Source organism: Brassica napus, chromosome A7 (genome assembly GCF_020379485.1).
Source record: "Brassica napus cultivar Da-Ae chromosome A7, Da-Ae, whole genome shotgun sequence".
Classification (NCBI taxonomy): domain Eukaryota; kingdom Viridiplantae; phylum Streptophyta; class Magnoliopsida; order Brassicales; family Brassicaceae; genus Brassica; species Brassica napus.
The window spans coordinates 7,318,681-7,387,717 of record NC_063440.1 but is presented as its reverse complement, the minus strand read 5'-3'; the positions used below and the strand labels follow the sequence as shown (position 1 = coordinate 7,387,717).

The 69,037-nt window shown below is 35.4% G+C and overlaps 10 protein-coding genes across 10 annotated transcripts; 6 read left to right on the top strand and 4 right to left on the bottom strand.

Moving 5' to 3' along the window:
* The first annotated feature begins 2,160 nt into the window (after nt 1-2,160).
* LOC111213285 (serine/threonine-protein kinase OXI1) lies at nt 2,161-4,116 on the top strand. Its single transcript, XM_022715006.2, has 2 exons — nt 2,161-3,000; nt 3,068-4,116. Exons 1-2 carry the CDS (start codon nt 2,642-2,644, stop codon nt 3,954-3,956), a joined length of 1,248 nt encoding a protein of 415 aa, XP_022570727.1. The 5' UTR covers nt 2,161-2,641; the 3' UTR covers nt 3,957-4,116.
* Nucleotides 4,117-8,609: 4,493 nt separating this feature from the next.
* On the bottom strand, nt 8,610-21,088 carry LOC111213283 (c-Myc-binding protein homolog). The gene is made up of 7 exons (XM_048735469.1): nt 21,056-21,088; nt 16,963-17,026; nt 16,773-16,821; nt 11,125-16,571; nt 10,982-11,040; nt 10,728-10,908; nt 8,610-10,643 (listed from the first exon to the last, which is right to left on the bottom strand). Exons 1-4 carry the CDS (start codon nt 21,086-21,088, stop codon nt 16,409-16,411), a joined length of 309 nt encoding a protein of 102 aa, XP_048591426.1. The 3' UTR covers nt 8,610-10,643; nt 10,728-10,908; nt 10,982-11,040; nt 11,125-16,408.
* Nucleotides 21,089-21,506: 418 nt separating this feature from the next.
* Nucleotides 21,507-22,648, top strand: LOC111213284 (dCTP pyrophosphatase 1-like). The gene is made up of 2 exons (XM_022715005.2): nt 21,507-21,717; nt 22,220-22,648. The coding sequence occupies exons 1-2, from the start codon at nt 21,595-21,597 to the stop codon at nt 22,499-22,501; spliced, it is 405 nt and encodes a 134-aa protein (XP_022570726.1). The 5' UTR covers nt 21,507-21,594; the 3' UTR covers nt 22,502-22,648.
* Nucleotides 22,649-23,556: 908 nt separating this feature from the next.
* LOC106405860 (probable sodium/metabolite cotransporter BASS3, chloroplastic) lies at nt 23,557-25,503 on the bottom strand. The gene is made up of 5 exons (XM_013846412.3): nt 25,013-25,503; nt 24,817-24,912; nt 24,438-24,744; nt 24,121-24,368; nt 23,557-24,031 (listed from the first exon to the last, which is right to left on the bottom strand). The coding sequence occupies exons 1-5, from the start codon at nt 25,369-25,371 to the stop codon at nt 23,791-23,793; spliced, it is 1,251 nt and encodes a 416-aa protein (XP_013701866.1). The 5' UTR covers nt 25,372-25,503; the 3' UTR covers nt 23,557-23,790.
* Nucleotides 25,504-31,119: 5,616 nt separating this feature from the next.
* LOC106405858 (serine carboxypeptidase-like 21) lies at nt 31,120-34,561 on the top strand. Its single transcript, XM_013846410.3, has 13 exons — nt 31,120-31,651; nt 31,782-31,927; nt 32,032-32,102; nt 32,200-32,322; nt 32,437-32,539; nt 32,650-32,687; nt 32,790-32,891; nt 32,973-33,296; nt 33,554-33,619; nt 33,708-33,829; nt 34,057-34,170; nt 34,249-34,294; nt 34,384-34,561. Exons 1-13 carry the CDS (start codon nt 31,488-31,490, stop codon nt 34,465-34,467), a joined length of 1,503 nt encoding a protein of 500 aa, XP_013701864.2. The 5' UTR covers nt 31,120-31,487; the 3' UTR covers nt 34,468-34,561.
* Nucleotides 34,562-34,884: 323 nt separating this feature from the next.
* On the bottom strand, nt 34,885-36,050 carry LOC106404133 (ribosomal L1 domain-containing protein CG13096-like). The gene is made up of 7 exons (XM_048735468.1): nt 36,014-36,050; nt 35,566-35,697; nt 35,438-35,488; nt 35,313-35,359; nt 35,146-35,238; nt 34,986-35,040; nt 34,885-34,901 (listed from the first exon to the last, which is right to left on the bottom strand). Exons 1-7 carry the CDS (start codon nt 36,048-36,050, stop codon nt 34,885-34,887), a joined length of 432 nt encoding a protein of 143 aa, XP_048591425.1.
* An 11,072-nt stretch (nt 36,051-47,122) lies between these two features.
* Nucleotides 47,123-50,046, top strand: LOC106366680 (poly(A)-specific ribonuclease PARN-like). Its single transcript, XM_013806343.2, has 8 exons — nt 47,123-47,485; nt 47,561-47,691; nt 47,768-47,959; nt 48,058-48,170; nt 48,256-48,372; nt 48,466-48,580; nt 48,664-48,876; nt 48,965-50,046. The coding sequence occupies exons 1-8, from the start codon at nt 47,151-47,153 to the stop codon at nt 49,597-49,599; spliced, it is 1,851 nt and encodes a 616-aa protein (XP_013661797.2). The 5' UTR covers nt 47,123-47,150; the 3' UTR covers nt 49,600-50,046.
* Nucleotides 50,047-51,116: 1,070 nt separating this feature from the next.
* Nucleotides 51,117-52,718, top strand: LOC106366679 (uncharacterized CRM domain-containing protein At3g25440, chloroplastic-like). Its single transcript, XM_048737224.1, has 2 exons — nt 51,117-51,527; nt 51,613-52,718. Exons 1-2 carry the CDS (start codon nt 51,489-51,491, stop codon nt 52,501-52,503), a joined length of 930 nt encoding a protein of 309 aa, XP_048593181.1. The 5' UTR covers nt 51,117-51,488; the 3' UTR covers nt 52,504-52,718.
* A 4,404-nt stretch (nt 52,719-57,122) lies between these two features.
* On the top strand, nt 57,123-59,095 carry LOC106366678 (putative rRNA methyltransferase YqxC). Its single transcript, XM_013806341.3, has 9 exons — nt 57,123-57,341; nt 57,411-57,480; nt 57,571-57,653; nt 57,732-57,834; nt 57,935-58,091; nt 58,181-58,309; nt 58,386-58,472; nt 58,556-58,600; nt 58,718-59,095. The coding sequence occupies exons 1-9, from the start codon at nt 57,242-57,244 to the stop codon at nt 58,865-58,867; spliced, it is 924 nt and encodes a 307-aa protein (XP_013661795.1). The 5' UTR covers nt 57,123-57,241; the 3' UTR covers nt 58,868-59,095.
* A 1,805-nt stretch (nt 59,096-60,900) lies between these two features.
* LOC106364360 (agamous-like MADS-box protein AGL93) lies at nt 60,901-62,174 on the bottom strand. Its single transcript, XM_013803951.3, has one exon. It carries the CDS (start codon nt 61,902-61,904, stop codon nt 60,945-60,947), a length of 960 nt encoding a protein of 319 aa, XP_013659405.3. The 5' UTR covers nt 61,905-62,174; the 3' UTR covers nt 60,901-60,944.
* Nucleotides 62,175-69,037: the final 6,863 nt, after the last annotated feature.

The window sequence follows — 69,037 nt, the reverse complement described above, 5'->3', positions numbered from 1 at the left end:
TTTTTTTGAATTTTTTTACTTTTTTTCAAATTTCTTTTTGAAAAACGAAAATTATGTTTGAAACTACTTTTTTAAAATTTTTAAGTATTTATATATTTATTAGAATCATAAATTTCATATTCCAAAAACCCTACCCACCCCTCAACTCTAAACCCTAAGTTTAGATTAGTTAACCCTAAGGGTATAATTGTATTTTACCCTTCATTAAAAGTGAGGGTAAAAGTGGTTAGTGTAAACATGAAAAGTGGTACTACTATGAATGTGGTATTTGTGGCAAATTCCCTTTATTTATTAAGGGTATAAACTATTAGTTATTAATTTTAATCACTTTTTATTTAGATAGATTTGAAATTCGTTTTTATTTTTTGATTAATTTAGATAGTTGATTCATTAAGGGTATATACGATATTATTATTTTAGAAAATAATTAGCATTTAATCATAAATTGTTTTATCTAACTATAAAATTTATAATAAAATATTATTTTCAGATAACAACATAATATATCTAAGAATTATCTTATGTTTTAAAACGTGTTTTTATTTTTGAAAATTTTATTAAGTTTATTTATAGTCAATTATCTAATATAATATATAAATATAATATTATTAATAGAAATTCGTTTATAATTATTTATATTTTAGATAATTCTTATTGTTTGTTATTAATTTTTAGATAATTCTAATTGTTATTAATTTTAATCACTTATTTAATCAGATAATTTGTTTTTATTTTTGACTAATTTATTTAATTTATTTATTAAGGGTATAAACTATTAGTTATTAATTTTAATCACTTTTTATTTAGATAGATTTGAAATTCGTTTTTATTTTTTTTATTAATTTAGATAGTTTATTCATTAAAGGTATAAACGATATTAACCGCTCTAACTTTTAACGTGAGAGCTTTTAATTTATTTATTAAGGGTATAAACTATTAGTTATTAATTTTAATCACTTTTTATTTAGATAGTTGACACTATCGAGTCATCAAGATAAATGGATTCTTTGGAAGAAGAAGGTTAGTGATTAGGAGGTGGTAAGAGGGAAGTAGCGTCGGGAGAGAGGTGGCATCGGGGAGGGATCGGAAAACAGGAGGTGGAGGGGAACGGAGGTGACACTTTCTATTGTTTCTTTCTCTCCAGACATGATAGAGTGAGCATTATAAGGCATAACGTAGAAGAAAAAGCTTAACTCGGCTTGCTCCTGACTGAGTTAGAAGCTGAAGTAATCTTATCCCAATCCTTTATAAACTCAAGTCCTAGAAGTTGCTCCACTAGATTTCTCCATACAACCCCCGTATAGCCACATTGGAAGTATAAGTGAGATATGGTCTCCTCTTCACCAGAACAGAGAACACAGTCCGAGTTCTGACCCATCCCCAATGCTTAGACCTATCTCCCGTGGAGAGACGGTTACGTACAGCCAGACAAGTGATAAACGAATACCTTGGGGGTTGCATTGGTGAACCACACTTCTCTGACTTAGCAATTTGCCAATCTGTACATTCATCAAACACACAAATCTAATAACTACATAAAACTAATCCTTGAGAGGCAAGCAAGTAATCCATCTATCAAACCTCTGTCACTGAAACTAGAGAAGTAAAGTAACCTACAACAACATAAACTACAGTAAACTATCAGATTCATGGAAATTACTGGATTCATCAAACATTATGGTGTTTTTATATAATTGATTTATCATGACGATTCCATTGTTCTAATTTTCAATTAGGGTTGATCACTTTTTGGTTTTAATCGAAAAGGATGAAGTAACTATTTTTTTTTTGAAATACCATCTCATTAGGTGGTATTTTGTTATGACTAAATTTTAACTACAAATCATTTTTTAGATAATCCCAAATAACTTTTGATAAATATCATTGATGAAATCCCAGTTTTTCAATAAAGGAGGATTTTATGGGATTTGTATAAATGGCTAATCCAATAACTTTGAATTTATTGGAACTTTTATAAATACCAAATCCAATAAGAGAAAATTTGATTAAAAACTGAAATTCTTTCAAATACCTATTCCAATAAGCCCCCCTTAGAAAATTTGAACAATCTTGTTTGGGCTTCGTATACCAAACATATACTAATGTTAAAGCCCATTTGGATCCCATAACTGACGGGTCATACCTTCTAGTCTTCTACGCTCGGAGGCCGCCGCGTCTTCAATGGTAAGTTGGTAACCGAAATTTCCATCTTCCACGTCCACGCTTTCCAGATGCTTTCGACTCCACGAGAAACGTCATTCATGACGTCACATCTCAAGAAGCAGAACGTGTGTTTCAGACACAACGGGGAACATTCGGTCTTAACCATTAATAAAGCATATATTTATTCTTTTTAAATAGTTTCAGATCTCAAAAGCTTAACCTGGTCAAACGCATGGCAACGGATCTCATGCGATTTTTCGTTTCTCTTTTCTGACTTCCTAATTTATTTTTACTTTACCAATTAGAAATCTTCCCCGGCAAGGCAAGGCAAGAAATCAAAACAGTATTTAAAAACTGCGTAACTTTTCTTTTATAATAAGTTGCCACCAACTACCACAGAATCAAGAGAGAGAAGAAAGAAAAACAAATCCGACGGTCCTAAAATCTCAAAACGTCGGCGTTTGTTAAAACTTCTCCGATGCAGAGCCCGACTCTGGATTTGAACAGACTTGAGGTTTTGTCATTGCTTGGGCGTGGCGCTAAAGGGGTTGTGTTCTTGGTTAAAGACAAGGAAGATGATAAACAGCTTGCTTTGAAGGTTATACTTAGAGAAGCGATCGAGAAAAAGAAGACGACCACAAAGAAGGATGAGTACAGGCGCGTGAGTTTCGAACAAGAAGTATTGAGCAGATTCGATCATCCTCTCTTCCCTTCTCTTCACGGTGTAATATCAACAGATAAAGTAATCGGTTATGCGATCGATTATTGTCCTGGAAAAAACCTCAACTCCCTGAGGATTATGCAATCGGAAAGCATGTTCTCCGACGAGATCATCAGGTAATTATTAGTTATCACTGATCAAATTCAATCTTTGTCGTTGCTAAATTTGCCGGTTTGATTTCAGATTCTACGCGGCGGAGCTTGTACTCGCGTTCGAATATTTGCATAGTCAAGGAATCGTTTACAGAGATCTGAAGCCAGATAACGTGATGATCCAAGACAATGGACATTTAATGCTCGTGGACTTCGATCTCTCAACGAATCTCCCTCCGAGAACGCCGTCACCGTCACCATCCACGGCAACAACTCCGTCGCCTGGTAGGAGGAAGAAACGTCTCTTCCGGTTCGCTAGTTTCTGCAGCTCGGGAATCTCCTCGGAGGAAGAATCGAATTCGATGCGCTTATCATCATCATCATCGTCGACACTGGCCGTGTCAGATTCTTCAGGAGAGAAGTCGAACTCCTTCGTCGGAACGGAGGAGTACGTCGCGCCGGAGGTTATTACCGGAGGAGGTCACGATTTCGCCGTCGATTGGTGGTCGTTAGGTGTGGTTCTGTACGAGATGCTTTATGGGACGACGCCGTTTAGGGGATCGAACCGGAAAGAGACGTTTTTCCGGATTTTATCTAAACCGCCGAATCTTGTGGGTGAAACGACATCGTTGCGTGATCTGATTAGAAGGTTGTTGGAGAAAGATCCTAGCCGTAGGATTAGCGTTGAAGAAATCAAGGGTCATGAATTCTTCAGAGGGGTAGATTGGGAGAAAGTGTTATTAGTTTCTAGACCGCCGTATATTCCGGCGCTTGATGATGGAGGTGATCAGGGTAAAGATGGAAATACGAAAATGGATGTGGAGAATATTGTCCAAGAGATTTTTGCTGCCCGAGATGAACGTGAGAAACAGAAGGATGATAATAGTAATGCTGATATGAAGATTAAAGGTGGAGAATGGGTGAAGGGGTTGAATAACAATAACGATTTGGAAAGTGATAATAATTTTTTGGTTTTTTAATTTAATTTAATTTTTTCAGTTTTAACACTGAGGAGAATGTTTATGTTATGAGGATAATCAACTATTATGTGATTTAGACTTAATTAGTACTAGGCGATTCTTCAGAAATTATATACGGATATAAATATGTAAATAGTCAAATGATTATTATTTGTTTTCATTTACTGATAAGTTCTAAATACTTTTTTCATGTATAATTAAATATATTATGTTTCAATCTTAATTAAATATTTGATCTCTAAAATAATTAAGAAAGATTCAAAATTTCCAGTATATTAGGATGCATCTATTATTCTCAGTTGAGCTAACATTTATTTTGGTTCTAATTAGATTAAAATTAAATTATTTTAATTGAATTTGGTACATTTAGTTCTCTTAGATTTGTATAAAAAATTTATGAAATTTTGTATACTTGGATATACATTGATTTTACAAAAAAAAAATTGTTGATGTGATTGGAATTGTAATAGTAAATATATAAAAATAAGATATGAGCTCGTTACGTTGGAACGGGTTTTGTTTGATATTTTAATTTAATAAAAAATATAAAATAATAAATCTTATATTATAGTTTTATGATTGTTTCTTGCATATGTTGTTTGAGATTTATTTTATAATTAAAACCGTTTTCACACATAAGTTCAAGCTAATATTTGTATTTTATAATCATGGTGTATAGATGAATTGTTATAAACTTTGTACTTAGAATTAGAGACAATATCATACCTAAATGTTTAAACTAAACACAACCATAATAAAAATTGAATAAGGACTGGAAATCAAATACACCAATCGAGTCAATGACAACATTATACATGTTTTTATGTACTAATTTAATGTTTTATTAAATAAGTCTTTAAAATTTTATTTTGTTAGATTTTTTTAAAAGGAAAACATAATCTTCTTTTTATTTACAATTAAAATAATAATAAAATAATATTAAATACTCTTCTACAAATTTCTTTATGATTTTAAAAAAGGAAAATTATTGTCATATAACCTATTACAATTATCTTCTCATTAGAATTTCAGAAAAAAATAAATTGCTATCAAATAACTATTTTTAGTTATTAACAAATAATTTTAAAATTACTATTATACAAATCGTATCAATACTAATTTTACACTTCTTTTGTTAATTAAATTTTTTAGTATCATGTTCATCATCAAATACTCTCTTTAAAATATTATCAAATAAATTTTTACAATTCTCTTTCAGTTATGATTTAAGAATATGATACAAATTTCTTTTGTTTAGGATTTTTTTTATAAAAAAGGAAAACAACTATCAAATATTCTTTTACAGTTGTTTTTAGGATTTTAGAAAAGGAAATTAATATGACATAATATTTTACAATTATATTTTGTCTAGGATTTAAAAAAACTAAAATTTCTACCAAATAATTATTTCCAGTTACTATTAACTGTTTTTAAAAGTTGCCATTTTCAAAATATTAATATTTTTACAATTTTCTTGTTGATTAAATAATTGTTACTATCATGTTTATCATTAATTTTTTTAAGTAAAAATTAATATTAAATAATATTTTACAATTCTCTCTAAGGATTTTTTTTTAAAAAGGAAAAAAATCTTAATTGGTTAAGAATACTCTGTTCTAAAACTCGGCCGCCTAGCCGATTCAGCGGCCGAGTAAACGCTCAACGGTGACCAAGCGTAGCTGTTTGAAGCTATGCGGTCAAAAAATCGGATCTGAAAAAAAAAATTAAACTTTTGCTCATTTTGACCTAGAAATCGAATAATATCTTTAATATCAATGAAATTTTAGCAAAAACAAGAAGAAAACCTATGAAAATTGCTTCTAAAACAGTTAAAGTACCGAGCTTTCGGGTCTAAAACTGCAGAAAACCAGAAACAGGAGGAGGAAGACGAAAGGTAAATGACATGTTTGCCCTTCATTAAAAAAAATATTAAAAAAGGAAAAACACACACTCTCCAAGCGTCGAACCTGGGTTGTCGCGTTCATTAAGTGGCACTAAACCACTACGACATGTCTACTTTACAACATAATCGTTAAAATACGTTGTATATAACATAAACAACGCGCCGATTAATCGGCCGGTTTATCTCCGATTTATGATTCGGCGCTAGGCCCTACCTAACCGTACGCGTTACGCCTAGCGAGTTTCCGAACAGGGTTAAGATTAGAAAATATTTATTTTTTTAGAAATCTCTTTTATTTAGGATTTCAGGAAAAGAGGAAGTTATTTTCACGTAATGGCATTTTTACGGAAAATTATCACTAATACCACTTTTCTAATACCATATTTCATTTTTACCTTAATCATCTTTACCATTAAAATTTAAACAGGGAAAATACTATTCTACTCCTAATCTATTCTCTCCCACAAACTCTCCAGATCCAAATCCGATGAACTTCCAATTGTTTTACGGCGGCCAAATCTGACGAGGCCAAACGAGCTTTCTACGAACCTGACAAGCTCTCCGACCAGATCTCCGATGAACCTGACGAGCTCTCCGCCGAGCTTTCCGACGAACCTGAAAAACTTGACGAGCTCCGACGAACCTGAAAAACTTGACGAGCTCCGAAGAACCGAACAAGCTCTTTCACGAATGCGTAAGAACGTTAACGAAGTAACAAGATAATAAATGGAGATTTTCGTTCTATTTTATTAATTTTAGCTTGATTTGTCAAAATCGATATGTTTCTGGGAAAAGAGACGAAGTTTTTTGATGATATTTACATTCTCAAATTTATAAAACCTTATAATTATTTATCCATGAAGAACATAGTGTTTATGCATTAACGTTTTGATATATTTTGTTAATTCTTCTTTCCGATGAGTATTTTTGTGTTGAGTATATATATGTTTCCTCCCTTGATCGCTATATTATTATAATCATGTTATGATGATTGAAATATATTTTATTTGTTGAGAATGGAAACTAATAAATAGAGTTCACTCGATGAAGAGGAATGTGATTTTTGTCTTCTTCCTTTGTTTTTCTGAAAACGATTTGTTTAATTAATTTCAGGTTGAAAATTTTCAAACATGATCTGTTTATATGATGTTGACGAAGGTGTCGATATTGAAATTGAAATTATATTCTGTGATATTTATAATCCCTTATAAATTTCATATTATAGAAAATACAGAATATTTCTAAAAGTTTTGATGTTTGAATAGTAATCCTGGAACACCACTTTCTTTGGCTTTTGGTTCATGATTGTCAATCTAACTCTATGTGCAAACACTTCTGCTCCTTTGATTAAATATGTACATGTGTGTGCTTAATTAGGTTTGCAGATAATGGGAAGGAACCGCTCTGAAAGCCAATAAGGATGTAAGAGTTACCCTCATCCTCATTGGTGTTGTTCTTGGTAGGTGTGTGCTCTGTCTTTCTCTTCCTAATGAAACTTGTTCGTGATTGTGTGTGCTGATGATGTTTTATTCGTATTAGCCATAATGATCCCTTTTTCCAAATGTTTGCTGGAGCCTGGAGGTCCTCTCGGTACAGGACAACAATGGTAAATTATTCTTGTCGCCTCTCTGCGAATCTAACGACCATTTTTTTCTGCATAATTTACTGTGTAGGTTTTCCTTGATTCACATGGATGACTTGGTGAATGTAATCTACGAGGCCCTCACTAAACCATCCTACCAAGGTAACAACATAACAAACATACCTGCTTGTCTTCTCTGTTGTTTTTTGATGAAAGATTTAAAGCGGAATGCTATTGGTGTTGTTTGTCGTTGCATGAGTTATAAATGGGACTGCGCAAAACCCGGTTAGGCTTGGGGAGATGTGTCAGCAGCTAGGCAGCGTTTTTGGTCGACCGTCATGGCTACCAAGTTCCTGACTTTGCACTCAAAGCTTTGGTCACAGAAAAACAAGAGATTCTTTTTTTTCTATTTGTTATTTTTGAGTAATATTACATTGTTTACATTTATAAGGATTTATAAAATAATCGTGCAAGCTTTATTAACTCAATGCTTTTATGTTGGAGATAGAAATACAAAGATTACCATTGATGGTGTCAAGTGTGATAAAACCCCGAGATGAAGTTTCTAGTACACAAGACTTGCTTATTCCTCCAAGTAGTAATATTCTTGAGGTATATATTATAATTTTTACATTTATAAGGACTTATAAAACAATGTTATAACACTTTTTCACTTCATGTTTTGTGTTTCAGGGAATAAACATATGTTATAACACTTTTTCACTTCAATGTTATAAATTGTTTATAAAATTCATGAATTGTTTTTAATAAAATTTTATAAATGATTTATAAATCCTTATTAATTATTTACATATCGTTATAAATTCTTATAAATTATTTTACATACTTTATCAATTGTTTTGCAAGCCTTTATAAATGGTTATATATTCTTATAAATAATATAGAGACCATATAATTGGTTTCTACACCTATATAAACCCTTGTTAATAGTATATATACCCCTTATAGATTATTTATAAACTTTCATAACTTTGTTATAAATATTTATACATGGTTTATAGATTTTATAACTTGTTTTATAACCCTTTATGGTTTATAGACTCTTACAAATAATTTTACATACCCTTATAAATTGTTTTATAATTATTTATAACTAGAGCCGGTGTCCGCGCTCCGCGCGGATTACATATTTAATTAAAGTATGTTAATATTTGTGTTAATGGATTTCTACGTGTTTTCCTGGGATTAAAACAATGGTGTAGAGGTGCCGCATGTTTGTATAGAAAACGATCATCATCTAAGAATCTTCATCACAAAAATGTTTTTTTTTTGCCAAAGTATTTAATTATTCCTATATGTGTCTTCTAGGGGTGAATGACGAATCTGTTGATACAGTTGGGAGCATGATTTTTTTATTAAGAACTAATTGTGGTTTTTTATATTTTACTAATAATGTTTATATTTGTTTTATTAGATAAGTTTTGTAACTATAAAATGAACAAAAATATCTTTATTTAGTACTTATATAAAATTATATAGAGATAGATTATTAATTTATGATTCTGATGGGACTATATATTAATTTGGAACAAATATTAAGCAACTCAATTAGATTCTTGCAAACCAGGAGAAAAGAAGTGGTCGGTCATATCGTCTGTATTTTTACCTTTTCCCAAGTTTTTAAAACGTTTCGTAGCAATAAACAAAAATCAAAACGTAGCATTGTATTTATATATTTGGAATCTTATCAGATAAGATGTAACTTTTCTTTTTTTTGTGCACTTCAAATTTAATAAGATGTAAATAGTCAAAAATATAAATATATATATATATATATAAAACATAATTTGTATTTTATATTTGTTTTATTAAAGATTTTGATTAAAGTATTAAATTAATATATCAATACTAATAATGTTTTTGATTCAAAAATGCACTTGTAAATTCAAAATACCTCCCATAAGCGGAAGATCTTTGGCGGTTGGTTTGACCATGGTATTGAGGAACAATCAATCCTTAAACAAAGGAAAGAATATTTAAATGTTAGGCAAAGTGAAATGGTTTGATAATAAAACATAGTGAAAAAGGTCTCAATGGATAAAATCGAACCATGAGATTAATTACAAACTAAAATCTTATAAAACCAAAAAAAACTAAATATTTTATATGACCGATAGACGTGAACTACAATTGTAGTAGCTTAGCAGGCAGGAACTATTATATTAAATCAAATTTTTTTGGCGGAGACCAATAGCTAAAGACGGAAGATTGTCGGTCTATGTTTAATCTTAACCAACTAAAATCTTATACGTTTGTTCGCACAGATTATCAATATGAATCTATTATTAAAACAATTGAAAATAAACAGTGGAAGGTGAGCCAAACCCCACGTCCCCAACCGCATACGGACTTAACTATCCAACTCTTAAACATATCACTTATGCCAAAAAATTGACAAAATTGTGACTTTCAAATATTGACTTACACAAAATCTTGAACGGTTGGCGGTGGTGGTTTTTTCAGAGTGAGAGGGGATGAATATATAGTCTTCAGATTAGAGTTCTTGATCCTAATGGTAGAATATATGTTATTTAATTTTCAATGAATACAGTATGCATTTTTGACATGAAATATAACGATTTCCTAAATTAAATTGTTCACCAGCTATAAGAATATTAAGTATGGGGCAAGTTAAAGTTGTAAAAATCGATTTTGATTTAGGATGGCAAAGATGTGGTAGCTAGAAGACTAATAATTAGAGATGTCAAACGGGTTGATCCGTCCCATCCCGTCCCGTACCGCAGCGGGCTCATCTCTTTGCGGGTCACGGCGGGCCAGGCCCGCGCGGGTTGCGGTCTCCAAAAGGTCGTCCCAAGCCCGTACCGCCAAATGCACACTCCTTTGCGGGCTGTCCCGCGGGACATACGTCAATGTAGTGTATCCGATCATGCTTGGCACTTCAGGCCGCTCCAGAACACTTTCTAACGCTCCAGAACACTTCCTGATGCTGCAGAACGGGTTGTCTATTGAAATTATAAATGCATGTCTAACTTAGCATCAACCTAATAATCACGCTAAGACAATTAGTAAAAGTTCACACTTCAACTTACCAACAATAAACGAGAAGATCAAACAACAATGGACTGGTTACTGTCCGTGAAAAGCGAAGTCTCAACCAATGTGGAATAGTCAATACACTGGTCATCATCTCCAAGACCAACTTGTACAAGACGCTGTGCACCTGAAACAAACCGAGTCATCATGTTAGAAAACAATAATACAAACACATCAAAACGAATGATCAAAACAAAGAAATAAAACAAACCTTGTTCAACAAGAATGTCATCTACAACTTTGGCAACCTGCAACACATATTGTCTGTTTCCTAATCCAAAAACACCATACTTCAAGTACTTGAGCCATTATCCTCTGTCTAAGAAGAAGAAAGCCATATCCTCTTTCTTCAACTTCTCCTCGTACTCATCATCATCAGCATCATAATCGTCCTGTTAAAACAAATCAGAACCAGATCGAAATAACAACAAAGAAATGTTTAAGCTTTATTAAAGGGTATTATACCAAATCAACGATTTTGAATCTGATCTCTCGTATCTTGCTTTAGCTTCTTCTCCTAAAGCCTAAAAATTTATCAAAAAAAGTTAGCTTTCATCATCTTCACTCTGTTTTGAATCAAAGCTCTGTTTTGAATCAAAGCAACTCACTTTAGCAAACCCTTCAGCAGTTCCCGTCTGTGTACCGAAAAAGATTGTAACTTTCTTCCTCCCATCATCAACCTCGTCATCACCAATGCATGTAAAGAAGCTCTGCTGATGCAGCTCGAGCACGATGTGGTCACCGGAAGGCGGAAGCACTGTCGCCTGTCAGACATCGAACAGGAACGGCCATCGTTGGAGCTCCGTTTCTTCTCACGGTCGTCGTCGAAGCTCCAATGCCTTTCACTCTCTCTTTCTTTTCGTTTTCAGGTGAAGAAAGTAACGGAATCGACGAAGCTTCCAGATGCGGTTCTATGGGCCGTCCCGCGGTTAATGAGGGCCGTACCGCTTTGGACCCGGAACCGAACAAGCCCTGTCCCGTAAGGCCCGCTTTTTTGCGGGTCATGAATACCTAGGCCCAAACCCGCCCCGCGACAGGTTTAAACGGGCCAGGCCCGCGGGACAAGCCTTCTGTTGACATCCCTACTAATAATCAACAATCAATGCATGCATTGTTTTATTATGATGTAACTGGAGTTGAACCAGGTTAAACCGTGACTCTTCGCATATTTTAATGGTTGATTTTTTTTTTTAAAGTCCAGTCCGGAATGACATGGCATAATGGTTGGTTCTGATTATTTTGTTCATGTGGCAAGGCTTAGGAAGCTAGGATTTAGCTCCTTTTATATAGTAGGACTAGAGCCGGGGTCCGCGCTTCGCGCGGATAATATGTTTTATTAAAGTAAATTTTTAAATTTTTGTAGTTTTAAGTATCAAATATTGGAAGTTAAGTTTTGTTCGTTGTAGAATTAACCATAGAGTTTTTGTTTGAATGCGATGCGGTGATCAGTTTCTTTTTTCTAAACAATAGTAAGTTTGAAAAATATATGGTTGTTTGCATTGAAGTGTAAATTTTAAAACAGTTGACTGGTGTCGGTTTCCGTCTTGTGGTTTGATCACATTTGGAGGTATGCCATCAGGCTTAGGATAACAGTTTATTTCTCTTTTGAAAGCGTTGTATGATATCTATGTCGTTGTCAAAGTAAAAGCGCGATCTTGGTATGGTTGTGAGTGATAGTTTCCCTGAAAAGTGAAATATTTATAAGCATTTAGTTAGACATAAACTTTATGTTTAGTTGATTACCTTCATGTAACCTTGGAATGATACTTGTGATAATTATGATTTGGTTTTTCTTGGTAGATACGCGATTTAACTCCCTAAAATTAGCCGCCTCATTGTCCCATATAGTTAGACGGACCAATTTGGATCTACAAAAAATTATTGTATTATATATTTATTGCTTAACACAATCCAATAATGATTTTTGTATATGTGTTGTGGTTATATAAATCACTTCCTTGGATGAGGCATATGCGGCCAACAACATCTGTGGGGAATAATTTGTTTTTAGCGACAAAAATAGAGAATTTATTTGTATGTGTGATAGGTATGGTTTTTTTTTTGATTTGGGAGGAAGTTGGTTGCACTTGCTAAGCTGATCAACTGGGGATAGCGTTGGGGCCGGAAAATGTATGAAGGAATCGGTGAAATGTTTTCTTGAATCAGTGTTATAGTTGTTGTCTCATTAATATTGATTAAGTATGGTTGAACGGTAAGCATGTACCATCGGTTATTGGGAAGAAGATTAAAATATTTAATGTGATAAATTTTTCCTTCCTCGAACCGTTGGTACATTGTGTCAGAAATAGGCACCCGCCATTCCATTTTTTGTCCTGTTGAGTGGTTAAAAGCAATTATTTGAAATGTTGTTAGAATAATTAAAAGTAAGTATTTTTAAGACAAACCTAGATGTCAAGATAAATGAAAGTTGTTCCTAGAAAAGCATTTTTATTTGTGTGATTTGTGATGGGCCACATCCTAATGATCCTAGCGATAATTGGTTGCGGTCCGAGGTTGTCGCTCCACTTGTTGTGAACTTCGGCTAGAATTACAAAAAGATAAATTGAAAACAAAAATAGAGAAAAATTGCAATTTAAAAATCAACTAAAAAAATTATTTAAATAAATTGTATTTTGAAAACGTATAATCTAAGACTATTACTTAATTATTATTTGTTTAATGTTTTTAAATATTTTTTAATTAAATTTTATATATCTAGGGTATAAGGGTCATTTTACCTATTAAATGAAAAATTTTGGTTATTCTATCAAAACTTTCCTTCTTTATCACAATTTTTTTTGGTTTGTTTTTTAAAACATATTATAAACAAATAAAATTTAATAATATATGAAAATAAAATTTCGGTTGTATAGGGTTTTTCGAGTTTTTGGTGGTGCTGGAAAATAATTGGTCATTGTGACTTTAATCGTTTTAAAATATAAAGTAAGTTTTAAAATATGCAATTAATATATGTTTTTTGTATGGTTTAAAACTAATAAGATGTAAATAATGAAGAATATATTAAAACTAAAAATATATATAACCAAATTTATGATAAACATAGTCAAACGGTTCATAATTTGTATGTTAAATTAAAAAACATCTTCTAGATAAAAAGAAAAATCTACACTTGTATTTGTGCATTAAATGAAAAAGGGAAATAATAGGAAAAGCTTCTTTGCAAACAATAGAGTGCATTAACAACTTGTATATTTTGTTTATTAGAGTTTTGGATAAATAATTAATATTTCAATAATAATAATGTTTTCATTCAAAAATGATAATATTTAAGTTGAAGATGAGATGAAGAGGAAGAGAATCACGATGAGATGGAGTCGGTGATTAGGGCTAGAGTGAGGATGAGTGATCTTTAGTTTTTAGAGAATTATATGTTTTAGGGCTTTTAGTATTAATGGGTTAGGGATTATGTTTTAGGGTCTTTAGTATATGAGTAATAATGGGTTAGGGTCTTTAGTATCTGAATAATAATGGGCTGTTAAAATGAAATGCTGAGAATGGTGTAAATAGGCTCCGAAATTTAGTAATAATGGGCTGCGAAAGTTGGTCTTTCAAACCAGTCCAGGATGACATGGCAGATTAGTTGGTTCTCAATTTTTTTGCCTATATGACACCTTTAAAAACTTCAATTTAGCTGCTTTTATTGACAATAGACGTGTTTGTAATACTTTCGCGGGGTCATTGACAATTAGACGTGTTTGAAATACTTTGATAAAGTAATAGGAAGTATTGTGGAGTGATTTGTTTGTTTTGTTGGAGTTGTTTATAATAAATTTTCATTTTGTGAAGAATTGTCAAATTCACTTTTCTTGTACTATCGACTTCAGCAAAAGGCACATGAATTTGTGTGTTTTAAAGATCAATCAAATTCTACTCTGTTTGGAAAAAGAAAAACAAAGTTTATGTTCAATATTTTGTTTGGCTGTAATGGACTTAACGTTAAAATATGTAAAACTTAAATCCATAGTTTTAAATAAAATTAAAATGGGCATGTTCCATGTTCTTTGATGAAGGAAAGCGGGTTTGGTCATGGAGCATTCACAAAGTTGCTCATCCTCTTACCGGTGAAAGCACACATTGAAGCTGACATGCAAACGAACCCTTTACTGCCTTTTGTTCAAACGTAAATATTCAGTTTAGGAAGATATGATGATGATAGATAAATTGATAATGATGGTCAGTGACTCAAAGTACTGTAAATTGGGTTATGGTTTGTTTTTTCTTTTTTTTGGTTTACTTAATCATCCTACTATATAAATGACTAAGATACATTTTATTGATAAATAAATAATGGAAACTTTGAATGACAACACATTCAGACCATAAAAGGAGCACAATTCATCAAATTTTATTATCTATATGCCTTTGGGACCCATAATCTCTATTGTATGCTTGAATCAGCCTCTGTTCCTCTGGTCTCAACACCTAACCTTGTCTTAACTTGAAGATCCACTTGAAAGAAACAACGTTCGTCTTCTCTAACAAAACTCACACTACCATTCATCTGCTCCAGCAGTTTCCGTGAAAGCTTAAGTCCTAAGCCATCAGGTGTGACCCATCAATTTCGTGTCTCAAACATATCACTTAGTATCTCTGAAGGAAGTCCTTTTCCAGGATGTATCATCCTACCATCAAAACAACATCAAACCTCAAGTTAAAAACACTCAAAATCTGTAAAACAGCTGCACTGTTTTGTGAAAATGGTCGGGTTGCAGGTTTCAGTGGACAAAACATGATATAGGGAAGCAATATTGTAGCCCAGAAGAAAATGGTATACAAATAACAAAACTACTGCTGTGAGAAAAGAAAAGGGATATGCATTTGATTCAGGGAAGACTTTCTTTTCTTTGGCAGTGGGGGGTAGAAAAACATACGATTCTTACCTGGTTAAAGAAACCATACATCAATGCTCTACAGTTCACACGGTATTCCGGAGATGATTTCGAATTCCCCGAGTCAAGAACTCGTTCCAAGCAAATATTTTCTTATAGAGAGCACCACCACTTTCATGGTCACATCACACACATATATTCTTCTGGAAACTACACATTATATTGAAAGAATAGCTGAAAAAGAAGTCTTTTGTAAGGTCCACCATACACAAGAGCTACACAGGAACCTCTTGTACCTGTTTATCAACACCAGATAAAGAAACGCAAGGGTTAAATGACTTGAGTTCATAAAAAGGTGGAAGGGTATAATAAATGAACACATGTAACTCACTCTCTTTTCACCAAACAGAAAAGAAAAACAGAAACTTTCTTCGACAATAAGCTTGGGACAGACAAAAAAAGGGAAAAAAATAGTAAAAGATATATAAAAACACCTGTTCTCGTCTCTTGAATTTGAAATGTTGCAAATCACGCTAGAATTTCGCAAAGAAATGATCTCACTCTTGGAGACTTCATACACCCTGTGACCACAAATTTGGCCTATCTCTCTTCTCTAAGTGATAACCAGCATGTAGTATGGTCCCAAAAACTTAATGAATCCTGAGACCACAAAAATGGGAAGAAAAAAAACAAATTGTGAGAACACGCTGTAAAAGTAAAACAATGTATGTTTCAGCGACCATAACTTGAAACAAAAGAACACAAACCAATGATGCCATAACAGAGAGTGACAAATTTGAGGCCGCCTGTGGCCTTGTTTTCTTTGTGTATCCGTTTAAGCAGCTCGTTGCATTCTTTTTTGGTATAGGCAGTGAAATCCTCACTGAGGTTAAGCTCAGACGCATCAAGCTGGTCTATCTTTAGTACTCTATATACTCCATTACCATTCCAACCAATCATATAGAAATTCTGAAGACAACTAAAAAGAATGGATAAGAAACTACATAAGCATGTAATCATGTGCTAATCAATTATATATGGTTTACTGATAAACTTTTATATTCAAGTTAGGACGGGATACCTCTCTCAATGTTCCTTGATGTTTAGCAAAAACCTCATTGTCCTTTATTTGAAGGTCAGACTTCTCAGATTGAAGCTTCTTGTAATCAGAAACTGAAGGACTTCCTAGCTTTTGCTGGATGAATCTGAAAGCAAAACCAAAGAAGGATACAATAGTAGGGGAGCATAAACAAATTATGAAATTATACTCTTTGACCTAACTCATATTAGGATAAAGTTAATAAAAGCTATCACCTGTGTAGAAGATTATAAGTCAGTAAGTTATGGTACTCTCTTAAAAACTAATATTCACCGGTTAGAAACAAAGTAGGTGTCCATGAACTTACTCTAAAGCAGAGGAAGGCTTGTCATTCTGCTCATACAAAGCAACCAGAACTACATTCGAAACCCACATTGCGTTCCAGAACATACAAAGGAGTACAAATCAAATTATTATGTCCGATCAAACTATTTGATACAGAAACTGTTGCGATTGGTTTTAGTGATGGTGTAATATAAAAAAAAAAGAAACATTACCTTTGGTGAAGAACTCCACTAACTCTAAATACTTCCTCAAAGCTTTTTTATTGGCTTCTTTCTCCTGATTTATGTAGAAACAAAAAAGTATATCAAAAACTAAAAGAAACAGATCTTTAAGGTCAACTCATTCTCTTCTTCCATCTCTTTTGCAAAGTGTCTTACCTTTTCATTTCCAGCTATGTCAGGCTACCCTCAGACGAGCAAAAGTTACAGTAACGGTGGTGCAAATCAACCGCCACCTCGTCAGCCACCTTACTCCTCCGGCAGAAACAATCTGTACGGCGGATTACGCAACAACGGCATCGGAGGAAGACATTTTGAGAATCTACGCTTGATAAAGAAGACAAACTGACAGAGGTTATGAAGATCCATTCTACTCTCAACCCTCTCCTATTTATAGATTTAACGTGAAGGAAACGGAGAGGTCGACATTGTTACTGGGTTTAGTATGAATAACAATTATCCCAAATTTAAAGAATACATTGAATGACAGGAGAGGTGAAGAGATGAGAGGAAGAACTTTAGTTTACAGATTAGAAAAACGGTGACGCTAGGTTGAACTGTGGAAGAATAATAACGATGAATCCCTAATCAAATTAAGTACAAAACCAGAGAATCATACCAAACTCCGAAATATTAGACCAAACCAAAACCGGTACGGAAATGGGGCCCAAAACATTAGTGACATGGCATATTGATTGGCTCATAATTTTTTTGCCCATGTGGCAAGGCTTAAGAACCAGGGATTTAGCCCCTTTTATATAGTGGGATGGTGTATGAGCTTTATAAATTGTTTTTATAAACCCTTATAAGTTATTTACATACCCTTATAAACCCTTACAAATTATTATACACACCATTATAAATTGTTTTATAAGCCTTTTAAAATGGTTATAGACTCTTTTAGTTGATTTCTAAACCTATATAACTCTTATAATACAATGGAGAAGCTCTCCTGAAAATTGAATGTTATTCTTTCTAGCCAGTTTTACAACACTTCCAAGGTGTGAATTCTCTCTATTTCACAAACTCCTCAGTACCTAAAATGCAAGCAACATTTTCAACATAATCCAGATTTGAACATTGGATGATCAGTTTTGGCTTGTCTGATGGATCTATTGAAGTATCACAATACCTTGCAGGTAATTTCAAGGTTGTGCGAAATTCGTACAACACAGGAAATATCATATTTACATTAATCTAATACTTTCTAGTTACTATAGATTGAAATTACTCTTTAGTAACCAAGAACCAAGGAGCAATAATGACGTATTCCAATGCTAGGAAGCTAGAAGAAAAACCTACACCAAAAAAAACAGACTTTCAACAAAACTCCAATCTAGACACTCTTTGAAGACCTTGCATTTCTAACCATCAATAAAGATCGGCCTTGAACCAACCAAAGTAATACTATATATTTGGCAGGAAATGGAACTCATAACATCAAGAATCTCGCCAAAACCACATGGAGCCGATATATATCATCAAAAGGATTTGATTGGCTGATAGAGAGGAAATAAATCATGAAAAGGGCTATGAAGCAAGGCACATGAATCATTTGAAGATCTCAACAATTTCAACTACAAGAGAGTTAAAGGGGAAGAATGCATAAAATATCCAAGCTGAACGGACCAAAACCAGTCTTGAACACTCCAGCTACAAAACTAGACACTACACAAGCAAACAAGGTACATTCTATTAGTTATGAGTCGGTGCAGGTAATCTAAAGTATTACAGTGGTTTCTAGAGCTGAAAGTGACCATGGTTTAAGCCCCAGAAAAAATCGTGATTAGTGTAAATAGCTTCTTTTTTTTTTGCGAACATGCACTTTCTTGTATATTAGATGTCTTTTAGTTTTCCTTTACAAATGCACTTTCTTGTATTTTAGATGTCTTTTAGTTTTCCTTTACAAATCATGTTGTTTTGAATCTCTTATTTCTATCTTGTGTCGGCCTAATAAATTCCTGATTAATAAAGTAACACAGTTCTTCTTAGACCAGAGCCACTGCCTTATCAAGAAAACTTTGATATGTTCTTAATGTGTATGGTTCACATAAGACTGAGTGTCTTGTCAGGTGATCATTAATCTAAGAAGTCATTCTTCCTGTTTAGAGCATGTGATATATCATGGTTTATAAGTTTTGATCATGATATAAGTATTATTTTAGAGTCTATATTATATAATTCAAGTCATTTATAGAGTTTTTTACATGTTTAAGTAAGTTTTAGAATGCTTTAGAGATTCTAGAACAATTTGGAGCATCAAGAGAATTGGAGCTGAAAAAATTAAGTTGGAGTCGATTTGTAGACATGGTGTCGGACGACACCCATCCCAAGTTAATAAATCCGACGAGTTTGATGAAGTTTCAAAAACTTACAAGTTTAATCCAAAAGTCTTCAGTATTCACAAAAAATCCCAAATATGTTTTAGACCTATATATTCTACTCTACTCCATTGTTTAAGCTAAACTTTAATTTAGATATGGAGAGACAAGTCAGAACGCTTTTAAAGAGTGATTTCAAACTCAAATATTTCTTATCTTAATCTATTTATGCAATTTATTCAGACTATGATTAAGTTTTTTATTTATCAATATTAGGCCTCAAAACTGAGAGAGAGAGAGCGAGGCGACAATAAAGGCGACTAGCGCTTCGTCGTTGGTGTGGCCTCACGTCCACCGACGAGAATCTTCTTCTTCATTCCTCCTCTTCCTTTCTGTCATGGCTATGGTGGTGCTTGCTCGGTTTTCATCCTCGACGATTCCGGTTCCAGATCCAGATCTGCAATTCACCTTCCTCTCAGAATTACTTGTTGTGGCTCCACCTCCAGAACCGCCTGACCCATCAGATTAGTTCCTTCCTCTATGTCCACTTTACATCCTTGAAGCTTCAGCCTCCCCTCGAAGATCTCGTTCTAGCTTAGACAGTTCAGTTCTTGTGTCTTCTGGAGTGCAGCAATCTACTGCTTTGTTCAGTTCTCAATCATGTCCTATTCTCGAGGAGAACCCATGGTTACCTCTTTCTGGACCCTTCGCTCCTTGCATCAAGCGTCCACAAGGTTTGGGTTTCTCAGTCTATTGGAGTAAATCACTTATTTTAGAACCTTGCCTTTTCTTAGGTTTCAATTATCTCAATACGAGTCTCCTTTTACCCTGGAATGAGGATGATGTGATCTCTTTGAAGCTCTTTTTACCTCAGTTTGAGGATGTTGCAGGCTCTGTGAGTTTCAGTACGAAACTCTATTTACCTCAGTATGAGGATATTACACTGTGGTGTACCGGTTTCTTATCGCAGTATGAGGTTATTTGGACCTTTGCCTTGGTGATTTTGGTTCCAATTGTTTCAGGTTATTTCGACTTCATAAAGCGGGGCTTTGTCGCCTCTGGGTTTGTAGCTGCAGGGTCCCCAAATGTTAAAACCCTTCCGACTGATTCGGTGAATGGAATGTGGTTCAAAGCTTTAAAAAGTGTTGGTTTTGGGTGGTCTATCTATGGATAGGGTGAAGCCCATGACTCCCAAGTCTCCTCTATTCTTTTGAGCGCAGGTTCGTCCCTTGCCAAGGAAGCTATAAGGATGCTTGAAGCTCTTCAATTAGCAAAGACTCATAAATTCTCAAGTCTTCAGTTAATTTTGGATTCTATTGTCGTCTTTTCTGTCATGCGTTCATGGCTGGACATGATTAAGATCACATGTCTTCTTTTCAGAAACCTTGTCACTCTTTTCACTCCACTATCTTGCAGTTTTAATCAATGCACAACCACTTGGTGGATTTTGACTCGCAAGTACTCGCCAATCCACAAATATTTTTAAAACATATTAAACTTTTTTGAAAATTTGAAAAAAATATGGATTTTCTATAAAAATAACTAAAAATAATATAAATTTGTATTTATAAATATATCATTTTTAGAAAAAATTATACAAAAGAATGATTTTTTAAATAAAAATATTATCTGCGGTCCTGCGGGTTATCCGCAAAATTAAGGGAGGCAGGTGCGGGTTGGTGGATTTTAAATTATAGGTTGAGCGGGTGAGGATTTTCGGTTAAACAAAAAGTTGACCGGCAAACCCATGCCTACCTGCCGCATACAGTGATAGGGCATAAAGCCACGAGACAGGCCATGTTCGTTTACGTGTCGCGCCATGCGACCTACAACTAAGATTACGTTTGTTTACATGTTGCGTGACCTGCGACTAAACCTGCGACTAAAATTATATATGTTTATGTGTCGCGTAATCTGCTATATGCGACTAGTCGCACGATCAAAATTTTCTTTAACTTTTAGTTGTTATTTTTTCGATCGACTTGAATCGGAACCTGCGATCACGCGACATTAAAACGAATAATAACCTGCGACTTGCGACCAACGACCAATGGGAGATTGCCCCATAGGTAAACAAGCGATAGGTAAAGCTACAGTAAAAAGATGACTGCCACGTCTACGAACCTCGATAAACCAGTCACATCTCACCTTCAACAAGAAACATCCGGTAACCGGTCATCTCTCTCTCTCAATCAAAAGTCTCATTAAGGAATCGAATCAAGCAATAATAAAATAATTAGTATCACATTCTTTCTTCTATTTAGATTTCTCCTCCTCGAGTGTTTAGGGATTTGTCTGTGTAAAAATGGACATGGGGGAAGAGAAGGAAGTAGTTTCTCTGGGAACTCTGAGTAAGAAGATGGATGATTTTGCAAAGGCTAGAGATTGGGAGAAGTATCACAGCCCAAGGAACCTCCTTTTAGCCATGGTATCTTCTTTTACTCCTTTGATTTGTCTCTAAATCTCAAGTTAGTGTATTAATCTTCCAGTTACGATACATATAGTGTACTGGAGTGTCACATGGAAATTTAACTTGGGTCTTGTCTGATAAACAGAAAAGTTGGCATCTTTTGCTATGTAATGGAATCTCTCCTTTTCTTTTTGTTAATTCTTTACATTTCATGGATCTTCGAGTTGGTTATAATGTCTGGTTTTCTCCTGATCTTGTCTTAGAAGCTGATCTTGGTTCCATGAAAATTTGATTATGTAATTAAGCACCCGCAAATAAAAAAAGAGAGGATATTGTGGCTTTGTACCAACTTTGACATGATTGCAAGTGAATTTTCAATTAACATAATCAATGAGAAAAACATGTGATTTTTGACAACAAAGTCAAAAAAAGGTCAAAACTTTTGTCCTGCAAAACCAAGTGAACTCTTGTTTCTTGTTGTTTTGGTTGCTTTAGAAATAATATTTAATATGAAATGTAGGTGGGTGAAGTGGGAGAGCTATCAGAGATATTCCAATGGAGAGGGGAAGTGGAAAGAGGACTTCCGGATTGGAAAGAAGAAGACAAAGTTCATCTTGGTGAAGAATTATCAGATGTGTTGTTGTATCTGGTGAGGCTTTCTGATGTTTGTGGTGTCGATTTGGGCAAGGCCGCTCTGCGGAAACTCGACCTCAATGCCATCAAGTACCCAGCACCCAAACAGACTGATCATTGTGTTGGTGAACATTCAAGCGACAATACTAAGTTGACCGAAGATAATTAATCTCTGTTTTTTCTCAAAAAAGAAAAAAAAAAATCCTAATGTGAGTTGTTGACTCTTGCTTTGTACAACTTTTCCATTGGTCTCTGTATTGTTACTTTCCCCGTCTTGCACTGAATCTTAACATTAGAGTTAACCTTTTTACATATATTGCTCGTGGAGTTGTTTGATTCATCAAGAGAACAGAGCATTTGCGAGTGTCAAAGCAGTTTCTGGTTCACATGTTGAATTGGTTTAGATTATGTTCGTTGAACATCGATCCCTATACAAGTCCACATTAATAGTTATGTTACATGGAAGCGGAAATGTATGGAAGCACGAAAGCGAGATTTAAAAAATAAATAGGAAGCGGATACGTATTGAAAACGTATTCGTGTATATATATATATATATATTTTTTTTTTTAAATGAACTAAAAATTATATGATTTAAATTTAAAATAAAACATTTATTCATTTATAATAATTTCGAAATGATTTTATATTAAAACTGTGAATATACACAGAAATTAAATTTAAAATAAATTATTATATTAATTATTTTTAATAGTTTATAATTAACTGAAATAATATATTTGAATATATGATTATCTTTAATAAAAACATCAGTGCATAAAGATAATTTATAGTGCTAATTTTAATATTTGTATTCTCTCTATTCAATACTATTAAAATTTGGATTTTATATAATTAAAAACTATAATTTTATATTGTTATTGATATAAGACGTTTTTTTTAAAGAATGGAAAGTGTAATTTCAAAACGGAATTGTAATCTTTCAACATGTTATTAAAGATAATATTTTAGAAGCTTTTTGAAAGCGAAATTCCGTAAACTTCCACAAGGTTCCAATTCTGATTCCAGTTCCGAAGCGGGAAAGCTTCCGTGTAGATTACTAGTGAACGTAGAGTGAACCCCTCATTATATTCTTTAGATCAAGTCTGAGATCTTTATTTTCTATCACTGCAACGGCGTTATTTTCATTGTGCATTTGTCAGTTTCACTGTTCAACTCTGCATTGGTCTCTTTATATTTGCTTAACCTGTCTTGCACTGAATGGATATAAGCGTTCACTTTTTATATCATGAATTAGTAGACTACGTACATGATGACTGATGAACACTTACATGTAATGTGAGCACGTCTACACTACTACCTATACCATCCCCTCTAAAACCCTTAATCTTTACCTTCCCAAATGCTGTTTGTTCCTCAAAATCCAAAACCTGAAAGAATTTGCGATGAATACTCAAGGTGTGGTTCCCTTGCTTTACAGGTTTGTTGTGGCTCTGCTCATGATTCAGCCGTATTGTCACTAGTTTGCGGTGTTAGTAGAGACAGAACGTCCCTGATACGAAGCCCATTGCCCCAGAAAGAGGCAAGACATAGACCCATTATGGCCATCACAACCACAGAGCATGCTGCTGGCACGGCTTGGCTGCTTCCAAGAAACTGGCTTGCAAGCAGCCCAGCTAAGGTCGAGCTTTGCATTCCTGTGCAGAGAGATATCGTCCGGCTTACTTCCTCCTCTTGCCTGGTTAAGAGATTCAACAGCAGAACTCAACAAAAGTATTGAAGCTAGAAAGAAAAAAAGAAGATTATTACATGTTGCAGTTGTGTTACCTTAAGCCTGGGATCTTGGAGAACCAATATCCCACAACAAATGCTACCGCGTGGAATGTGATAACTGGAAGAATCAATCTAAGACCTTCTGCCGAAAGAATCTGACTTCGATTTATCGAAAGCGGGCTTCCGATGCAGAGTGAAGTGCATACCATAGCAACAAACGGCATCACAGGTCGAAGAAGAGTGACCACAGGCTTTGCGTAAGTATTCAACACAAGGCCAAGAGTGACTGGAACAAGCACAACCTACAAGTTTTGACCTCAAACGATGATTGTTTCTTCATGATCATATAGCTAAAAAGAACTTTTGGTTACCTGAAGTATAGACTTGGACATGGCAACAGCATCAACGGGAACAACGGATCCAATAAGAAGACCGCTTAGCAAAGGAGTAAAGAGAACAGAGGCAATAGTAGTAGAGCTAGTAAGAAGAATGCTCATGGCAACATCAGCTTTGCTGAGAGAGCTGGCGTAGCTAGACAGCTGAGCTCCAGCGACACAACAGGTGAGGACAAAACCAGCGTAGAAAGTGGTCGGCATCCCAAAGGTGTTAGCAACTAAAACCCCAAGGAGCGGCTTCAGAACGTACTGAGCAACAAAGCCAACAGATAACGGCACTGGTCTGCAACCAAAACAAATAATGTTACTCAAAAACTAGAACAGCCTCAAGAAGAAACTTGAATGATCAAATAACCTTTTGAAAGCAAGAGCAAAATCTTGAACTGAAAGCTGGATTCCGATAGATAACATAATCCCACCAAGAGCAGGAGCATAGAGTTCTTTAGATACCCTGCAAACATTTCATCTGATATTCATCTTAAACACTACTCAATTCTCATCAGATAGCTTGAGAACAGAGCAATGGAGAGAGAGAGAGAGAGAGTGCAAACCAGGTGAAAGTGGATGGATAGGAGAGAGCAGCGAGGGCGGTGAGGGCCACGACGAAAGGAAGCAAAGCGGACAAGACCTGAGAGGAGGAATCGGAGTTGTAAGGAGAATGGTTTCCTCCGCAGAAAGATAAGAGAGACATGTTGCCATCTCTCCACTGCAATCCAACTCTTCCCGTAAACGGCGTCGTTGAGCACGCTACTTCCCCCACGCGTCTTTGAAAGCTACTAGTAAGCGATGGCGGAACGATCGAAGAGAAAGATGAATGAGAACAATTGAAGAACCGAGATTTAGCGGCAAGTGTTCGTTTGGGTACTGCTGGTGGTGAGAATGGGAAAGAGAAAGAGGTGATTGAAGCCATTCTCTTTCTTTCTGCCTTGTCTGAAAATTGAGAGGGTCAAGTTTGGAGTTTGAAGAAGGCAAGCAAAAGGGATAATATAGAAAATAAATGTTAAGTGTATGCCAAACTCATGGCGTGGTCGTCTAATAGTCATTTGTACTTAGCCGGTCGGTTTTTGTCTATTTAGATGCACAATTTGGGTGTTACAACTTTGTTTGTTTGGTCCAATTACTTCAGAATTCACGGGTTTTTGGTTGGTAACTGTTAGGTTTTCAAGGTTAAAGATGTCGTCTTTCTCATAATTAACCCTTGAAGAATCTAATCAGTTTCTTCTTCTAACTATATAATCTTTCATATTTACAGCCCCTCCCTATAGATTAAAAGATAGAAAATCGAGTTAGCCAAACATAAAATAATTTAACAGAGCCCAATAAGAATAGTTCATAGTTAGCAGGGCCATGTCCAATGAAACATTTGCCACATGTCTTTATTTTTTATTTATTTTTTTGACAACAAAAAATTGTTTCGTCCCTCAAACTAGAAATAGTCTATGAATCTGACCGGAACAGAAAAACTAATAAAAACTAAATTCTTGTAAAAAAAAATCGTACAATCCTGGCAAGCTAATCAGTTGTCTTGTTTTGTGCCCTTGGAACATGAATGATTTTGAAGTCTTGAAGCGATGCTATCTCTGGTAGTTCCGGTGATAATCATGGCCATGCTGTCGGATCCTTTACCATCGAAATTAGCTCCTTGCAGTCCGTCCCGAAATGCTGGCATGTTATATGTTGAATCATATTCTCCATGGACCAATTGAGTGCGTCTAGTTATGAGTGTAAAGATGACAATCTTTTCTCCTTGTTTTTCAACCCTAGGAATTGTTTATTTCCCACTTCATCTATCCATACCCAACCATATACGTTGTATTGTGAATCTGCAGTCCAAGATCCATCGATCAAACAAATACTTTGCAAGCATAAGACATGTGTATTTTGTGTTTGATGTGATTGTTGTGCATCATCGCTGGACTTTGAGTTTGCATCAAACCAAACGTTACATTTACTTTGGGCATGCCACATGCCCCTATTTTTATGGGAAATTAGAGCGTATAACTATGAAAAAACCATAATTCACATTCTAGCTATTTCCCTAACGGTTCTATACACGTTGTTATATATATATATATATATATATATATTAATACTATAATACCTTTTCCTGCAACCGGTGTAACCTGCTAAAAAAAATTATAAATATTAATTATTAACCACACAAAAGTAAATAGTGGTGTATCCTATTTCTTATCTTCCCTTTTTTATTTTCTTTGCTTCGCCTGATTTCGAATGCTTTGCCATATCTTTCGTACTCTCATTCCAATCATGTACTTTTCTCTGCTTGTGCCATCCTCCGACATCGTACGGCGTTAAAGTTGCAGCAGTGGTTAGTAACAAACCCTTCTTCTCCAATTTCACCAAGTTAATTCTTCTCAAATCTTTGGAACTACAGTAAGTTCTCAGGTGTTTACCTTTAAATCTCTTCATATGTTGTTATTTTTCTTTTATATTTGAGATATTGTCGGAATTAGGGTATTATAATTGGTAAATCTGCAACCTCGTTAACATTGCATGTTCGATCTGATTTTTGTGTAGAAGTTTGCCAATTGATTTAGGGTTTTGGTTTCCCCGGCTGTTTTTAAATTTGCATTTTAGGGAAGATACATAGTAAATAGTATAGTAATATAGTTTGTTGTATGGAATAACATTTGTAATACAAGTTATATGCAGTGGCGGAGCCACAGTGTTGGCATATGGGTCAGTTGACCCAGGTGGATTTTGTGTTAAAAAAAGATTTATTGGTATAATTCTATAAAAGTTATGTAACTATTGATAAGTTTAGTTAGATGACCCATGTAATATATGCTATTTTTTAGAGTCTGACCCTCCTAAATAATTTTCCTACCTCCGCCACTGGTTATATGCGTGAGATCTCTATATGCCTATTTTATTTGAGGTGGAATATAAAAACTATATGTTCAAACTATTGTATTTGAGATGGAATTGATTGACAAACTATTCTACTTGAGATGGAATTGAATGATCTGTAACATATGCACTATCATTTTTTATCAACAATCATATTGTTTGAAATATAAAAAGTTATTTTCTATATAAAATAGAATGAATTACTCTGTCATAACCATGTTTCCCTCTTATTTTGTTATTCAGGTTTGACATGGACGATTTTCGTTCCTAATAGATTGTTTGAGATATGTTTTGAACCCACTGGAACGAAGGACTAATAACTATTTCAACCTTCGTTGAATTGAGGTGATCAAAAATGCATTAGAGGGTTCAATCTTGTCCGTTGTTCAATCGTGTTCGTTATATTGGTGTATATGTGTGTGTATATAATTTTGTAAAGAAAAAATAACATATTGAACGTAAATGGAATATAATTTATTATGACATCAAATAAAACAAAATATAATGTGATATTCAATGGGAATGATATTCATATGATGTTGTCTCTTCCACCTCTTTTCTTTAATATCGTTAATCTTCATTTCTTTCGCTACAATCAATCTAAATTTGGTGTAAGTATTACTTCATTCCCTGCAATTATATACACTTCAAAATTTGAACAATATGTACTGTGTTATATCGTTTATCACATTTTCTGTTCTATATGCTCATGTAGAAAGTAAATGCATCTTACTAGCATTTTGAAATTTGAGTTTAGTTTATGAAAGACTGGGGTTGCCATTGGATTAGGGTTTATATTTCCAAGTAGGGTTTACTGATTAGTGGCTTTGGTTTAATTTATGGAAAATTGGAGTTGACATTGGATTAGGGGTTATATTTTCGTGTATGGTTTAGTGATTAGTTGATAGGATTTAGTTTATGTACGATTGGATTGACATTGGATAAGGGTTTACCATTCTGTTCCGGTTTGTGTGATTGGTGGACAGTGTTTAGTTTATGGAAGATTAGACTGAACATTTGGTCTTTAGTTTATTCCTGTGTGGTTGATTAGTTTATTTCTGAAATATTTGGCTTGCTTTTGGGTAGAGCATTACGTACTTTCCTTGCAACATGTACTTTTTTAACTGTAGTGAAATTATGAAGACCATATTTCACTTGGAACTACAATTATAATATTACTATTTTATATACGGTACGTTGTATGGAAACTCATACAATCGGTATAGAATATACTTGTCATCATCTTTAGTTCGCCGTTAGGTTACCATAGGTTCTGGCACACTTACAACTGTTATTCACTCCTCTCGATTCATACCCTTACATCATATGTGTTGAATACATCTGCACAACGCGATCTGTATGTTATGTGATTGTTACGATGCCACACATAAACGCCACGTCTTTTACTTTAAAATATAGAACCGGTAACCTGTTACTTGAATGGGTATAACCGGATAGAAGAAAGCACAAAACTCTGACAATGAATTATGTCAAAATCATAGCTACTTTCTTAATTTATCACCAAAATATGGCCATTTGGCCAATAAGCCCTATTTTTATAGGATCCATTAAGCAAAAAAATCTATATACATTATACATATGAATAATTTTTTTTATATAAAGCCCACTTATTTCTTTTTTTTTAATAACTTAACTAAGTTGAACGGGCTAAACAACAAAGCAACTTAATGATACAATAAATTAAAAAATTTAGTCCACAGAACTAAAAACCTGATTTACACTTAAGTAACAAAATATTTCTCTTTTCTCTCATTTTTTTTTCTTATAAAAAAACTCTCTAACTTCTTTCATTCTCTTGTAAAATTTAAAGCTGTCCCCCATTTTATATCTTGTTTAAGGTCTCCATAATTTTAGGGCCGGTCCTGATAATTGGCACAGACTTAAGCAACGTTGCTTTCATCGGTGGAAGTAAGTGTAATAGAAAGAAGCTGAGAAAGTGAAGTGAAGAGGCAAAACGAAAAGGTTTTTGCAAATATGGATTCTTTATTCTGGAGGATTGGATCATACATTGAGGGTCATCAGTTTGCATGGATTCTTTGGTACATTTAGAAAACGCGAAACAAAAATGTTTTAAATGATCTAGATAAGAATCCAATGGTTACATTGCAGTTGGCAGAAACAGGACAGCACTTTGGAAGGAAGCTCAATTGGAGATAGAGAGCAGAGGAACAAGGAATGAGGATGTACATGGTACACCGCGTCAAATTGGTAGATGGTGCATTACATATGCTTCTTAGAAAGAGAAGGACTTACTATCAAGACAATGTTGATATAGCACTTTAGAAGGCTTTGAAGGTTTGATGGGGGCAAAACACATCAGAGCTCACATTCACCTCTGCACGCAAATATGGAAGTGTTAATTTGGGCGATGGAGTGTATGAAACGGCTACGGCAGTTCCATGTAATGTTTGCAACAAATTGTTTTCAATCGGTAAAGATGGTTTTGGAATTAGAAAAATGGTCTGCTTTTGTAGTATACTTAGAAGAATATCAAAGAATAGATTTGTCGCTTTTCAATTCAAGCACGTTCCTAGGACTTATAACTCATTCTCCTGCTCGTGGTGCAAGAAATCACTATGTTTACTTTGTCCATATGAACACAGAATCCACAATTTTGTTAGTAAAGTCCTGATTAAGTATGTTTATGTTATTGATAAAAAAAATTGTACAATAAATTGAATCAGGTGTAATGAAGCTAATTTATATAGGAGTTTAAAATGAATGAAAACTTTATGTAAAAAAAAGGTAATTATACACATAAAACATGACACATCAATGTTTTCAAATAAAATTATTTAAAACGTAAAATTATTCAAATATTTCAGTTAGCATTTATTAAATTTTAATAAAAAAATATATTTAAATTAACCAAAAAAAATTAATAATTACTAAAATATATTGTTTATATGATTGAATGGTAGATCAAGTTATAGTTGATATTTTGTGACCGCATAGTTTTACATAAAACATGCAATATATTTAGATCCATATGAAGTGAGTTAAAACAATTATCATTTAAATTATAAAATACTAAAATAAACCTTGATCAATGTAAGAATGGTTAAAAATGATAAATTAATATATTTCATTTATAAAAATATTTAGAAACCAAAACTAATAAAAGATACATTAAATAGATGGATTAAAGTTTTCAACAATAGTTTTATTTATTTCTATTTACTACGTATTACAATAAGTTATAAAATCAATAAAATGTGTATATTACATTTTAGCACTCAATCACTTTAGTTCATACACCAAACCCAGTCAATATGTATAAAACATTTAAAAGAAATAATTATTTGATTAAAATTTGTCAAAATAACTATACACTTTAAAAATACGGTTAAGAATATAGTTCACATTTTAATCAGAATCATACTCTAAAAAATCAATAAAAGTCAAGAAAATAAATTCAAATCTCTTATTATCATTTATAGAAATAATTTTGTATTTGAAAATTAACTATTGCATGAGTTTCATATGTGTTTATGACACAAAAGTATTTAACTTGAATACTTGATCATATTATGTGAGTTTATCTCTATTTAATATATTTATACAAACATGAAAGATCTGAAAGTACTATGACACAAAAGTATTTGACTGGTATATTTTATAATATTATGGGTGATTGGTTGTAGCTATAGATGCTAAGACAACTAAAAATTAGTTTAGAGTCAAAAATGTCATCCAATTGAACTTACTTTTTTAAAAAAGTTGTTAACAACCAAAAGGTCTATAGAAAATTAAAATATGGTGGTGGAGAACTTTATTTCGAGAGACAAAAACATAAAGCTACAACTACACCAAAAGTTTTACATCAAATAAATGTACACCTTAAACTCTATAGCCAATGACATAAAGTCACCCATGTTATCTCTATTAATAGTAAAAATATTTTCTCCAAGATTTGATTCTTTATTTCTTGCTAAAATCTTCTATTCCTTTCCTTTTACATTTATTATTTTGTTATTTTCACCTAATATTTTCTTATAATATTATTTTTCCTTGTAATGCTTCCTGGAAAATTTCATTAAATTCCTTATATTTTTTACCATACCTAGTTTTCTCCTTTATAGATATATGCAATACACAATTCTTCTATGATAGATAGATTTCAGTTGTAGTTGCATGTCTCTGTTCATTATCAAAATGGGTTTGATAGTGAAAGCTCTTCTTGCTGCTTCAGTATTGTTGTCTTTGCGTTTTTCATTAACAGAGTCTGCCCCTGAGTCTGCTCTTGTCACCAAAATTTCTGGTTTTAGTGGCACTTTTCCATCTAAACACTATGCCGGGTAAAATTCAGTTGAACTGCTTAGATTTCACAAAAACAAAAAGCTCATCTTTTCATACAGTTTTATTTTTGATTTTCTTCCTAAAGAATTTAATCTCACTTTTCAAATGGACGTTGGTATGTGATCTAAGGTATGTGGCAATAGATAAAGAGCGTAATAAGAATCTATGGTATTACTTTGTGGAATCAGAGAGAAATGCTTCAACAGATCCAGTTGTCATTTGGTTAAATGGTGGTCCAGGTTGCTCTAGCATGGATGGATTTATCTACGAGCACGGTAAGTTTCATATAATCTTTACATTAGCCACTACAGACATTGGTTTTTTCGACTCAAGATTTATCTCGATGTTATCCAAATATAATAATAACATACTTTTGCAGGTCCTTTCAATTTTGAACGAACAAAAACAAAAGAACCTCGTTTGCATCTCAATCCTTATAGTTGGTCTAAGGTGAAAAGAAAGAACAACGACTTTTGATAAACCATCAAATATGCTCTTTTCTTATAATAAATAAGAAAATCATTTTATTTTTGTTTTTTGGGGTCAGGTTTCGAACATCATATACCTTGACTCCCCAGTTGGTGTGGGGTACTCTTACTCTAGAAACAAGTCGGATTATAACACTAATGATTCAAAAACCGCGTCTGATTCTTATGCATTCCTAGTCGAGGTGAAGTATTAATGTTCTATTTTTTAAGAACAATAATAATTTATATTCAAATAATGTTTATTGTGTAGTGGGTGCGATTCAACGAATTAACCATTAATTATTAATGTTCGACAGTGGTTCAAGATGTTTCCGGAGTTTCAGTCAAATCAATTCTTTATCTCAGGAGAATCATATGCTGGTGTCTATGTCCCAACTCTTGCTTCCGAAGTTGTCAAAGGTCATCTAACTTTTGTAACATCATATTATTAGAAAAATAAACCCCTTTTCATATGCTAGCAGAAAAAAAATGGTTTCCAGTATTTCTCTTCAACTCTTGTTACTTTGTAGGAAATAAGAATGGGACAAAGCCGGCTATCAACTTGAAGGTACAACTAAAGGAGTTCAATAATGGAGATAATATTTCAGTTAAAAGTTCTTCATGGTTTCGGTTCGTCAATCTTAATATGTCATATACATTATATATATAGGGATATTTGGTAGGTAATGGAGTTACTGATCCAGTGTTTGATGGTAACGCACTTGTCCCCTTCGCACATGGGATGGGACTCATCTCTAATGAACTCTATGAGGTTTGGTTTTGCTGCTCGATGTCTTATAATCCTTGCTTTATTCATCAGTGCTTTTATCTAATGTGTAACAAGAACTAGCAGGATACTAAAGCAGCATGCAAAGGAGAGTACTATAAAGAGCCAGATGTAAGCGTAGAATGCGCTTACTTGCTTGGAAAAGTGTCAGATGATGTGACGTTATTAAACATATATAACATTCTAGAACCGTGCTTCCACGGAACATCGACGTCCCCGATTGACATGGGATCTATTCCTCCGAGTTTCCTTAAGTTGGGAAAAACAGAAAGGCCGTTACCAGTGAGAAAGAGAATGTTTGGACGCTCGTGGCCCCTTGGTGCTGTTGTGCGTCCAGGCTTTGTCCCTAGTTGGCCTCAAATCCTTGCTAACTCCCAAGTTCCTTGCGTTGTGAGTACTTAACGTCATCATGCATCTTCCTCTTATATATGTTTTGGTTAAGTATATTTGCTATTGCCACTTGAGAAAATTATAATTAAAATTATCACTTGTTTACACACAAATTTACATATGTACAATTAGGTTTATCCATTTGTATTAAAGGATATTTGATCATTATACACAAATATAAGCTTGTGCTACATTCCTTCTCAAATATATGTACTTCTCCACGACATTAAAATGTAAGGAACTTGGTATGGATGCAGGATGATCGAGTTGCAACAGCATGGCTGAACGATCCTGCAGTAAGGAAGGCAGTTCATGCTAAAGAGGTCTTTATAGCATCCATCATACATGTTCTCTCTTCTTTTTGCCATAAAATATTTTGACATCTAAAATTTATGTGTGAAACGTTGATAGGAAAGCGAGATTGGAAGATGGCAATTGTGCACAGACAACCTCAATTACACTCATGATGCTGGAAGCATGATAGAATTTCATAGAAACCTCACTCTTAGTGGCTATCGTGCCCTAATTTTCAGGTACATATATATATATTAACCGTACAAGTAAGACTAAAGAAAATGTCTAGAAACCAAGGTGGCATGGTCCAGTGGTGTTGTTCTGGATCAAACATGCGATAATCTTGTCTGATTTTCTCATGGTCAAGATAAGTCACTTTAAGACGCAAAAAAAAACGGGTTCTACATGTTTTAACGAGTAGTAAACCAGTCAAAGTGTATCCAGTGTAATATTTTAATATGTGCAGCGGAGATCATGACATGTGTGTACCATATACTGGCTCTGAAGCATGGACTAAGTCAATGGGATACAAGGTGGTCGATGAATGGAGGGCATGGATGTCAAATGGCATGGTCGCTGGGTAACTGTTTTGTCTCACTCTGTCTCTCTAATGATTTGTTTCTCAGCTCACTATTTCTACAATAAATTGGTACGATAGGTTTACACAAGGGTATGCCAACAATCTTACATTTGCAACTATTAAGGTAAAAAAACACTCTCTTTTTTTGTATTTTACAGATGAATTCGTTGCTTTTGTTATGTGCTTTTGATGTTTTAATGTTTTGTTTTGTAGGGCTCAGGACATACCGTTCCTGAATACAAACCTCATGAAGCCTTCGACTTCTATAGCCGTTTTCTAGAAGGAAAAAATATATAGACTCCTCAAGTTTTAGCTTGTCATCTTCATTAAAATGATGTCTTCTTTGAGCTTAAAACATCCTTTCTAATAAAATTCAAGTTTCCCATTGATATTTTTTTGGAAATAAAAGAGGAGTTGCAAAGTCGGATAGCAAACTTGGGAACGTTAAACCGTTTCAGTTTCATGACAAAACGTGGAAAATGAATTTTGATTTCGAACCTAAGTTTGCGATGTTAAGCTTGTTCATGTTTTCACTTAAACTGTGTCTAGGACTAGATCTCATCTCCATATGGGTCTTGGTCGACATTAAATGTTAACTAATATATGCATTACTCCGTATTTTGATATTTGAATTAGCTTTTGATCATATAAGTTTAAAGAGGAATAATAGGTGAATGCTCAAGTTCTTGGACTAAAACATTGGGACAATTAGCTTTAGTACTCTTCTTCATCTGTTGACAGAAAACGAGAAACAAAGTTAGAATAATTTCTCTAAGTTTGCAAGTCTATAATCGTTGTGTAAAGATGATGCTTACTATCATTATCTTCCGGCTCGTTATAATCATCCTCATCATCATCAAAGTCTTTATTCTACAAAACATAAAAGAAGAAAGTTTAACTAATTTTCAGAGCCAGAATAGTGACATGTTCATATTTCACCAATTAGTTTAGAAGAAGAAAAAAAAAGAGACAAACCTTATCATAATCTCCGTTATCAGAATCTTTTCCCTCACATTCTTCAGCTTCATCATCACCTACTCCTTCTTTCTTCTCTTCCTTCCCTTCAGCCTATAAACCAAACAAAACAATCAAACAATGTAAAGACTTGTTGTGGGCTCCATAAAACTGTGTTTTGTTATTACCTTAAGCTTTGCTTCAAGCTTCTCCAAAACCACCAACTTGTGCAGATCTACAAAAACAGAACATAGAGTTTCTTTATGTGTAGAATATTGTTGAAACTAATTACAAAAACAACAATTTCAGTTACCTGCGTCTTGAGTCCATTTAGCTCTCTTCACAGGCCGTTCTCTTGGAGTATCTGAGAGATTGCAGCATATGATCAAAACAGTAACTTGAAATATGAATCTAAAACATACAAGATGATTAGTTCCAAACCTCCAAGAAGTTCTTTAGGGAAGTTATCAGGTCTAAGAACAAGATAGTCATAGAAAGATCCTCTCTCATGAGACTTCTTCTTCTTTGGCTTCAACGTGTCTGAAAACCTCTCGATATCTAAACTCTCACTCTCTGAATACCAAAAAAAAAAAATTAAAAAACAAAGTCTAATAAGAGAGTTTATGTATGTTTTGTATAATAGATACCTTTCTTTCAAACTCCATCGCCTAAGTTGTAAATCAAAGTTTTCCAAAATTTGTCGAAACAATCATTGAATTGCTTGTCTTCTGAGATTGATTTGCGGTCAGATAACGTTATGTCCTGCCGGCAGCAAAAAAAGGTTCAGCCTTTGCATATGGGAGGACAGATGAATCAAAGCGAAAAAGTTTTCAACTTACGGGGAAAATCACAAAAGGCTCTGCCTTTGCATACTCAACGCCAAACCCACCTCTTCCTCGTCCTCTTCCTCTTCCTATGTAAGCCATCTACGATCACCGAGAACTGGTTTTCAAACGTCTCTTTCGGAAACAGGCGATTGCGGAGAAAGCAAATTTAAGAGTTCCCTTTGTATTTCCCCTTTTTATTAGTTTAAGAATTATATTTTACTTTGTTCAAAAACAAAAAAGGAGTATTTTACAATGTATCTATAGTCCGTTTACTTTCCTTTTTTTTTGTGCACAACATATATTATAAAAAGGCTCGATGCGCATCAACGTTTACAAATGAAGCAAAAGATCCTAGAGCCATGCTCAACGGTATAATGAAGTTAGAAAACATTACAAAAGAACTAAAGATAGAACGATTAAGGGGCGAGTCATGCTCAACTAAATGATGAAACCCAACGAGAATCTCCACTTTTGTTCTTATGGCGATTGTTGAAAAGAACAATTGATAGTCGAAAACAATGTTGACACACCTATAAGAAGAGGTCGAAATGTTGACTTACAAGAACTTTAGGTTAGAAGCTCCAAAACCGTAGGCAACATTGAGAGTACGACGTCCTATCTGACTTGATTTGACACTGAAACAAGAACAATCAGCTTTAAACCCAACAAAGCTTACCGAAGAGACTAGGTAAATTTCAAACTTTAACTTCACCTCCAAAGAGGCGCTTAGGATGAAGTTTGATGACAGAGCTGAAGGTTTAATTGAGTTCAAACCTCGGAACTCAACGTTACCATGTCCATCCCAAAAAGTTGTAACTGAAGGGACCTAAGCATTCATTCATCACACTCGTTCAACCAGAACGTGTGTGGAAAAACATCGGATAAGAGGTAAGAATCTTTGGGATGGTTGTGTCTCTTTGCCACAACTCCGGTTTGAAGGTTGCATAACTGACTACGTGAAGAACCATCGATGTTTGAGACAATGTAATGTGATGGAGGCGCAGTGACGTAGCAGCGAGCAAATCTGGTGCGTCCACACTCTTGCACAGTAGTTCCGACGACGAGAAAAAAAGTGAGAGGAATGTAGAGCCGGCTGTGGACGAAGGTGGCTGACACAGACACGGCTTCACCAAGATACTGAAAGTAATAGTTGGATGATAGAGTTGACATTGTAACTGGGCCGAACGTTTGGATCTCGACATTACCGTATCGAGACAAACAAGATGTAACCAAAATATTTCTGAACAGCAAGTCATCGAACTTAAGCAATTTGAGACAGCGTGAGTGAGAATCGGGAGAGGTGGGGAGTGTCAGTTGGTGGAGGTTTCTCACTGGAACAATAGGGTCCCCGTGAAAAGTGTTTTATTGGAACGTTTCTTCGATTTGGTGAAGCTATGACGTAGTGCAGAGGAGGAGAAACTATACGACTGACAATTACTTTCCCTAGGTGAGGAGGGAGACATGGCCGCTGTTGATGAGTCATTTCTGCCGGCGGGGATGGAGATAGATCTGGTCGGTTTTGCTTGGCTCCGTAGACACCCTGGCGAGTAATGGCTGTCTCGATGTCGGAAGAGTAGATGGTAACAGAGAGATCGGCGAGACTTGGTGAGTGGCGGCGGCAGAAGTTAGTGACAAAACAGAGATGTGGTGCAAAGGGAGGAGCAGAGGCGGTGGCGAAGTTTTGAACTCGAGATGTGGCACAGTGGGAGAGGTTATAGTGGACAAGGGAGAAAATGGTGAACGAGACAGTGGCCTTCAAACACATGCTTGATTTCGAGAAACCAATCGTCACCGGAGGACTCACCGGATTCGAAGCAGATATCATCACGAGGTAGCAGAGGACGAGGGGAGCCGATATAGAAGAGTAATGGCAGTGATGCCGGTGAGCTAAGCCGTCGCCGCTGGTGTCAAGGAACATCAGATGGTGTATTTCTACTTCAAGAATGCTGCCAAAGGATTATTCCACTTTCGCCGTTCCGCTGACGGAAATTATGCCAACAGTATGTACATGTATGGTCTGCTTATGATGTCCAGAGAAAATCTGGATGAAGGAAAACAATACATGGCTACTCTAGGTTGGGAGGGCAACAAACAACAAGTTGATCATTTCTATGGGAGAATTGAGAGATCTCTGCACCATTTTGACATTGCCATGAAGAGGCGATATGTCTGAAACCTGCTTCTCCTCAAACCCTCAAAAATGTGCCAAATAAATGACATGGATAATCGGTGCAAGCATTGCTTTCACTACAAGCAAGTGATGAAGTTTACTGACTTCATTTGATGGGAGCTTTAGAGTCGAGCCCATCTACTTCTATCATTCCTGTTTTTCTAATGAATGTTTAGAAAAGGAGGCAACTTTAGGTCTAAAATGTTGTATTTCACTAGACTACTTTACAAGAGCTAATACAAAGAGTTTAAATACAAGTAGGAAGGATCTGGAACTAGGTTAAACCTTGTCTTAAATCTCTAGCTCCAAAGTAACTTCAGTCTTCAATTACAGATACTAATAATGTAAATTTGATATTGAGTGTGGTCTTTTGTTCACTGATTCTAACGTCTTGCTTTGCAGGTACGGAAGGTGCAAGCTGGAGCATTCTTGTCTTCACTTGCGAAGTGTTGTTGGGCTTTGTAGTTGGGCTTGACGCATTGGGCTGAGATGATGTTGGGTTACCTACAGCCCCCCTCAAACAAGGGGTGGGTTCAGCAACACCGAGTTTGTCCCGAAGCAGAATGAACGGTTTACTCTCGGTTTAAGGTTTGTGCGGTGACTAGCCGGCTATCAATTTTCCTGTTGCGATTTCTACCTGATTCATACCGATTTAAAGTCCGCGATAGGTTCTCGGCTTATATGACTTGTATGGTATGAATCGAGCATCTTTCTAGAGACAATTTATAAGCCAACTGGAAGTGCTAAACCAAAATTTCGGATTTTTTTTTGTAGCGCGCTTTCGTCCTTGTGTTGGACGTTCGAGGATCAAAAGAGTGATCGAGTTGCGTTTGTTTAAGACGGATGTGTGTTAGTTGGGGCCAATCGATGAACGGGGTGTCGGGTTGTTAGGGTCGCGTTCGGACAATTTGTTCGCATCGTCTCGAATTTTAACTTGGCGACGTCTCGCAGTTGTTTCAAAGACTATACGTATATTTTCGGTGCTGAAGAATGATTGCTTTGCGATTTTAGGCCGGATAAGGTCGCTGACAAGAGTCTTAACGTTTGTAGATTTTCTAAGTGTGTCCTGAGACTTTGGCGTTAATTGGAGCGCAAGTGTTTTAATAAAAGGGACAAACGCATATTGTAGTAAAAACATTTTTTTTTAAAAAAAATCGATTACAATGATGCATCTTTTCCAATGTGGGAGTATACGAGTATACGTACTCACTCCCCCCCCCCCTCCCCCTTTTTAGGAAGGGGGATAGCTGAACTCGTCTTTTGACGAGCTGCCTACGTACCTCTTTTGAGGATCAAGCCATCTCGTAGTTATGTTTTATGCCGCGAGTTTTCTTACTCGCGGTTGTCGCCGTGCTGACCGCCTTAATCGTAGTTGGCTGAGCTAGCGCTTTGATCCGGATGTTCTGTAGTGTCAGCTTCGGAGTCGTGTTGAATTTCGACGTTTAAAGTGTTCACGTCGGCAGATGATGTTGAATCGTCTTTCTTTGAAGTGTTCTCGGCCATGGGTTGACCTATCTTCGTGCGCTTGCGCGTTGCCGTTGCGGAAGTCGCAATTTGCCTTAACTTATGCTCCGCAAGGAAGCATAATCGTGACTGTTTTTGGCATCCCCAGATGGCTGCGACTCCGTTTGGCGTTGGGAATTTAACACCGAGGTGGTATGTCGATGGAACGGCTTGCATGGCGTTGAGCCATAAGGTTCCCATGATCACGTTGTAGATGGCAGGATGATCGACCACCGTGAACTCGACGATTTTCGTGATTCCTTGGCCATGACTGGCAGCTGGATTGATCCGAGAGTCATCGACACTTCGCCCGAAAACCCGTGAGTGGCTTCGGCGTTGGAGTTACTTCTCCGAGTTCGATGCTCATCCGATTGAGAGTGTCGCGGAAGATAACATTGATCGTGCTTCCTGTGTCAATGAGTACTCTTCCGAGTTCCAGATCTCGTATGACGAGATCTACGACGAGCGGATCGCAGTGAAGTTGATCGATCCCGCCGGCTTCCTCCTTTGTAAAGGTGATTGAGTGTTTTGACCGTCTCGGGGAGGAGACCATGTAGGCTAGTTTGCACTCGACTCTGCATTCCGCTGGTAAGCCTTGATGGCCGAAACCGTAACGTTGCAGTATTGCGATCCTCCAATGATCATGTGGACTTTGCGACGATTGTTATTGTTTCCTTTGTCATTCGGCCTTCTTCCATGTTTATCTCCAGATTGGTTTCTTTGGGGCGGATTTATGTCCGTCTTCGGGGGGCGATCGGTCTCGAGGATGAGATCTTTCATGCTGGTCACTTTCGAGAGCTCTCCAGCTAGTAGTTTCGCGGCCAGCCTTGCTCCTAAGACTTTGCAGTTAGTCGTGGAGTGTCCTCGGGACTGGTGGAAATCGCATAAGGTGTTTTCGTCAGATCCTTGATTGCGAGTCCATGTATTACCCGTGGTTCGGCCTTGGTCCGAACTGATCGCGTAATTGTGCGCTCCTTGGAGTTTTTCCCCCTCGTGATGGACGTACTTGTCGTTACGAGAGTTCTTCCTTTTTGTTATCGGGTCCACGTCTTTCAAGGATGGTCTTGTCGACTTATGTTTTTACGACAAGACTTTCGTTTCCTCTTCAATTATGATGTAGTCCGTCGCTTTGTGGAGGGCGTCCTAGATCGTCCGTGGTTTGTCGAGGGTTATCCATTTACTGAATTTCGACTTGTACTAGAGCGTCTTTCTGAGCGCGTCACTGGCCACCTTGTCGCTTATCCCGCTGACCCTGGACATTACCAGCTTAAATCGTCTGATGAACTCGCGGAGGGGTTCGTCCTCCCTCTGGGATAGACTCTAGAGATCGACATCGGAAGTTTCTCTATCTATGAACATAGAGTATTGTTTGAGAAATTCCGATGCGAGCTGTCGGAAACTGCCGATAGAGTTTCGCTTAAGACGTGCGAACCATTCGAGGGCTGCTCCTTCCAGATTCTCGACGAATAGGCGGCAATAGCCGGCGTCTTTTTCGCCGTCCTTCAGTCTTGCTCTTCCAATCGTGATGTGGGAAGCCTAAAGGTGCACCTTCGGATCGGTTGTGCCATAATACTTTGGTACTTTGACTTTCCCCGGATCGGATACCCTCGTATCAGAGATGCGAGTGGTGAAGGGGGTCTTCAGAGCCCCTACCAGCAACCTGTCGATCTCGGGGGCAGTGCTGGTAGCATGATGGATCTGGGATTTCACGGCTCTTACTTCTGCCGCAGTTTTGGTGATGTAGTTGCGCAGATCGCGGATATCCGACGTCTCGTCAGTAGATTTCCGAGCCTGTCGGTGTTTACTGCGAGTGAGCTCGGTTTGCTTTTCAGCCAGCTCTTCTTGCTCGTTCCAATAGAGGATTTCATTCTCTTCCGTCATTGGTTTGTCGAATGGAGAGCTTTCCAGAGCAGATCGACTTCTGGTCCGTCTTGGATGTCTGTCGACGTCCTCCTCGGTATCGTTGGAGACATTGTTGGGATCCAAGCCGACGTGCTCGACTTCATTATCCTCTGAATCCTTCGCAGGAGGCGGAGGACTCTCAATGTTCCCTTTTTCGATGGGAGATTTTTTGCTACGGTTTTGACCCGAAGGTCGTTCCCGCGCGGTTCCAGGCCTATCGAGTGGGGTTGCGAAGTCATGTCTTTTCCCGCGGACTTTAGTGGTTCCGCGGGGACGGATTGCTCGAGTCCTTGCCGTTAAGGTTTCAACTTGTTTTGTCAAGGTGCTCACGAGCTTATCATGATCTTTCGACCTTTTTTCATAGGTGGCGAACATCTTTTAAACTCCTCGAGCGCCGCGGCTTTGGCTGGTGTGTTGGCCGCGGATACGTCCGCTGCTGGCTCGAGCTCGGTCGCTACGTAGCGACCAAGTGGGATGGATGCTCGGTCGCTACGTAGCGATCGAGCTCGGTTCGAGCTTGGTCGCTTCGCATTGACCCGACAGTGTGCATGTGCGGTAGTTGCGTAGAGACTAAGCTAGGTTTGTCCGTGTTCCGATCGTCATATTCAAACCTATCCGTGGATGGCTTAGATATGTTTCCATATCTGTGGGACAGCTTGTGTTTGATCCAAACGGGATTTGGACATATGTCGCGACATTCTTTTGACCAAGCACAATTTGTCGCGGAAAGATACTCATATTTGTATTTTGCGGAGATTTGGATGTTAACTTCGTCGTAACCGTTTTTGACCCCAACATCTATCAAGAGCAATATAATCAGCTACACAGTCTTACAGTTCCTCATCAAACAATCAGAACAAGAAGAGTACATAGAGGGAGAGAGACATACCTGTTTCGTAGACCTAGAATGAGCAGTAGATTTTCTGTTTTTGATCATACGCTTATGCCTTCTATCTTCTCTGCTTTCATTAGAATCTTGGCTTCTTTTCTTCCCAAACCTCGCAAATTAATTAATAAAAACAGAACAACAATAAGTATCAGTATGACATTATCAATGAATGTCTATTCATGCAGATAAGATGAAACAACACAAAGAGAGACAAAACCCATATCAGAACAACTCATGATGAACCTATAAATATGTTTTACCTTGCCTAGGGGAATCCTCCTCCAACACAACACATCAGCGTCATCTTCTGGTCTGCACAAAGTCAGAGCATACCTCAGTAAGCTATCCAAATCACACAAAACAAGTTAACATTTGAAATAAATATGTCTTATCTTCTTCTTACATTTTGTCACCTAGAGCAGAATTTTTATCGCCTTGATCACTTGCACTACTCATTCGTGACAATGCATTGGTTGTACTTGCGAACTCATAATGAACCTATAAATAATTTGACTTTGTAGCTTAGTTGAATCTAAACCAATGCTCAGTGATACACCCAATGATGTGCTTGCGAACAAAAACCACCCCGAATCTAAACTAGGGACCAGCATGAGTCTACGTTCATCAACAAACATATCAGAAACAAACTACTTCAGAGCCTAATCAAATACCTTTGTAGTCCAGGAACAAGAAGCTACCGCATATGGTGGTAGATCGAGGAAGAAGACAAGCTATGGTGGGATCTTTTGTAGATCGAGGAAAAACAGAAGCTCCGGTGGAGGCTCGAGGAAGGAGTGAAGTTCCGGTGGCGGGATCTCCAAGAAGAAAAGTTATGGTGGTGGTAAGAAGACGGAGAGAAGCTCCGGTGGAGGCTCGAGGAAGAAGAGAAGCTCCGGTGGAGGCTCGAGGAAGGAGAGAAGTTCCGGTGGCGGGATCTCCAAGAAGAGAAGTTATGGTGGTGGAAAGAAGACGGAGAGAAGCTCCGGTGGAGGCTCGAGGAAGGAGAGAAGCTCCGGTGGAGGCTCGAGGAAGGAGAGAAGTTCCGGTGGCGGGATCTCCAAGAAGAGAAGTTATGGTGGTGGAAAGAAGACGGAGAGAAGCTCTGCTGGTGGCCTTAGTCGAGGAGAAGAAGAACATGAATCCTCTGGTGTTCGTCAATGGAGTCGCAGCTACAGAGAACATGAATCGCCATTTCGTCTTTCTCTTTTTTTTTTCAGGTGGAGACACAACAAAAGAGGAAGTGGGGCGGGTTCAGTCTGACCCACTTATACCCGTAGGGTGGGAAAACACATTTGTGATTAAAATATTTTGTTATGTTTTGTGGTTTTGGCGGAAAAACACATGTTTGCGGATTTTTGCGGAAAATGAGTTTTTTTTTGCAGTTTTGGCGGGAAAACGCTTTTTGTGGTTTTGGCGGGACAATGTGTTTTTGCGGAAAAATGAGGTTTTCCAATTTTGGCGGGAAAATGCGTTTTTGCGGTTTTGGCGGGAAACATGTTTTGCAGTTTTGGCGGAAAAAATTGTTTTATGATTTTGGCGGAAAAACGTGTTTTTGCGGTTATGGCAGAAAAACATATTTTCGCGGAAAAAACGTATTTTTGCGGTTTGGCGGAAAACTCATTTTACCACCGAATAAATGATTGTATTTTAGAGAAAATCATGATTTCCTAATGAGAAAAAGACTAGGATAGCACCAAACCAAGTTTTTGTTCCCAAAGTAGCACTCAATGCTCAAAGTCACAAAAATAGGTTTCATTAAAGAGGTAAATATACACTTATACCCCTTGGGTTAATTAATCCAAACCTTAGGGTTTAGAGTTAAGGGGTGGGGTTTTAGAATTAGGGTTTAAAATTTTATAAAAAATAAATACTAAAATAAAAATAAAAATTTTCAAAACAGTTTCAAAAAGTATTTTTAAATTATAAAAAGAAAATTTGAAAAAAAAAAAAAATTTCAAAAAAAGATTATAAAAATTTTGAATCTGAAAACATATAATCTGAAACTATAAAAAAAACTTCTTTTTTTCATTTTATTTATTTTTATTATTTTTGTTTATTTATTTAATTTTAAACCAAGAGTATTAGGGATATTTTACCCTTTAATGAATGTCATTTTTGTGACTTTCTTCTTCTAGTGCCATTTTTGAGACATAAACTTCAAAAGATGCTATTATTGACAATTGCCCTTTCCTAATCCTATCAAACCTTAGAATTGGGTTTACTCATGGTTTTTTTTAATTAAAAACAAAATGGGTCAGAGTTGACCCAACCCAATAAACTCATGAACTTGTTAACCCATTAACATGTTAACTCATTAACCTGTTAACCCATTAACCCATTGGATCAAAAATAAACAGTTCATTTGGGTTAATGGATGAACTTGGGTTGGGTCAACCCATGGGTCGTGACCCATTTTGACACCCCTAGGGTTAACTAATCCAAACCTTAGGGTTTACAGTCAAGGGGTGGAAATTTGGGTTTGAGGTTTAAAATTTTATAAAACAGAAAATAAATATTAAAAATTTAAAAATAAAAATTTTAAAAATAGTTTCAAAAATTATTTCCGAATTAGAAAAAGAAAATTTGAAAAAAAAAAATTCAAAAAAAAAAATTTATAAAAAAGTTCAAATTTGAAAACATATAATATAAAACTATAAAAAAAATATTTTTTTATTATTTTTTTATTATTATTATTATTTTTATATATTTAGGGTATTAGTGTTCTTTTATCTATTAAATGAAATATTTTGGTTATTTTCTTCTTTGTGGTCTATTTTTGTGACCAAATCTTGAAAATGGTCTATTTATGAGAATTGCCCTTAAAAATATATTTTTGAAATATTTATAATACTATTTTCTGTTCAAAATTAATACATTTTCAATTTTCACACATATTAAAAATATATAATAAATATTGAATATCAATATATTTAATTATATAATTTTTTTTAAAAAAATTCTAAATTTATTTTAATAATTAAATTAAAGTACATAAAAAATTTAAAATAATTTCTTGAAACATTTTTCTAAACACTTTTATTTTCTTCAAACATTTTTAAACACTTTTATATTAGAGTCTTCAATGTACAAAGGTCGTCTTATTGTATGTAAATAGATATATCTATTATATTAAAACAGAAGTTACAACTTCTCTTCATGTGTGATTTTTTTTAAAATGGACATTCCCTAGAAAATTATATTTCATTTAATTAATTCTAATTAACATTATGACATCTTAAATAATTGACATATATAACAACTCACCTATAAAATTTTCTTATTTTTTAATTATAAAAATATGTTGAGAAAAAAATCTACAAAATCTTATTAGATATTTTAAATATTATTATAAACTGAATCATTGGCTAATTTCAAGATTAGTACTCTAATATTATTATAAATTAATATTAGTTAAGATTTTATTATAAAAAAAATTTGTATACTATTTTCTTAAAATTTCTAATTATAGTCTATATTATCTATTAAAATAGAAATAATGAATTCTTTCATGTATTGTTTTATAATTTGGACCATCCTTTAATTTTTTTATTAAATATATTTTATTAATACTAATAATATATAAAATCTTTGAACTACGTTAATCATAATATCTTTTGATATCTTTTCATTTTAAATATAAATATTTATTTTAAAAGTTCTAACAAGTTTGTTTAAAAGATTTTAATAAGATCTTAATTTTCAAAAATTATATGTAAATATTTTCATTAATTTCGAAATTAATTATGAAATAATATTATAAATTTATATATTTTATAATATTAAAAATATAAATTCTACCAATCATAATCAATCATTTTAAGAGAAATTATTAATTATTATATTGTGTTAAATATGATTAAATTAGTTTAAATTGTCAAATTTATATATTTTATTTTTTGTAAGTATTTATATTTGAAATGTAATATGTAGGTAACACGTGTTAATATTAGAAAACTATATAATATACGTATATAAATTAACATGTATTTCATCAAAGTTAATAATACAAATCATTTATGCATGATATCTTTTTATTTAAATATAAATATAAATAAATATATACATATCTATATATGTATAATTTTTTTAACAAATATTTTGAAAATGTTATAGCATTATCTTGATTTTCAAAAATTTTATGTAAATATTTCAACTAATTTTGTAATTAGCAATGAACTATTATTATGCATTAATATATATATATATATAGTAATCATTTATAAAAAACAAATTACCTTTTTATCATTTTATAATAATAATAGTTTATATTAAATGAGATTATTATACTAATATTATTAAACAAATATGATAACATTATATTAAATTGATAAAATTGTAAAAACAGTTTTTATAAATATAAAATATTTATGCTAAAAATATAATACGATGATATAACAATTTAACATTCAAAAACTATATAATACATGTATAAAAATCGACATATCTTAGACTTTTGTATATATAATAATATATTATCTGAAATAAATAAATGTAAAAATATTACTAATAGAAAACTTAGTTTTCAAAGTCGGTGGGTCAAAACTGAATATATTTTTAATACAAAAGTAATATTTAATATGTTTTTAATGCATATATTAATTTGTTAAATAAATATATATACGATAAATGATGTAAAAAAATATTTATGTATATAAAATGAAAATAAACATCCGGAGCGGTTTAGTATATCTTTGTAACACGTTTAAATAGAATAGCCTCTCATATCTGGCTGGCCATGTCGATGCTGCTGAAAATGCAAAGGCGCTTCCTTTCCGCTTCCGCCGGCAATAGTAAAACCCTAAATCATCGGAGATGGAGTGTGAAGCAGGTCACAAAATCCAACTTCAAATCCTCTCTCGATGAGTTTCGCTCTTCCATCGAATCTTCGGACTTCGTAGCCCTCTCCCTACAGAACACCGGCTCCCACGCCGCCGCCTGGCACCGTGTCTCCGCCATTGATACACCTCAGACGAGTTACCTCAAGGCTAAATACGCCGCCGAACGCTACCAGATCTTCCAGTTCGCTCTCTGCCCCTTCTCCCTTCGCGGCTCCAAGCTCACCCTTCACCCGTATGATTCCCAAGTCTCTCTCTCTGTCTCTTTGCTCCTTCTTTACTGATTGATTGGGGTTTCGGCTTTATGTAGATATAACTTCTATTTGTTTCCTCGAGATGAATTGAAGTTAGGGATGCCTTCTTATAGCTTCTCTTGTCAAGCTTCTCGTTTAACGGCCATGGCTAGGGAAGGGTTTGATTTCAACACCTGTATCTATGAAGGTTTATTGCTACTTCATATCTCTCGGTTTGTTTTTTTTACGAGTTGTCTCTTAATGATACTTTTTTTTATGGACAGGGATCTCATACTTGTCCAGAGAACAAGAATCTGCGTCCAAGTTTCTCTCAGGGAATCCGATTTTACCTGATCCCATCACTGTACCTTCTTCTCCATCCACTGTAGCTGATACCGTCTTTGTTGGAAGGATAAGGTCACGCGTCAAGAACTGGAGACAGTCTTGTATCGACTCCAGCTCAAAGACAGGAGATGGTGCACTTGCTACTGTTAAGACACTTTCAATATGAATCTCTTTTGCCTTAAGTTGGACAGTTTTTTTAATATAACGCATCTGTTTTGTTGATTTTCAGATGATTTGGTGAGCTCTCTGAGGAAACTGGTGCTGGGGAGTGAGCAGTATGGTTCAAGGCTATGTTTGACTATTGATGTTTGTAGTGAGCGCCAAGTGCAACTCATCTTAGAGGTAGATGATAAAGCTTACTTGCCACCATGATTGCAGTCTGTGTCGATGGTTTGTTTGATAAGCTTTTAATTTTTTGTCAACACAGATGTTGACCGAGTTCTCTGATGATGTTGTCCCTCTACTCGTTGCTTCTAAGAGCAGAGGAACACAAGCAGTTCGTACTGTCTTCATGAGTTCGAAGGAGGACAAGGATCTTTTTAAGGTATGGGAGATTAATTGGATATTTATTAATCCAGTATGAATCATAATGATGGTGAATATCTATCTTTTTAATAGAATTTATTCTCTTGGACAGAAAGAGCTTCAAGATCTTGAAAATGAAGAGAACAGGCGAGTTCGTGGCTTCCGAGAAGTGGTTGATTTGATTTCTTCTTCACAGAAACCTGTTGTTTCTCAGAATTATCTTAGCGGTTATCTCCTTAGTTTACACATGAATTTTAGCTTTCCCCCCTATTCCTTCATGGATGATAATCATATGCTTAATGTGTCGCAGATTTCACTTCCATTCATGCCAAGTTCTTAGGCCCTCTACCTTCAAATGTTGATGACTTCAGCAGTTCACTGAGCCCAGCTTTTCCCAAGGTCGTGGATCTCAGTCAACTCATGAAAGAAATTAGCCCCTTAAGTAATATAAGTAATCTTCCTGCAGCTATGTCCTCCTTGAATCGGTTCTTTGCTCCTGTGGATGTGGAAGTAGCAAATCAAGGTCAGTGTTCTGCTTTGAATACTTGTAACTACGTGAATTTGGCAATCTGAGTGAATGGATGTTGAATAATAATGGCTTCTCTTGTTAGGATGTGTGGTCAAACCAGACGAAGGCCATCAGATGCATGGGCAGAACGTTGTGATGATATCTCAGCTTTTTGCTAAACTAAGTACCATACAGAAATCAGATAAATCCCCTGCTCAATCAAATGAAGATCTCCAAGCTTTGGATTCTGCTGAACATGCGAATTCAATCACCTCAAACGATGAAAATGTCAAAGTCTGGTCAAAGAACAGCGGGAGAGTAAGCTCTGAGAATTTGGTGTTCATATGGGGAGTGTCGAAAAAGATGACAGCTGCAATGCTGAAGAATGTTCTACAAAAGTCACACGCTGTTTTTGCGCGAGAGTTTGATGTTAAATACTTAGACAGGAGCTGTGCGGTTGTGGTGTTTTGGGAGTCAGGTTCCTCGGAGACTTTCCTCCGGGAGGTTAACAATGAAGAGCAGCTTGTTGGTTCTTTAAGAGAGATGGCCGCAGAAGGGCTAAGAGTAGCAGGTTATGAGACTTACAGGAGAGCATGTAGATTAGGTTTCTGGGAGGCCGAATTGGCAGAAGCTTTAGATAAAACATTGGAATCTTCAGATACTGATCTTGATTCAGACACCAAACCATCAGATATTAGTTGGTCGAGCGAGTTAACTATCAATTTTGATGAGCTATGAATAGTTTTGGTCTTTAGAGAACCAATGTAATGGATTCTCCGTCCATGGCTTATGATTTAATTCTTCAAGTCTTCTTTCTGACTTGATCTATAGATTCAGTTGTGTTAGCAATTTTCGTATTATGGTTTATGAAAGTAAGTTTGCTACGCTTTATAATAATAATTAAAAAAAAATATTGTGGGAATGTAAAGCACGAAGGCAAGGCTGAGTCGTTTTTCTTATTAGGCCATGTTCGTTTGTACATCTGGAAGATGCATCCAGATTGTCCATTTAGATGTCTTATCCAGATGCTCCATCTGGATGTTGTTCGTTTCTTCATTTCGTCCATGTATCCAGATGAATCATCTGAATGCAACTATGTTCGTTTGTTTGTCATTTTTTTAATTTTCATCTGCATCCGGGTGGACTTGTTAATAAAATGACTAAAATATATTTTTTTACGTTTCAGTGGAAAAATAGCATTTTTACGGTTTTCGCCGAAAATATTTTTGCGATTTTTGAGGAAATGTGTTTTTCGCGAAAAAGTGCATTTTTATGGTTTTGGCAGAAAAATAAGTTTTATGGGTTTGGCGGAAAATACGTTTTTGCGGTTTGGACGGAAAAAGTGTGTTTTGAAGTTTTGGCGGGAAAAGTGTTTTTGACGGGAAAAGTTTTTTTTCACGATTTTGACGGGAAAAGTTATTTTTTGCGTTTTGGCGGGAAAATACATTTTTCCGGCTTTGGCAGGAAAATGCGTTTTCCGGTTTTGGCGGGAAAATGCGTTTTCCGGTTTTGGCGGGAAAATGCGTTTTCCGGTTTTGGCGGGAAAATAAGTTTTCCGGTTTTGGCGGGAAAATACATTTTTCCGGTTTTGGCGGGAAAATGCGTTTTTCCGGTTTTGGCGGGAAAATGCGTTTTTCCGGTTTTAGCGGGAAAATTCCGTTTTCCGGTTTTGGCGGGAAAATTCTGTTTTCCGGTTTTGGCGGAAAAATGTGTTTTTCTGGTTTTGGTTGGAAAATTCTGTTTTCTGGTTTTGGCGGGAAAATTCAGTTTTCCGGTTTTGGTGGGAAAATTGTATTTTTCGTTTTCGCGGAAAAATTGTATTTTTCGGTTTTGGCGAGAAAATGTGTTTTTTTGGTTTTGGCGAGAAAATGCTTTGTTTCCGGTTTTGGCTGAAAAATACTTTTTGCGGTTTTTGACCGGAAAATGCTTTTGGAGTTTTGGCGGGAATATGCGTTTTTTGGGCTTTGGTCGAAAAGTGTGGTTTTACTGGTTTAGCTGAAAAATGTATTTTAATGAAAATGTGTGTTTTATGTTTTTTTGCGGAAAAATGCATCTTGCGGTTTTGGCGGGAAAGTGTGTTTTTCCGTTTTTGCGAGAAAATGTATTTTCTGGTTTTGGCGGAAAAATGTATTTGCAAAAAATAAGATTGACGGTTTGAAAATAATATCAGGTACCACTCAAAGCATTCGAGCTCCGCTTTGATTTTTCTTTTAGGATTGTTCGGAGTTACGATTCATTTTACGATTTTGTCTTTCTTCTTTTAGGTTCATTTGCTCTCTTAGGTTCATTTTTTTTTCTGTGCACATTATTGATGGTCTTTATTATTGTTTATATATAACTGAACTGTAGGAGGGTTTAACTTATAATGTAGTAGCTCTGGTAATCTTTTGTGCAAGGTCTTGCTTAACGAGTCTTGTAAAAGACCTGCATGGTACGTTGGATACTTGACATCCTCTTGGTTTCATTCTACTCCAGCTCGTGAGACCACCACGAGCAACCCTCAGAACAGTTTGAGTCAAGATGGAGTAGCTTCTACAAAACCCAAGAGGAAAAATCTCAAGGGTAAACGTGCGGTTGTACGGTGGCTCAAGTTTTTCCGGTGGAAGAAGAAGAAAGAGGTTGAAAGAATGACTGCTGAAGAAAAGATTCTCAACAAACTAAGAAAGGTTTCATCTTCTTCTTACCTATGTTCGGACCAGCTAATGTGTTATTGCTATTACACCTCTTATGTTCCTCGTGTTGTTCTGACAGGCTCGTAAGAAGGAGGAACGACTTGTGGAGACGATGAAGAAGCTGGAACCTTCAGAGTCATCTGAAACGACGCATGACCCTGAGATCTTGACACCTGAGGAGCATTTCTTTTATCTGAAAATGGGTTTGAAGTGTAAGAACTATGTTCCTGTTGGGAGACGTGGGATCTACCAGGGAGTGATTCTGAACATGCATCTTCACTGGAAGAAGCATCAGACGCTACAGGTTGTCATCAAAACGTTTACTCCGGAGGAAGTTAATGAGATCGCTATTGAGTTAGCTAGGTTGACTGGTGGGATCGTGCTTGATGTTCATGAAGGGAACACGATTATTATGTACAGAGGCAAGAACTATGTCCAGCCTCCGACTGAGATCATGTCTCCGAGGGTTACTCTCCCGAGAAAAAAGGCTTTGGACAAATCCAAATGTAGGGATGCGCTTCGTGCTGTTAGAAAGTATATTCCGAGGCTTGAACAAGAGCTTGAGTTGCTTCAAGCGCAATGTGAGGCTACTAAGGGAGACTCTCCGAGTGTAGTCAAGATTGATGATGATCAAAGGTCGGAAGAGTTGAAGAAGATTATAGAAAGAAGCCAAGAGTGTTTTGAGGATGAGCAAGAAGAAGAAGAAGATTTGGTAACGGATTCTGATATTTCTGATATATTTGAGACTGATTCGGAATCAGAGAACGACAAGGCAGAGCGGCCGCTTTTTCTTCAGGAGTTTGAGAAATTTCCAGCTATAAACAGCAAGGTAGGAGAAGAAGAAGAGGATTTTGGGGATCCAGGGAAAACTAAATCGAGAGATGATAAGGAGGATGAGTCTCCAGATTTTGATGAGGTCGACAAGATGTTTCTTCGGGCTGCTTCACTTTTAAAGAAGAAAAGACGATGATGAGGAATGACCAAGAGATTCTAGTTTTCATCATCTTTGCAGCTTTGCTCATCTCACAACAAAGTCACGAATACTATCTTCTTTCTCTCTACTTGCTCAAGGGGTTACTCTCTGTTTGAAATTTTGATAATGTGGTTATGAGAAATATGCTTGCTTCTTATTCATTTGGGAAGCTAAAAAAGAAGCTCCAAACTAATGCAAAGCTGCTTGCTGGATTTGAGTCAATCTTGGAACATAATTGAGAAAAAAATGAACTGAATTCGAGTCCAAAAGTAATTAACGATCTATCCCTTGTGTTTGTCTACCAACGAGGACTTTCTTCTCCCCAATCCACCAAGAAACTTACGCTGTCCAGAATTTCAAGCACATGTTTCAAATCCAGTGCTACAATCTTCTTGATCCACGACAGCATTTTGGTCTCACCAATCTTATCTCTGTCTTCCTTGTAATTTCGCATTGATATAACGCATAAATTTTGTTTTCTCTAACAACGGATCAACCTAGGATGCACATGGAAAAAGAAGACATCCAGTTAAGAAAGAAAGTTCACAAAATACTATTATTCCATTTAAAAAATAATTTTAATAACATAAAAGGAAAAATCGCATTTTAAACACCGAAAATATCACTTTCTGGTACTTTAAACACTCAAGTTTTTTTACTAGCACTTTAAACCTTCAAATTGACATTTTTATCATGATAAACTTCCAACGACGTTTTCCTGTTCATAGGTGACCGGTACTGTTCATTTTATAGGATAAAATGATGACGTGTCAGTTTTTTTTTTTTCTTAAAGAAAAAAAATACAGAAAAAATGAATGAAATTGGAAAAAATTATAAAAATTCAAAACAAAATTAAAAAAAATCAAAAAACAGAAAAATTAAAAATTAAAACTGTCAAATTAAAAATAAAATAAAATATTAAAAAAATCTAAAAATTCAAAAATAAGATCTAAAATATAAATTTCAAATTTAAAAACGAAAATAAAATTCTTAAAATTCTAAAATAAGATCTAAAATATTAAAAAAAAATTTGAAATTTTTCTTTATTTATTTGTATTTATATATTTAGAGCATACAAGTCTTTTGCATCTTTAATGAAATATTTTGGTCATTTTCTTTCTAAGAAAATATTTTTAGGACAAAACTCAAAACAATCTATTTGAGAGAATTATTAGCTCTGCGTGTGGTCACCATCAATTAACATGGGGTGAAATTGGCGGCCCCCGAGATGTTTTCTGCGAAGTGTACTTAGGCGCTAGTCGGGCTATGTAAGGTGTCTGGATATCCGGATTATCAAAAAAAATTTTTTTGATGGTAGCAAGTTTTGATATCATCATAAGTGACTGTCACTTTAAGTGGATGAAATTTTAAAATAAATATAATTTTTTTGGTTAAATATTTACATTTTTTCTTTACAATTTTAATTTTTAAGTTTGAAATTTCGATTTTAGATCTTATTTTAGAATTTAGAATTTTTATTTAAAAAATTTTCTTTTTTAAATTTGACATTTTAATTTTAGATCTTATTTTTGATTTTATTGAATTTTTAATATTTTATTTTATTTTTACGTTTGAAATTTTAATTTTTTATGTTTTTTGAATTTTTTAGATTTTTAAAATTTTGTTTTAAATTTTTACATTTTTTTCAAATTTCATTATGTATTTTTCTGTATTTTTATTTTTTATTAAAAATAAAGAAATCGACACATCATCATTTTGACCTGTGAAATAAACAGTATCGGTCGTCTATGAATATGAAAACGTCTTTGGAGGTTTTTTATGATAAAAAAATCACTTTGAAGGTTTAAGGTGCTAGTAAAAAAACTTCAGTATTTAAAGTGCTAGAAAATGACAGTCTCAGTATTTAAAATGCGATTTTCCCTAACATAAAATATACTTCTAAGTAATAAAATACTTTCTTATATGGGAAAATCTTATGTTTACCAGTTTCATGGTACCACTTTTCATCTTTACCACTATTAAAGTGACATTTTTAAAAATATCTTATTCCTTAAGTCGCAAAAGACTCTTATACCCTTATTATCTATATATATAATAAATCATTATTTAAATAAAAATAAAATGAATAAAATAAAAGTCAGCTATTAGAAATTTCCGAAATTTCTGAAGAAAATACTCGTCTGAAATTTCTGACAGAAAACATTCATCGGAATTTTTTGATGAAAAACATCTGGGAATTTCGTCAAAAATTCATGATGCAGACAGAGAAAAAAAAAAGAAATTCTGACGAGCTAAAACTGACTAATTTCTCTGTCAAAATTCGTCTTTTTTGTAGTGTGGAATGAATTATAAAATCGAAGAAGCTAAAGAAGGGTGAGTGCCACCGACAGATGTCGGTGACCCTAAGAACAATCAACGGACTAGAAAATGCAGAGACAAAGTTTATGAAATTAAGAAACTCTTCTGCTTCTCCTCTCTCCACTCTAAAGAAAAAGGCGATTTCCGGTGAAGACGTTCGCCTCTCCGGTGGTGGGCTTCGGCCGTCACTGCCGTGAGAGGGCTCCCTCTCTGTATCTCCTCTCCTCTACCCTTCGTTGTGTCTCCTTTCCGGATCTCGAAATCTAAGCTAGTGTTGTGAGAGTGGAGCTTTCAAGGCAGTTGTGTGTTTGCTCGGTGGGGGGGGGGGGGGGGGGGGGGGGTTTGGCCGGGGCTCTAGCTTCACGCGGTAGATCTGAGGGGTCGGATTAAGCGCGTGGACCCCAAGCTCTCCCTGATTCTCTCATCCTCTCCCACGGCAGTAGAGTGTTCTCCGGTGAAGAGGCGTGGCGGTTAGGGCTTTGTTTCGGGGTGGCTTGACGCGTAAGGGCTGGTCTCTTTGGATCTGGAACTCCGCGGTTGACTAACTATCAGTTTGTTTGCCTGCTATGAGGACGGCGGGCTCTGCTGAGAAGGAGGAAAGCTGGAGGCGGTGGAGGCGAGTGGTTTGCGGGGTGCGGTCAAGCGGCTGCTCCGTACCGGCGATACCTTTCAGCTTCGGTGGTTTCCTTTTCCCTTTTGTGCTCTCTGTTTTTTTTTTCAGTTTCTCTCCAAAAACGAGTCTCTCTGTTGTGTCCGGTGATATCTATCACCCTATGCTTCGCCGGTTTCCTTGCTGACGAAAGTGCTTCATCTCTCGGCTTGTTTGGCTACGATGCTCCGGCTTTAGGCGATGAATCGCGGTTAACGTGGCGCCTTTTCGGAGGAAGGTTCCGGCGGATTCAATTCGGTGGCGGCCGTCATCTCCTTTGCTCTTCTTGCGGTGTTTTAGGGTTTCGTGGTCTGTTCCGGTTTTGGTAAACCGGCTATTGCGTTGGGTTGGTTCTATTTTTCTTTTTAGCTTTTATTTTTTAGCTTTCTTAATTTTCAGCTATTGTGTTGTATGTTCTAAAAAAAATCCAAAAAAAATTAATATGAAAGCCTTTAAAAAAAAAAAAAGTTTATGAAATCATTTTTTTTGTCAACTTCTGATGGATGATGTGTTCCAAAAAAAGTCAACTTCTGGTGATTATTAAATCCTTAGCTTTAGCCCAATAGATATTACAAGTGAAATTATTTTTCTACCGAGAAGGTCCAACAAAAAATTATAAAATTAATTGAAGCCCACTGATAGAAGAGATGTTTGTGTGTCTCTACGTGTTTATTTCTAGAAGCATCAAATACACACGCGTAAGTCCATGCAAAGGTCCAGTCTCTGATGGTCGCCAGATTTCACCACCGTGGTCTTCCATGATTACTCCTCCGTCCTCTGTCTCTCTCCGCCACAACAGAGAATTAGAATTTGCTGTAAAGAGCTTACTACTTGATTCCACTTGCAGTCTTTTTTTCATACAACAGCTGAACCTGAATCTAACGGAACTCCATCGCAAATCGCCAGAAGTGGTAGCACAGCGAAATCTTGTGAAGATTAAGAGCAGATCCTTTCTTGGAACACCTTCACAAAAAAAAGTTTCATCTCTACTGAACCTGCACGCAATCAACCAAGTTATTCTGAAAAACTTAATTCAACCATTCATCAAGGTTATTTTGGTGAGCGCACTAATGAAGCAAAGATTGACAACAATCTGAACAGTGAATAACCAACAATAGAAAGGAATCTTCAGATTGAAGCGGGATAAAAAAGTAACTTAGAAGAGAAAGAAAACAATTTTAACACGGTAAACTTTACTTATGTTCAAATCATATCAGAGAAAGATGAGAATCACAAGCCGCTCTGATTTAGATGCACTTTCACGTCAAAATCACATACGTGAAAGGAAAATTATCAAAGCGAACAAAAGAAATCAATTTTTTGATAGAAGCAAGAAAAACAAACAAACAAAACTCCTCTTTGTCCTCTTGAACGATTCAAAAAATCAAAATTGTGGAAAAAAAAAAACGAAGAGAGAGCATTTTACACGAAAAATGTTTTGAAGTTGAATGAAATTTCGTTTACAATTTGGGTTTATGGAATAAAATTCTTAAAAAAAAATCTTAGGTTTACTTTTTCTAAAGAAAATAATTCAAATAACGTTGGGTTTTTTTTTTTTTGACATCATTCAAATAACGTCGGTTTGATGGCCAAGTTAATAATGTCTGGTTTGCTGGTCAAGTAAATAATAAAGATGGAAAACGGAAACCTTTCTTCTCAGAAAGAGGCTTCGTTTTGTTTTTAACCCTAAAAGAATTATCCAAAGTTTTTGTGTGAAATGCTGAAATACTCTGCACTACTTGTTAGAGAAAGATCAAAAGCTTTCCGATGGGTTTTCTTCACGTTCTTAAGTGTCCAATAAGCTTGCGATCTTACAGCAGCTCCCTAGTCGGCTTCTTCTCCAAATCTCACAGTCCTCTTCTCTCTGGTATTTTCTCGCCTTGATTTTTTGTTTCACTCTTAGCGTTGTTAATGATAATGTGATGATTATATTCAGCGAGATGGGTTAGAGCAGGAGACGCCGCCAGTTCCATCAGATGTCTTGCGTCTGCTATACGTGGAAAAAAGTAAAAGGGTCTTTCTTTTCTCTAGTATTGAAATCAAATCAAGAACCTTTCATGTTTTTGAATGAAACTCTTCTTGTTCTGTAACAACAGCAAGAAGCAGAGACTGGATGAGGCATGTCTCGAAAGGTATCAGGAATACAGTCGCGCACTAATTCAATCATGGATCTTACAAGGTACATACATACATACATATAAAAGCACATAGAGGGTTAATGTTATTTGTCTTTAACTCTAGCGTGTATGTTATTTAGGCAAAGTGCTAGTGGATGGGAAAAGAGCTAGTAAAGCTGGAATGCCTGTAGCCAATGGTGTCTCCATTAAGATTACCGCTGAGGTTCCCAAATATGTATGTAGGTGATTATTCCTCTCCTTGTTACCCTCTATTCTTTGTGCTTTGAGACACTTCGTTTTTGTCGACTGTCCTCTCTCTCTCTCTGTTTTTTTCATCTTGCAGAGGTGGGCTGAAGCTGGAAGCTGCAATAGAGAAGCTTGATGTTGATGTTTCTGAGAAAGTAGTTCTTGATTCTGGACTTTCTACTGGAGGTTTTACAGATTGTTTGCTTCGTTATGGCGCAGCTCATGTTTATGGTGTTGATGTTGGTTATGGTCAGGTGCTTTGTATTGTTCAAAACAGATTATTTGATTTTTTTTCCCTTAATCCAACTCTTCTAGTTAGTAATTATATGGTTTATTGTAACAGGTTGCTGATAAAATTCGCAATGATAAACGTGTGACTGTTATAGAAAGAACAAATCTGAGATACCTCCCAGGACTCCCACAAAAAGTCGATGTAGTGACACTAGATCTCTCCTTCATTTCCATTCTCAAGGTATGTTTGATTCTTTTCATTTTATTTGCAGATACTATGATTGTTATGTTTTTACAAGCCTCATAGTTGTGAACAGGTGATGCCAGCTGTTATGAATGTGATGAATGATGATGCAACTCTAGTAACCCTTGTTAAACCTCAATTTGAAGCTCGGCGATCACAGGTAAACTACGAGAAAAGCATACTATACAAATCATCTCCGCGGTTCTTACAATTTGTTCCTCAACAACTTTGTTTCCCTTGAAGGTTGGGAGGGGTGGTATTGTGAGAGATCCTGAAGTACATCAGGAGGTACGTTTGTATTTCCCTGTAGATTTTTGTGACAGTTGAATCTTTTGTTCGTTGTTAATTTCTCTGCTGGATTCCTTTTGTTACTATCTTTGATGTGTTGTTTATGTATGGGTTTAGGTTCTTGAGAAGATAATCAATGGTATTGAGCGCTATGGATTTACCAACAAAGGGTTTATCGAATCTCCCATCAAGGGCGCCGATGGAAACATAGAGTTCTTGGTTCGCTTTGATCGAGGGACAGTGAAAGGTGAAGAAGAAGAATACTAAGACTTATATTTCTCTTGCGTCAAAATGCTTATTGTTTCTTTCTTCTTTCACCCATTTCCTTGATTTAAGTTAGGCTTAGAACCAAACAAATACCTTTGAGTTAGGCATTTTACTACTGTTTTTTTTTGTTTGTTTTGGTATGTCTTAAATCTTAAAAGATAATTACCAAACCGATCCAAAACTAATCATTTTAGAGAGTATTTTGGGTTTACACATGTATTTTTTCCTTCGAATGTTGAAACTTATCATGCAATGCAATGTATTCACAAACTTTCATAACAAATAACAATTCTCATTTTATTGGAATAGCTTGATGATTCAGTCTGTAGAAGGTTAGCTATTATATAATCAATCCAATTTAATCAAATTCAAAAATAATAAATGCTTAACAGCTTCCATCTTGCCTCTTAAAAAATGTAAAGTTGAAAATAATAAATTTCGGTTTCAAGAGGCTGTTTTTTTTAATTTTGAGCTATAAAATGATGGTAAGAAAGGGTTAAAAACGATGAATCTGTAACGAAAACATTGTGGTTGATGAAAGTGAAGATCAAACGATTCATCACAGAACTAAAAATCTAAATCTCTTGGGTGGAGGAGAAGAAAGATTTGGATGAAATCTAGAATGAGAGCATTAGGATTTCTTGTGAGCTGGATTCCGTGAGCCAAACATAAAGCCCACACCCCAAAACAGCCCATAACTGTCGATGATGATGTAAATGGAACGCAGAATATTGAGGCAGGGGATACGTGTCACGCCCACAATAAACGACTTTCCTAACTGGACGCTGAAGTGGCAGCACATGAGTGAAGCAAACATATTTATATATATATATATATATATATATATATATATATATATATATATATATATATATATATATATATATATATATATATATATATATATAAATATAAAGTAAATAAATCATAATAATAGATTAGTAGCATTTTAAATTTAAACAATTTTGCAGTTTATATGTATAAATATTATTTTAAATAACATTTTTATACTTTTAACTAAACATGTTATTTGTATATAGAATCTTTGTTCGGTACAGTTATTATGAAACGTAATTATTTGTTCCTATTCTGATAATATATATGATTTAGAGTATAAGAATTTAAATTTTTTGAATTAACCATATTATGTGTATATTGAATTACAAACCAAAATTACTTTTGGTTCGGTTTAGAATTAGATCAGGTTAATTTTTTATTGTATTAAACTTGGTTATGCAAAACAAATAAATAAATAATATTGTTATGGTAGCTATATATAATATAGTTCTAGTTCATTAAAGATATTGGTTTATGTTAAAAAAAATTCGTCAGCATTGGTTTATGTTAATTAAAAGAAAAAGATATTAGGTTGATAGAATTAAACTGATAATTGGATAATACTTTGATGAATTATATTGATAGAAAACATATTTATAGTACATTTTAAATATATTATGCTGTTTGAGATATATATATATATATATATATATTATCTTTTTAAATTTATTTATTTTTAAATATCAAGGTTATTCGAATATATGAAATTTTTTTACATGGACCGATAAAGAAAACCTCTGCACTTACCAAAAACTAAAAAAAAAAAATCAAATTGAAGACCCTAACAGGCAGGAAGGGATGTTATCTCTTACAGGTGATACAGTCAAGGAGAGTTTTAAGTGTCTACCCCCGTGATCATGGTTTGAGAGGTTCTCAAGTAAAGATTGATGATTGTTAAGGCTTTCATTATTGGTGCAAGATTAAATGAAAAGAAAAAATCAATTCTGTGATACATGATATTTTTTTTGATGCTATCATACTCTAAAGTTTAACCAAAGGAGTAATGATATTTATGAATTGTGAGAGCATATGTGGAACTTGAATGAAATTCAATCAGTGATAAAAGGAATACGAACTTGATTTCCAGAGATTTACACAAATGCAAAAACAAAATGAGTAAATACACAATTTTGATTAAGAAGATGAATTAATCAGAAGGCATGTGTTAATCAAGAAGGGTTCCAATGTGGTGTCTGTGAGGATCTAAACTAGGCTGAAGTGCCTTCACCAAAGTGTTCAGTCATGTACAGAGATTGTTGTTGCACCCAAAGTTAAATCCTTGTGTGTTGAGATTGTTGCTGCACCCAAAGTTGAACCCTTGTGAGCTATGACTGTTGCCGTACCCAAAGTTATAATCTTGTGCCCCATGTGAAGCCGTAATGAGATTGTTGCTACACGGAGTCAACCCTTGGTCAAAGCTTGAAGAAACAGAGTTGGGAAGTTGAGTAAACGTAGCGGTTTCATGGTTAAACAGAAACATCGAGAATTTACTCCGATCATTGGAGGAACCGGACGCATCACCACTCATGAGAAGATTCGTTAATGATGATCCTATTTGTTGTGGATGATCAGAAACAGGATTGTTAATTACCGGCGGACAAAAGCTCATCAATGGATCCTCCTCGTCTATTAGTGAAGAAGAGAAGTCATTGTGGGGGAAGAAGCCAGAAGAAGGCGCCGAAAAGTTGTGATTTTGTTCAGACATAGCAGCAATAAAACGGCTCTGATCTGGCTCGGTCTGATGATCCTGGGAGTAAAGAAGGTAACGAGCCCTGTCTTGTAATACAAGTAACTGATCTAGCAACGAACCCTTGAACTCTCCAACTTTCTTTGTGAACCTTTTGCGTTCCTCTGCGTCGGTAAGAGATCTCCTCTTCTCGTCAACGAGTTTCTTGTTATAGAACTGTGAAAGATTTGTGTTTTTCTTGATTTTTTCTCTGTCGCTTAATCTGTTATACCTCTCGAGAATGTCTTTGACTTGGGACTGATCCTCGGGATAAGCGTTGACGAGATTTCCTTCACGATCGTAATGTATCACACAAATATCGTTGTCACAGAGAATAGAAAGCTCTAACGCTTTCTTGAGAATGGTCTTCTCTCTTAACAACAAGAATGATTTCTTGAAACGGATTTGGTTTCTGACAGAGAGCTTGTTGTTGCTCTTCATCTTTGTCGAAGTAGAAGAAGAAAGTGAATCCATGGCAAACACAAAAGCAGCTTCGAGAGTTTTATTACTGAGAGAAGAGAATTGTGAGTGATTATTAGTAGCGTGACCAGAGAAGGTTTAGGGCTGTGTATATTTATAGATTTTGATGATCGTTGCTGATTTCCTTTTTTAACAATTAAATCAGTGTAATTTCCAATTTTCTTACTCTGTAATTTCCATTTTTCACTATTTCATATAGCCGTTGAAAGTTTATACCGTTGTTGTATACATTTTAATAATAAAATAATTAATTACATAAAGTTTTCTTTTCTTTCAGTCGTTAATCGGTGATATAATTATAGATAGTGATTTGCGAATCAGTGTTGCTTGGTGTTAGACTTGATTTGATTTCTCCACTCGGTTACTCAGTGGTACACATAATTTAATATTAATTGGTTGATTAAATTAATTAACTGCGAATTTTTGTTTTCATTCTCATAAAATTAAGTTTCTCGGTTGTTACGATCATTGGATTTCTTTTCTCCATTCTGCTGCTCTCTCCTTTCTATCTGCTATTATTATCTTATTTTTGAACTAATACGAACACAGACAGAGCTAGATTACGAGATGACAACTCGTAGTCTTTCTTCTACACCCATATAAAATGCTATTGGTAGCAACACGCATGATAACCTCTACATAAAATACTTTGTATAACAATAAAGCTATTTACTATCTTTGATGTGTTGTTTATGTATCGGTTTAGGTTTTTGAGAAGATAATAAATGGTATTGAACGCTATGGATTTACCAACAAAGGGTTTATCGAATCTCCCATCAAGGTCGCCGATGGAAACATAAAGTTCTTGGTTCGCTTTGATCGAGGGACAGTGAAAGACGAAGAAGAAGAATACTAAAACTTATATTTTCCTTGCGTCAAAATGCTTATTGTTTCTTTCTTTTTCCACCCATTTCCTTGATTTAAGTTAGGCTCAGAACCAAACAAATACCTTTGAGTTAGACATTTTACTACTGTTTTTTGTTTGTTTGTTTTGGTATGTCTTAAATCTTACAGTATAATTACCAAACCGATCCAAGACTAATCATTTTAGAGAGTATTTTGGGTTTACACATGTACTTTTTCCTTCGAATGTTGAAACTTATCATGCAATGCAATGTATTCACAAACTTTCATAACAAATAACAATTCTCATTTTATTGGAATAACTTGATGAATCAGTCTGTAGAAGGTTAGCTTTTACATAGCAAAGACTGCGCTTAAGATCTAAACATGTCATTCAATATATATCAAGCCTTTTTCTGCCTAGAGAAGCTTTGTCATCGTAATGCTTCAGTGGTCTTTTAGTCTCATCAGGTCTTGCCATTGCAAAATTGACGCAAAAACTAAATTGGGAGAGAAATACAAAAATAAAAGAACATTCTTGAAAGCAGAGGGGAGTACTGAGGACGCGAATCTGCATACCACATTAGGCTATGTTCTTGAATCAATTATCTGTTCCAACATTTGACGCTTCATGATGCAATTATGGTCCAACGAACTAGGGATGCGATCATGGTCGGACCAGTTAAGCATGCAACCGTGGATGAACCAGTCGATGTCTTGGTCGAACCAGCCGATAATGTTAACATGGATGACCCACTCAACAAGGTGGGCGAAAAAAGGATTTGGACCAGAGCAAACTGGACATATGATTTTGGAGTGGACGAAGATCATATTACTCCAAAACTTCATAGGGAATATTTCAAACAAGTTAAAAATGTTGTAGATCGGATCCAAAATAAAGGTGGTCCAATTAATCCATTATCGGCCCAGAAAGAGAATAAGAGATCATTGATGGTGAGAAGAGCAAGGGTTATCATCTTGCATGCTCCTGCATCTCAAGAAACAACCGTCTATGCCTCCCCCTAATCGCCTATGTCCCACTCTCATTAATGAAATGCGGATTGACAAAAATGCACTCATGTTTAAAAATTAAATTAGAAAAAACAGAAATTGCGGTTTTGTTGGATTCAGGATTGGTTATAGCGGTTTGGTTAAAAATTGATTTCATATTTATCAATTTCAGCTCCTCCTCCACTCCTCTCTCCCGTAGCTTCTCCATCACCGCCGTCTGTCAGCGTAGACCAATCGTGGATCAATTGTAACCCGACGTCTAGCACACCGTAAGTTGTGTTCTCTGATTTGAACTTTCTTTTGGAAGTAGGTTCTAATGGATTTGCAATTGAATCTAATTAGGAGTATGCATAATAGCATTGTTTTGTTTGGGGGTCGATTTGTAAAGGAAATTGGTATATAATGCATTTCAGTGGTGGAATGAGAATGTATAGGAAGTAGAATGGGACCTAGATCGAGTCCGCACCTCAAACCTAGTTCAATTTGTTCTTGATAATTGTAGTAAAATTGTATAACTCGGAACAAATGGTAGAACTGTGGATAACTGAAAAACTAGGAACAACTGATAAAACTGTGGATAACTGCAAAAACTAGGAACAACTGGTATAACTTTCTATAACGTAGTCAGTGTGTTGAGTTTGTTCCTTTTTGACACGATACAATGAGAAATCACGTCAGACCGTTGCATGGAAAAAATGTGGCGGTTTGTGATATACGTGGTAGTCGAGAAGAGAGCTACAACCTGATGTATATTTGTACATGCTAGAGCAAGTGAATCCGAGAACAAAAACATGTGTAAAACTGGATGATGCATGTAAATTCAAGTACCTCTTCATAGCCTTAGGAGCTTGCATTGAAGGGTTTGCAGTTATGAAGAAAGTTATAGTTGTGGATGCGACATGGCTGAAGAACGGATATGGTGCTGTTCTAGTTTTTGCGGATGCTCAAGATCCTAATGGTCACAATTATCCACTTGCGTTTGCAGTACTAGATGGAGAGAATCATGCTAGTTGGACTTGGTTTTTGGAGATGCTTAAAAGTGTTATACCAGACTGTTCTGAACTGGCTTTCATGAGTGACAGAAATCAAAGCCTGATCTATGCTATAACACGTGTTTCCACAGGCTCACCATGGTCATTATTTATGGCATTTGAAGAAAAATGTGAAAGGGCATGCTTGTAACCTCAAAAGGATATAGTGGGGTATAGATTCATGGAGTTGGGCAGATATTACACGGTGGCTGACTTCAACTCTACTTACGATTCATTTAAGATAAAATATCATGCAGCGTACAAGTATGCGGAGGAACATACTGAAAAGGACAAATGGGCAAAATTTTTTTTTTCCACGTGACATGTACAACTTGGATACAAGCTGTGTGAAATCAATGAAGAACGTGTTTAAAGAGGCAACGAGGTGGCCTTAATATCAATGTTGGATTGCATCATCAGGAAATTATCTGATTGGTTCAATCAACATCGGAAGGATGCTGTTTCTAGATCAATCGATACCAAACTGGTGCTTCTGGTTGAGAACTACTTGCACGATCTATGGGCATTTTCACAAAAGCTAACTATGCGGGTGCATGATAGTTATGAGCTTGAGTACGAGATCACTAACACTGAAGGAAAGATGTTTTTGGCGACCTTGGTTTGGAAAACTTGTACTTGCAAGGTGTGGGATTATGAAAAGTTTTCTTGTCTGCACGAACTGGCTGCTTACATATATTTCACTAAGAACATTAATGGCAGTGTTGGCAGGCGCCTTGATATCCATGAGAAGTGCTCAAATACTACTGGACGGAACTGTGAGCTTTGGCGTATTCCAGAACACTTTATGTTGTGCCCAACAGGTCTTCTTGGAATGTACCGTATCACATCTAGGAGGTGAAGATCATACCTCCGGACCGCATCACACGGAGGGGAAGGAAAAGAGTTAAAACTGCGTAAAACTTGGATGAATTAGGAGTAATGCATATAGCTCTCTTCTTTGTTTATTTTGTGTTGTATGCTTCGGAAAACTGCGTAAAACTTGGTAATCTACTTTGTTTTGTAATAACATTAGTATTATCTATATCAAAACTCGGTTATCATAGTTTTACATTTGGTTTCTCTACTCTAACTATAATTCTAACAAACGTAATAAATGTTTTTGATTTTTTAAAAAAAACTCATAATATATCCATTATGAAACCTTGTTATCCCAATTACACTTTCTTAATAAAAAACATCTTACAAATAATTTATTTGAGTTATATCTATTAACGAAATAGTATTGCACAGAACAATATAGCTAATATTTTAAAGTAATAAAATCGAAAGTAAAACTAGAAAACCAATCTAAAAGGATTAGTAACACTAAATAAATTAGAAACCACCAAAAGGAGAACTATAACCAAATTTCGTAACACTAGTATCTTCAGTATAACTAAGAACAAATCTCTCGAGGGAGATAATTTTTTTTTGGCGCTTAAACTATTTAAAACATTCGTTCCAATTATCCACTTTTTCTTTTATGTGTTCCAAAAATCGTCGAAATCTATCTCTTCTCATCTCAACCACACAGCATCCTCTCACTTCCACTTTTTTTATCCATCTCTCTTCCAGTTCTCTCTCTAACAATTCCGAGTGTCAAACCGGTCCATTTACCGAATCTACCGACCAATTCTCTCTCTCTCTCTCTCTCTCTCAGGGGTCCCAAATTATGGTCGGATATTGTGTTTTTGTGGTTTACTGGTGAATATAACGCAAGCTTGGACTGACAAAAACCCAGGTCGACGATTTTATGGCTGTCCACGTTTTAAGGTATGAAATATGATAATTGAACTTTTTAACTAGTGATTCAGATGTGAAATATAGATTTAAAATGGAATTTGGACCATGTGGCAGCTTGGAGATGAATGCAAGTACTTCTTTTGGTTTGACGAAGGGGAAAGTACAAAATAGCAAAAAAGAGCTTTGATTGAAACCCGTGATGAGATCCAGGAGAAGAATAGAGTGATTGAGCAGTTAAATAAGACCATTTCAGAAATGAAAAGAAATTTCGAGAAAAAAGAAACAGTGAATGACGAAAATGAAGATGAAATTGTTACAAAGTTTGAAATTTTTATATTTAACTGTTTTGGATTGTCATAGAGATGTAAACATAATCTTAAAGAGTTTTCCAATATTCTATGTTTAAGTTTTTTGGATTGTCTTAGAGATGAAAATTAAATTACATAATCGACAAACCATAGAGTTTTGCAACATCTAGAAAAGGCTTGATCCAAGGGGTTCCTAAATACATAGTCCGACATGAAACAGAAAACATTAACAAAAGAGTTCCAAGTAAACATAAACTTTCATTTATTTATTTTGTGGTTGTGTACTCTTGTACAATCTATGTATGTTGGTTTCTTCTTCTACTAATTTTGAAATTGCAACCTGATATCATGAAATTGAAATTGATACAAGATATCATGAAATTGAAATTGCGACATGATCTCATGAAATCGCAACATCCAGAAAATGAAATCAAAATTGTAACATCCAGAAAATGATAGTTTCAAACTTCTACAAACTGAGAAATCATAGAGTTTTGCAAAATAATATGACATGAAACATCAACAAAACAATTTTCCAATCCTAAATACATTCTTTGGGTTCCTTTCTTCACTTCCTCTTCGATTCCTTCTGCCCTTCCTTCACAATTGGTGGGGACACCATTGACAATGAACCACACTTATTTACTCTTTGCTTTGATTGCTTCGGAGGACTCAAATTCCTGCAAGTTACATTTACTTCTACGTCAGTTTACCAGTAATACCAAATAGTTTTCCCAGGTTATTATAGTATTCCCTAGTATACCTACCTATTACTAATTTTATCAATTACTCAATGTTTCACCAAGTGGTATATTACATATAGTTATACCATAATTCCCAGTTCTACACATATTTCTTTCCTTCACGAAAACATTAGCACTTCAAACAAAATTACGATTCAAAATCCAAGCCAAAATTGGTAACTCCCCTAAATTGTTACCTCATCATCGTCGTCCTCCTCGTCCCCATCCTTATCTCCTTCGACTACACTTTCTAATTCCTTATCCTCATGGACATCATCCTCACCGTCATTCTCCTCTCCAGAGGCAACTGTCACCGCAACTTCCACGAGGACATTTATTGGCTCCGAGAGGACCCCATCTATCACTGTCACCTTTGCTGGCTCCTCCGGCGTCTCCATCTTCTCGATTCACTCTCTCAATTCACACACAAATAGACCAAGAAAGAGAGGGGATTTCAAAATCGATTTTTTTCTTCTAGGGTTTGAGAGAGAACCGTTTGTTTGCGAGAGAGGGGACATGAATTGGGGAAAAAATAGGTTCATTAAATTCGAAATTAGGTTTTAATAAATTAGGTCTGGGTGGAATCGGTCTGGTTTCATTCGGTTTAAGAATGATTTACGGTTTAAGTTTACTTTGGGTCGCGGTTCGAATTTGGTCGAATTAAAGTCTGGTACAACTAGTTATAACTCGTAAATAACTCAACTTTCTTACGGTTTTATGGTATTTTACATACTATCTCAATTAAATAAAGGGAAACAAAATCCACGTTTTATAACGGGTCCTTCCTCGGTTGATCCATGAGATGCAGGGGCATGCAAGATGATCTCCCGAAGAGCGAAGACCAAAAAGATTAAGGAAGCCATTTTCTTTTTGATCCATTCAGTTGAAGGTGAGGAGTTAGTCTTTGGTCGAAATAAAGAAACCAATTCAATCTTCAGCATCTCGGTCTTCCAACACACCTAGTTTTTAGCTTGTCTTTCCTGGCTTTTATATATTTTTCTTAGTGTTTTCATGCTTTTTTAATATAAATCTTTGTTCGATTTTAATTGAATTCAATAATCATTTTAATCAAACAAACTCTTTTCTAAATTGATGATTTATTTACTCTTGCTAACAACTTGATTGTGAATGTGTGAACCTAGATCAATTGACAAATTCTTGAGCTGACTTGGTGTCATATCCAAAGACAAAAGAGTGGGTGAATCAAGGAATATCCACAAGCTTTGTGAGACCTATAGATCTATCTTTTTATCCGGAAGAAGCAAATAGCTAACCGACCATCTAATCATCAACTTTCGACCATCAATCCATCAAACCATCTATCAAATCCAATCCGACCAAAATTAAAGTGGACGAATTAGAGAAAGATTACATCAAGTGGTATTAGAGCACACATTATAGATCAGTATCATCTTTTGGAATTTTGTTTTCTATTTTTTTTATTTATT

Excerpts from the sequence above, each read along its gene's own strand:
- LOC111213285 (XM_022715006.2), top strand. The coding sequence starts at position 2,642 with ATGCAGAGCCCGACTCTGGATTTGAACAGACTTGAGGTTTTGTCATTG. Across the intron at positions 3,001-3,067 it reads TTCTCCGACGAGATCATCAG|ATTCTACGCGGCGGAGCTTG; the intron begins GTAATTATTAGT and ends GTTTGATTTCAG.
- LOC111213283 (XM_048735469.1), bottom strand. The coding sequence starts at position 21,088 with ATGGCCTGTCTCGTGGCTTTATGCCCTATCACT. Across the intron at positions 17,027-21,055 it reads TGGCTTTATGCCCTATCACT|GAGAAAGAAGCCAATAAAAA; the intron begins GTATGCGGCAGG and ends TACATAAATCAG. Across the intron at positions 16,822-16,962 it reads AGTGGAGTTCTTCACCAAAG|TTCTGGTTGCTTTGTATGAG; the intron begins GTAATGTTTCTT and ends TTTCGAATGTAG.
- LOC111213284 (XM_022715005.2), top strand. The coding sequence starts at position 21,595 with ATGGACATGGGGGAAGAGAAGGAAGTAGTTTCTCTGGGAACTCTGAGT. Across the intron at positions 21,718-22,219 it reads GGAACCTCCTTTTAGCCATG|GTGGGTGAAGTGGGAGAGCT; the intron begins GTATCTTCTTTT and ends TATGAAATGTAG.
- LOC106405860 (XM_013846412.3), bottom strand. The coding sequence starts at position 25,371 with ATGGCTTCAATCACCTCTTTCTCTTTCCCATTCTCACCACCAGCAGTA. Across the intron at positions 24,913-25,012 it reads TATCCATCCACTTTCACCTG|GGTATCTAAAGAACTCTATG; the intron begins GTTTGCACTCTC and ends AAATGTTTGCAG. Across the intron at positions 24,032-24,120 it reads TCCAAGATCCCAGGCTTAAG|GCAAGAGGAGGAAGTAAGCC; the intron begins GTAACACAACTG and ends TCTCTTAACCAG.
- LOC106405858 (XM_013846410.3), top strand. The coding sequence starts at position 31,488 with ATGTCTCTGTTCATTATCAAAATGGGTTTGATAGTGAAAGCTCTTCTT. Across the intron at positions 32,892-32,972 it reads TCTCTAATGAACTCTATGAG|GATACTAAAGCAGCATGCAA; the intron begins GTTTGGTTTTGC and ends AAGAACTAGCAG. Across the intron at positions 33,297-33,553 it reads ACTCCCAAGTTCCTTGCGTT|GATGATCGAGTTGCAACAGC; the intron begins GTGAGTACTTAA and ends GTATGGATGCAG.
- LOC106404133 (XM_048735468.1), bottom strand. The coding sequence starts at position 36,050 with ATGGCTTACATAGGAAGAGGAAGAGGACGAGGAAGAG. Across the intron at positions 35,239-35,312 it reads AGCTTGAAGCAAAGCTTAAG|GCTGAAGGGAAGGAAGAGAA; the intron begins GTAATAACAAAA and ends TTTGGTTTATAG. Across the intron at positions 35,041-35,145 it reads ATAACGGAGATTATGATAAG|AATAAAGACTTTGATGATGA; the intron begins GTTTGTCTCTTT and ends TATGTTTTGTAG.
- LOC106366680 (XM_013806343.2), top strand. The coding sequence starts at position 47,151 with ATGTCGATGCTGCTGAAAATGCAAAGGCGCTTCCTTTCCGCTTCCGCC. Across the intron at positions 47,692-47,767 it reads CAACACCTGTATCTATGAAG|GGATCTCATACTTGTCCAGA; the intron begins GTTTATTGCTAC and ends TTTTATGGACAG. Across the intron at positions 47,960-48,057 it reads CAGCTCAAAGACAGGAGATG|ATGATTTGGTGAGCTCTCTG; the intron begins GTGCACTTGCTA and ends GTTGATTTTCAG.
- LOC106366679 (XM_048737224.1), top strand. The coding sequence starts at position 51,489 with ATGACTGCTGAAGAAAAGATTCTCAACAAACTAAGAAAG. Across the intron at positions 51,528-51,612 it reads TTCTCAACAAACTAAGAAAG|GCTCGTAAGAAGGAGGAACG; the intron begins GTTTCATCTTCT and ends TTGTTCTGACAG.
- LOC106366678 (XM_013806341.3), top strand. The coding sequence starts at position 57,242 with ATGGGTTTTCTTCACGTTCTTAAGTGTCCAATAAGCTTGCGATCTTAC. Across the intron at positions 57,835-57,934 it reads GTTCCCAAATATGTATGTAG|AGGTGGGCTGAAGCTGGAAG; the intron begins GTGATTATTCCT and ends TTCATCTTGCAG. Across the intron at positions 58,310-58,385 it reads CCTTCATTTCCATTCTCAAG|GTGATGCCAGCTGTTATGAA; the intron begins GTATGTTTGATT and ends AGTTGTGAACAG.
- LOC106364360 (XM_013803951.3), bottom strand. The coding sequence starts at position 61,904 with ATGGATTCACTTTCTTCTTCTACTTCGACAAAGATGAAGAGCAACAAC.